Source organism: Bos taurus, chromosome 11, assembly GCF_002263795.3.
Source record: "Bos taurus isolate L1 Dominette 01449 registration number 42190680 breed Hereford chromosome 11, ARS-UCD2.0, whole genome shotgun sequence".
Lineage (NCBI taxonomy): Eukaryota > Metazoa > Chordata > Mammalia > Artiodactyla > Bovidae > Bos > Bos taurus.
Genome location: NC_037338.1, coordinates 66,538,464 through 66,602,020, shown reverse-complemented (window position 1 = coordinate 66,602,020; position 63,557 = coordinate 66,538,464). Strand labels below are relative to the sequence as shown.

The window sequence follows — 63,557 nt, the reverse complement described above, 5'->3', positions numbered from 1 at the left end:
GTTGAATGGGTACAGTGTTAGATGGGGAAGATAAGTGTTCTGGAAATGAAAGGTGGTTGATGGTTGGAGGAGAATGAACTTAAATGTCACAGAGCTGTACAAATGGTTAAATGGTGAATCATGTATAATTTACCATGGTTTAAAATTTAGGGTAGACAAGATGGTAGAAAAAGAATCTCGGTTTTTGTCCAGGACTTAGGAGGAAATGGTGTTCAAGCTCATCATATATGTCTTGAAACAATTCTTAGTCTTCAGAGATTGCCATATGCCCAAAAATCTCTCATTACATTAGCTCACATTTTAAGCTAAGGTCCATTGCCACTTCAACCTCTCACTAACCCTGTTGGTTTAGTCATTTAAGCTGTGTCCGAGTCTTGTGACCCCATGGACTGTTTCCCTTTCCATGGGATTTCCCAGGCAGAATACTAGAGTGGTTGCTATTTCCTTCTCCGGGGGATCTTCCTGACCCAGGGATCGAACCCACATCTGCATTGCAAGCAGATTATTTCCTGTTGAGCTACCAGGGAAGCCCTTGGGCATCATAAATCTGACAGCTAAGCGGATCAAAATAGTGAATCCTTGCTCTCCCAAACCTCCTCAAGATTATTGGTGTCCCTGAATAATAAGTTTCTTTCACCAAATTAAGTCACTGACATTTGTAGAATATAAGCATTTTACAAGTTATAGGATGGTTATGTTCATCATCACTGTATACTCAATATTACCTAACATTAAGCATGCTGTCCCATGGCTCTGTAATCAGGAGTTATGTCTCTTCCCCAGGGCTCAGTGAACATAGCTTTCTTATGTAAATAGGATGAGAACTGGAGTCCAAATCTTCTGGAACAATAGGAGGAAACACCAAGGTCTCTTCCCTTATCAGCCACTAAGAAAATACTCCTAGCCAGTGCAGCAGTAAATATGTTAATAAACTGTTACATGATGTTATCAGAAGTTGTACTACATACTGAGCATTGAAAGATCAGAGGCTTTAGGGTGGGAGGCAGACACTAATAGCAGGATAGCATGATAGATGCCATAGAAATATGGATCAGCATGGCTAAGGTTTTCAGTATTAGTTTCCAGGCCTTAGAGAATTTCAAGAAATCAACTACCAGATCAACTGCCACTGTCGTGTAGTCAAATTGATTACATTTCTTTACTGTTCCATTCTAAGAATGGGTAAGGTGGTGGTGGTGGTGCAGAGGTAAAAAATCCGCCTGCCAGTGCATGAGACGTGGATTGGGAAAAGGCCTTGGCAGAAAGTGAAGAACTAAAGAGCCTCTTGACAAAAGTGAAAGAGGAGAGTGAAAAAGTTGGCTTAAAGCTCAACATTCAGAAAACTAAGATCATGGCATCCGGTCCCATCACTTAATGGCAAATAGATGAAGAAATAGTGGGAACAGTGTCAGACTTTATTTTTCTGGGCTCCAAAATCACTGCAGATGGTGATTGCAGCCATGAAATTAAGACGCTTACTCCTTGGAAGGAAAGTTATGACCAACCTAGACAGCATATTAAAAAGCAGAGACATTACTTTGCCAACAAAGGTCCGCCTAGTCAAGGCTATGGTTTGTCCAGTGGTCATGTATGGATGTGAGAGTTGTACTATAAAGAAAGCTGAGTGCCGAAGAATCGATGCTTTTGAACTGTGGTGTTGGAGAAGACTCTTGGAAGTCCCTTGGACTGCAAGGAGATCCAACCAGTCCATCCTAAAGGAGATCAGTCCTCGGTGTTCATTGCAAGGACTGATGTTGAAGCTGAAACTCCAACACTTTGGCCACCTGATGCGAAGAGCTGACTCATTTGGGAAGACCCTGAGGCTGCAAAAGATTAAGGGCAGGAGGAGAAGGGGACAACAGAGGATGAGATGGTTGGATGGCATCACTGACTCAATGGACATGGGTTTGGGTGGACTCTGGGAGTTGGTGATGGACAGGGAGGCCTGGCGTGCCTGTGGTTCATGGGGTCGCCAAGAGTTGGACACGACTGAGCGACTGAACTGAACTGAATTTGGAGTAGGAAATAGCAACCTGCACCAGCATTCTTGCCTGGAAAATTCCATGGACAGAGGAATCTGGTGGGCTATAGTCCACGGGGTCACAGAGTCCAACACAACTTTGAGCACACATGCCTGTAACATTTTGTTTCTCTTTAAAGTCCCAAGAAGTACAAATTCCCTATTGGGCGGGGATGCTTGATCAGGGAGAGGCTCAACAGTATCCCAGATTTTAGCAACTGCCAGAGAAATACATTGCTCTCTTACTGATAATTCTAACTATGTAAGAAACTTTCAAGAGGAAATACAAATAATACCAAAAGATAACTTCAGTTTAGCAGAGCACCTGTGTTTTCCCAGTCAAAAGTATGCTTTTTAAAAAAAATTAAACATAAAATGTTTATGGTTACCGAGCAATAGTTCATTTCAGTCCAAGCGCTCTGAAAACTGTGGACCCATACCTCAGAAAAGTACACCCTCAGTGGTCAGAGTTTTGTATCTGATTTCTTAGACAAGGCACAGGGAGTAGGCAAGTACCTGCTGAAGCCTGTGCAGACCAACAAAGTGCCAACAAATTCCAACTTTACGAAAAGATAGGAGTAAAACGGTATCATACACATACTCTCTCCATGCTGCTGTGCTGCCAAAGGATTAAAAAAAAATACTGCTGGGACATTTCCAGCCATTTCCCACTGGATTTCCACTGTAATACTAAGTATGTCTAATACCAATGCAGAGTACAGGCTAGTTCGGGACAGTGGCATATGTAACACATAGAACTCTTAATAGCAATACTTAATACTTGTTCTCGTTCTTACATGTACTTTCTAATTAAAGTTCAAAGTTTTGGTCAAGGGTTGTGGAGATAATATACAAAAGAATAGTATCATCACAGTCACAATTTAATGAAGTGAGTTCCTTTCATTAAAAAAATGCGTAATATGAATCAAAGAACATGTAGGCTTGTTAAAACAATCTATTACATTTGCAGAATATAATAGTTTTCTTAGGGGTAAAAATTCTTTTATTACATTTCACCTTACTACTTAGAAGAAATATACCCAATACTGGTAAGGTCTGTTTTTATTGAACACTTATTTTTAAAAACTGCAAAAATAGGTGCAAAGATTAGTCTTTCTTATTTCACAGAGTATATTCGAACTGCTGTTTATGACCTGGGTCTAAAATATTCACACACCACTCACTATTAAGGGTCATAATTCAGACAGATTTTCTGAGATAATTCTTTTAATTACAATTGACAGAGAAGAAATGTTTATAAATTTAGAAAACAAATTTATAAATAAAAAACTCAGAAAATAAAGAACTGTTGCTTAAAATAAGAGGTTCCCCCCCAAATAAGAGGATTTGAACTATGCAAACCTGCTACATGTGATTTAAAATGGAAACAATGATAAATTATACTTAATGTGCTAGTAATAATAAATGGTTCCCATGACTGAAAAGTTCTTCATACAGTGTCCGGTGACCACATGTAGAAGTAAAGTCTTTCTCTATAGAGGTCAAAGATTAAAAGTCCTTGATGTGAAATCAGAATCGGTCTGCTGCTCTGCTAGCCACAGCTCGAATATTGCCATAAACCTTTGATGGAGGATTTCCTGCAGGAGAAAATAAAAACACTTATCTTCACAAATATATGTATAGATGCTAGACAGACAATAGCCTGCAACACTGCCTAGGACTTTTTCCCACTGGATCCTCCTTAAATCAACAAAAGAGCCATAAAGAAAACCATATAAATACTCTCCCAATACTTTAAAATCCTAAGTGCCAAAGACACCAGGTTGTCAAAGTATTTCGAAAAGCAGCTGGTCCAGTCAGACCTGGGCATGCGTACTAAGTCACTTCAGTTGTATCTGCCTCTGTGACTCCATGGACTGTAGCCCACCAGGCTCCTCTGTCCATGAGATTCTCCAGGCCAGGATACTGGAGTGGGCTACCATGCCCTCCTCCAGAGGATCCTCCAAACACAGGGACTGAACCTGCATCTCTCATATCTCTTGCACTAGAAGGCGGGTTCTTTACCACTAGCTCCACTTGGGAAGCCCCAGCCTTGGACACCACAGCGGATTCCATGTTTTCCCAACAAGCGCTATAGCCTGCATCTCTGACCACAGGTGACAGTACTTTATGGTCTGAAGATGGGACCAAGTGGGTAATTAAAACGGCTGATGCTAATCAGCAGCTCCCTTTTGGCTGAACCTAAAACACTGCCCCCTGCCCCCCACTCTGGAAGGAGTCCCAGTGCGTCTCCTCAGGGGGACACAGCCATGATGTAAGCAACATGATCCAATAAGCCCTTTCTCTTGGGCTCACAGATGGAATCCAAGCGAAAATATTCCAGCTTCCTCTCTGGGCCAACACTTGCCAACCCCAAGAGTTTCTGCCTGCTACCTTTATCAACTGGGCCCTAAAGTGATATGCAATGTGATCTGAGTTCCTAAATTCTCTATTCCTTTAGAGAAAACAGCAGAGGAAGAGACTGCGGTTACCCAGAATGAGGTTGCAAATGGCGGTTCTTGCCATCTTGATATTTTGAAAAGAACCAAGGATGTGAACTTTCCTGCAAGAGATACAGTGAGACAAGTTAGCCACAAAAAGCATTTACTTAACTAAGTCCCATGATCCAGAAATTCTGGAAAGATGACAGACGGATTCCTACATAAAGGTGGTGGTGATGGCCCAACACTGTAAATATACTACCATCCACTCTGAAAGGAAGGATTTTATGGTAAGTGAATTAAAACCTAAGTTCTTCAAGATTCTTGGTGAATAATGGCTTCCCTCCATTCAGTACTCTGCATACGCTAGGGCTTTATATACATGTTCTTATCATTTAATCCTCACACAAGCTTTATTAGAAGTTATTCCCACATTACAGATGAGAAAGAAGTTTGGGAGAAATCAAAACACCGGGCCAAGATGACACACTGGCAGAACTGAGATTAGATGCAAATTAGATGCATTAACTATACTTAGTTAAAATAATTTGGATTTCAAATGCAAATATTTCTAAAAATGATCTAAATTTCTTCATCACTGAGGATTATCCAGACCCTTTTTAACGTGCATTCCTTGCTGAATGGCTCCAATTAGACTGATATTACAGCATTTTACTTTTTTGAGCTCACCTTCCAAAATATCAGTAAACTTAGGAAACCGAAGCCAAAATCTACAGGGGAAGAACCCTTTCCCAAAGCAGAACCCTCTTCACACCACAGGCTCAGACATTTCTGAAACAAGTAAAACTGAGGCTAAAAACAAGAGAATAAGTTAAAGTCAGTTCAAGATGATCCCCAGGTTTTCTTCCCCACTCTAGGCAACAGGCAACCATCCAACTACCCTTTCTTTTACTCCAGTAAAATTAAGGTGGTAAGCTGCTCACTGGAGAAGGTGAGAGACTTGGGGTCTCGACCAGGGGCACCAGGCACAGCACAAGTAGGAAGACCATGACCAGAACGGAGGCAATGTCATGTGAACGTCCGCACAGAGAAAGACAACTGGCTTCCAGACGTTTGTCAGCAGAAGGACTGGAGAATACGTCTAAGGGGAAGCTGGCCTCAATGGGAAAGACTAAAGATACTGACATCAGGGCTTCCCAAAGGAACAGCCTGGCAATCACCCAAGTGAAGCCCAACAGTCCACCAGTCTCCCCCACCCCCACCTGCAAGTGCCCCGAGCCCAGGGTTTCTAGTCTACTCTTTATGGTCCCACTTTTACACAGGACGCTCTCACTATAAGGAATCAGAACCCGAGGAAAGCATCTAATACAAAAGAGTAGGCGGCGTGACCAGCAGGCGAAGAAAGCGGTACAGAAATTTCTGCAGGGAGAAAAGCAAAACAAAACTAGTGAGATGAGAAAAGCAGTTTTCACTCACTCATGAATCAAGGACAGGGTATTAAGAAAACTGAAAAAAGATTAGAAGATGAAGTTACTAGAAGCAGCTCTGAATGAAAATCATTTACAAGAGTGGAAGACATCTTGAAAACCAGGTCTCACCAATGTCCTTCCTATGCTAAGCCAGCTCCAGGACCATCTGTGCCACCAAAACAAAGCGGGACAAAGAATCCAAGAACCGAGGGGCTCAAACACCGAAGGCCACAAAGGGCAATGGTGAAAAGCCAGGACGGCAGCTGGGGGCCAGGGAGAAGGGGACAGTGCTTTGGGAACAGAAACCTCCAGCAGAGACTTATAAAATGTCTCATATGTCTGAGCCCACCAAGAGGAGATACAGGTATAGCTTTCTAGTCACTGCAACACTGAGGAAGCAGAGAGACACATTCAGAATTATTTCTTCATGTGACAACAAAGGTGCAAAGGACAGATAAACACAGGATACTATCTGGTTCAGCTGTTAATACTCCAGCACCAATTTCACACTCAGACAATACTGAGCGTGAACTGAACAAAACCCACAGAGTACAGGGCATGAACTGAACAAAACCCACAGAGTACAGGGCAAGGCAAGCAAACTGGCCTGCTAAAAGGCTGGCAGGGTGGAGATGGAGGTGGGGATGAAAAAGCACAAGCCTTCCTCTTTCACAGGAGAAAATCAACAGTGAATCTGAGGGAAAAAAATGAAGCTGGTATATAGAGATATTTGGAAATAGAGATAAATAATGTTTAAAGTTTAGCTAGAAAATCTCAGTTTGAAGACTTGAAATTCCCTCCCTCAGAGGAGGTGGAAATGGAAGTAGACAGTGGCAGTTTAAGTATGTGTATATGTAACTTTGATAAAACTGTAAAAGTCAGGCACGAAAGATGAGGAAATAGAGAAGCAAAAGCACATACAGAGTGAGTAGTTTAGCTACTAAAACAACCAAAGCTTCAGGGCAGTAGTTGGAATGGGATGTATGTAGGTCTCCAGACATAGGCAGCATTCTTTCCCATTCGATATACTGAATGTATCTGGAACAAATGGATGTTAGTTTTATATTGTGTTCACATTCTACTCTGCCAGGTTTTCAGCAACTCATCAAAAAGAACATTTACGGGTGCATAGCAGTCCATCTTATGGCTATGTCATAATTAACATGAGTTGCTGCACACATGGATTTCCAACTAGCCTACCTACAGTAAAAAGTGCAGGACGGTGTATCTCTTTGCTGGTACTTGGCACTGGAAAAAACCTACTGCTAACCACCAACAAACTGGAGAAACTTGAAACCACATGCTATCTAAAAGAAGTCATGCACTCAAGACTACATACTGTGTATTTTTACCTATGTGAATTTTAAGAAAAGGCAAAACCCTAGTGACAGAAAGATGAGTGACTGCCTGGCAATCAGGAAGGGCCGCAAAGAAGCACAGGGAACTTTTGGGGTGACACAGCTGAGTGTGGAGGGGTCACAGGACTAGAGAGACTATTTGCCAGGATCTCACTGAATTACATGCCTAAAACAGGTGACTTTAACTGAATGAAAATCATACTGTAATACAGCTATTTAAAAAATGAATTTGACAAGGAGATTTTAACCCAAGCCTTAGAAAATAATACTTGGTGGTGGTTTAGTCTCTAAGTTGTGTCTTACTCTTGCGACCCCATGGACTAGCCTGCCAGGCTCCTGTCCATGGGATACTCCGGGCAAGAATACTGGAGTGGGTTGCCATTTCCTTTTCCAGGGCATCTTCCCGGCCCAGGAAGCAAACCCAGGTCTCCTGCATTGCAGGCAAATTCTTTACCATCTAAGTTACAAGGGCAGCTTTTATAAATTATAAACTTAATATAATGTCCTAACAATAATTAGAATTACAGCAAATCAGTTACATTTTAAAACTTCTAAATTAAAAAACTATTAGGACTGTATATGATATTTCAAAGTATGGGAAATTTCTAGTTCAAGAGAGCTTTTCCCATGACTCTGGAGCCCCATCTCCAGGCTCAAGTCATGAAAGGTCAATGCTGTAACACACTTACCTTTAGGTAAACAGGGCCACCAATGCAGCGTTAACAGTTTTCCACTTAAGCATAAAAAACAGTCTAAAATTTAGATTTGAAAATAATAGCCCCTCAGCTCAGAGCAAAGATGAGATGACTTAAAATAAAATTATTTCTGGATTTAGTAGCAGGCAGATCCCTCCTCCTCAGTCAACTGCTTCGTTTCCCAACTTCTCGGCACTGTATAATCTCTGCGCCATCTGCCAGTAACCCCAAGCTGGTAACGGAGCGGCTTCACCCGCAGGCAGAGAAGGGTAATCCTAGCTTGACTTCCTGCACCCTTATTTTAAGCCCATATCATCTTATTGATGTTCATATATAACTGCTCTGTAGTTTTCCCAACAACGTGCAACACTCATCTTCCCTTTATGAAAGGCCTTTATATGTTCGTGCATGCACATGTGTATATATACGTTTGTTTTTATTTTTTTATTGAAGGATAATTGCTTTACAGAATTTTGTTGTTTTCTGTCAAACCTCAACATCAATCAGCCATAGGTATACATATATCCCCTCCTTTTTGAACCTCCCTCTCATCGCCCTCCCCATCCCACCCCTCTAGGTTGATACAGAGCCCCTGTTAGAGTGTCCTGAGCCATACAGCAAATTGGCTATCTATTTTACATATGGTAATGTAAGTTTCCATGTTACTCTTTCCATACATCTCACCTTGTCCTCCCCTCTCCCATGTCCATAAGACTATTCTCTTTTTGAAGCAAAGACTCATGATGGCATTGAACACGTGTACTTCTTGCTCTCCTCTACGGATTTAATACGCTCCCGTGATACTATTTAAATATTCCCCTGTCATGTAATTTAACAGTGATTCTCAACATTTCCTTCATTGCAAATTGAGAAAAAAGCTATAACATCTAAAGATTTTTCTCAACTAAATCTGCTCTCAGAGTAGGTAACTGTTCAGCCAAAAGCATATCCTCACAAGGATTTAGGGGTTAACGTCATGCATAAATACAATCTTAATCACTTCTTGAAACTAGCAAAAGACCATATGTAAATTATGACAATAGTTTTCTCAAGATCACATACTTACACGTCAGCTAAAACTATCCGCGTCCGGGTCACGTTCTCAATGGTGAATTTGGTTTTTCCTCCTTTGCCAGCAATTCTGCCTATTGCCCTGGACAGGTGGTCTCCCTTTAAAGGTTTAACTAAATGAGAAAAGCAAGACCTCAGGAAGGAAGCCATTGCAGCATTACCCACTTCCACAGATGTTTAATCATTAGCCAAATTTCCCTCCTAAAAGACCCAAAACATGCATTTTTTAAAAAGCTGCTAAGAATACAGCTCAACTGATGCTACCGGAAAGCTGAGAGTCATGCAGAATACAAAGTCAGCAGTACAAAAGTACCATCCAGGAGTTCATACAAAAAGACCACCATACACTCACCATCTGTAATTTCAAAAGACTCTAGAAAGAGGTCATCCAGTCTAATAAGGGCAAGTGCGTCCTACAATACAGAAATACACACTATGAGGTGCTTCCATTCAAGTACCTGTGTGAGTGCGTGAGTGTTACGCTAACTCATAAATTGTAAAACTAGAACACTCAAAAAACAAAAAAATGCCCAAATCTATCAAAACATTCATGTGGAGTGTTTTCTGAGCCCCCATTTCAGCTATCATGAAATCACTCACCTCCACCTGAAACCCAAGAATGAAGGCTTTCACAAAATCAGCTGCTTTTGTCAGGGCGCTAACATCTTTAGTTTCTTTACAAGTCTGTTTAAAAAAAAAAAAAGGTGGGGTAAGAGGCACAAATTATAGCTGGAAATGAAAACGGCAACATTCTAGCAAACTACTAGGACTGACCTTACCCATTATTGCAATTTCCTTCACCATCACCCTTCCCAATATATTCTCTGTGACCCAGTTTTTGGTGACCTAAGTACTGTGTTTAGTTTTCAAAACAAAACTTGGCTAGCTCCAGGGCTGGGCAGTTCCCCCCAAACACTGTCAAAAGACCGACTGCACTCCATGGCTGATCTGACTCTGGAGCTACTGGCGAGATCCCTCCACTCACTCCCACTCTGAAGGACCTCCGTCCTCAGTTCATTCCCATCCAAGCTGGTCCTCTTCAGTGCCATCTCCCTGGGAGTCCAGGTCTCACTTCAACCACCATTCCTGTGCTGATGTTTCTTTCCCAAAGCAACAACTCTAGTACTAACTACCAAGAACGGCTTAAGCAATGATCCTGCCCTCAAAGATTTTATTTGATAATCACAGAAATAGGCGCTCTTCATGAAATGCCAACCCCTGTAAATGACATGACACTGCAAAGGTGCTTGACACAGTATAGCTCTGATCTTCATGTCAACCTAAATTTAAGCAAGATAAGTACTTTTACATTAGAGGAAACTCAAGTACCAAAATGAAAACGTAAAATCTGAACACGGATCTGATTCCAAAACCATGAGTTCTGCTCTCCCACACAGACTCACAGTTGAGTTGAGGAGACTGTGTGCGTATTTGACAACTTTGAAACCTTGCAGGGTTGTGTAAAAGCACATTTAAAACTATAGATTCCAGGCCCAATTCCATATGTGACCTCAGGCAAGTCTCATGAATGCTCTAAGCCTTAAGTTTTCTTATCTGTAAAATAAATTGGAACAGAAGAGCCTGAGAGGTCCCTACTAGCACTGATGACTTTGCCCAAGATACTCCTTGGCCAGTTTCCTCACATCTATTAGATAGGGTATGTTATCTGCCTCACAGGGCTGTTCTCAAGACCAAAATGATGTAATGCCTGCCAAAGCACCACTATGTGGCACACACTGGCACAGAGCAGTATCAACAAATGTCAGAGGAGTCCAAACTGATGGTGCTGTAATACATAATCAAGAGATTCTGACAACTTCTTTATTAAGCCTTTTATCAATCAGCAAAACGTAAGTTTAAGCCCTGAAGACTAGACTGAAAAAATGGACTGACAGTAAAGGAGAAAGAACTTGAGCTAGACTCTAAAAGATGATGAAACTGAAGTAGGAAGGAAAAGGAAGTAGGGAGAAGGCCTTCACAGAGCAAATCCATCCATTAAGGAGGGACAAGGAAAATGTTCAAAGCAATGGTAAGAGGACTTGAGAATGAGACTCCTAATTCAAAGGCAAATTCAAATACTTTTATCTTTCAGAGATACTGAAGATATCAATAAAAGCAGTGTGGTCTGGGAAAATTAATCTGGCTCTGGCAAAAAGGATGGAGAAGCGAAATGAGATTTAAAGAGAATAAAAAAAGCAAACTTATAAGCAGACAAGAAGTTCTGGCAGAAAACCAAAAAAACCTAAATTAAACTGAGAACAAAGAGAAATTCTGTCAAGTTCTGTATTTTAAACTCTGCCAACTATTTAAAACAGTGCCCCTCTGCTTTGCTCCATTATTCTAATCCCTCAACAGAAATAAGTCTTATAACAGCCCTGATAATGATAATTAATTTTGGTCACTGATTCTGATGCAAAATTGGAACCCACAGGAAAAAACCCCAAAGTCTATTAATTTTAATTGTCCACTTGCTAGACTGACATCATGCAATGAATAAACAAATATTTTTACATAATTTACACTTACTCTCAAAACTTGTTTTTTCCTAAAAAGTAACACTAAAATATAGTACCTGTACTGCAGCAAGTACTTCGGCTGCTCATTTACATACATCTGTTTACGATAACCTCTTTATTAACCCTTTAATCAATCAACACAGAACACTATTAAAAATGTGCTGAGACGCAGCTGGTATTTTAGTATAATTTCAGGTCAAACTGGAAGAAACTCATTCAACAAGGTAAGTCCCACTAAGAATTCCTAGAAAGTCTATTCTTTCTTCCTAGGACAGAAAAACCCCAGCATATTTTAAAGTGGTTAATAGTCTCCTTACTCTGATTTCAACATTTCTCGATTTCAAGTTAAAGCGTATCTGAAGTCCCAAATGCTCCACAATAGGAGTAAATATCTTCAGCCAGTTCTCTTTTAGTGGCGTGTATCTGTTAGCTGGGACTGGAATTTTCCTGGTTTCTTCTTTCCCACTCTATGACAAAAGAAAACACAACTCAGCAGTTGTCTAAAGGAATGAGGATGAAGTTGTAAAACAACTGATCCTCAAAAAGCGTCCTTTAATTGGACAGATTAAACACCAGGAGAGTCGCCGCTCTGAGCTTCACTCCAGAAAAAGCGTCAACATCACCCAGAGGCCACCGGCCCGACCCGTCTCTGGCCCCAGCCCCGTTCCTGTTCCTCGGTCCCAGCCAGTACCAGGAACCCGTCCCCGGAGAGGGGCGGGAAGACGGGCCTCTTAGCGGGTCGGGCTTCCTCGGTGTCCATGCAGGTCGCGTCGCCTCCCTCCTCCTGCGTGGACGGCTGCTCGGCCTGCCGTTTCTTCGCCCGCCGGCCACCTTTGCGGGTGACCTGACTGAAGCCGTCCTCGGCCAACGGGCTCTGTGCCTCCATCACGCTTTCCATTCTCCAGAACCTCCAGCCCAACCTCAACTTCCAGCTCCAACACGTGCGAGGCTATACCACGCAGGCGCGCCTCGCAGGCCCCAACCTCCGCCAACCAGCCCCAGGGCTCCGCCCTCTTTCCTAAGACATCCCCAGCAGGGGACCTAAAGCGGGAGTTTGTGCGTGTTTGTTGTGAGGGGGAAGGGCTGTCCTAAAATATGCCTGATTCTTAGGTTCGCCTTCTGCCCCCACCTCTCGCAGTCAGCACGCTTTATAACACATAATCTGTATCTGTACGAAAGGCAATAGGTAAATCCATAAAGAAGTTTGTGTTGTTGGGGAAGGAAACTCTTGTATGCCTGCACTAGAGCATCCGGCATTATCTGAGAAACCTAAAACTACTTGTTAGGGTTCTAGGGGCGCCTACGGCAAGCGGGAGGGACAAACTAGCCATAACGTTTGGACTCTGGTTTCCAGGTTAGTTTTGTCAGGGTTAGTCGGCTGTGTCCCGTTTGGCGGAGGCGAAATCTCTCGGCTGGACCATGTCGGCCTTCGAGAAGCCTCAGATCATCTCCCATATCCAGAAGAGCCTCAGTTATACGGTGTTTGACTGTAAGTGGATGCCCTGCAGCGCCAAATTTGTGACCATGGGCAACTTCGCACGGGGCACCGGCGTCATTCAGCTGTACGAGATCCAGCAAGGGGACCTAAAGCTGCTGCGGGAGGTGGGTGCCGGCTCGAGACCTCCCAGTTCCAAGATCTGGGACTGCTGCTGGAGGGGAGTGCGGATCTTTGGGGCGGGAGTTGTGCGTTCCTTTTTGCCAGAGCCTTTGTCCAGCGTCCCCTCAAAGCGCTGCTGAAGCTGCGCGGGAATAGCGAAATTGACCGCAGATTGAGGAATAATTCGGACGTAAAACGCTTTGGTTCGAGACCTGAATTCTCATCGGGTCCCTTCCTCCAGCCATCTCCACCCCTCTCCCAGTCCAGTGCGAGGTCCCTGGAGGTGACGTTATGACTTCACATTTCAATTCGAGGCGTTTCTGTGCAGTGCGCGTGTGTTTGTGGAGAGTCTTTTATTTTTTTATTTTTGAATTTTATTTTTAATATAAATGTATTTATTTTAATTGGAGGCTAATTACTTTACAGTATTGTATTGGTTTTGCCATACATCAACATGAATCCGCCACGGATGTATACGTGTTCCCCATCCTGAACCCCTCTCGCACCTCCCTCCCCGTACCATCCCTCTGGTCATCCCAGTGCACCAGCCCCAGCATCCTGTATCATGCATCGAACCTGGACTGGTGATTCGTTTCATATCTGATATTATACATGTTTCAGTGCCATTCTCCCAAATCATCCCACCCTCTCCCTCTCCCACAGAGTCCAAAAGACTGTTCTATACGTCTGTGTCTGTTTTACTGTCTTGCATACAGGGTTATCGTTACCATCTTTCTAAATTCCATATATATGCGTTAGTATACTGTATTGGTGTTTTTCTTTCTGGCTTACTTCACTCTGTATATAGGCTCCAGTTTCATCCACCTCATCAGAACTGATTCAAATGTATTATTTTTAATGGCTGAGTAATACTCCATTGTGTATATGTACCACAGCTTTCTTATCCATTCGTCTGCTGGTGGACATCTAGGTTACTTCCATGTCCTGTCTATTATAAACAGTGCTGCCATGAAGATTGGGGTACACGTGTCTCTTTCAATTCTGGTTTTCCTTGGTGCATATGCCCAGCAGTGGGATTGCTGGGTCACTTTGACTTTTCACTTTCATGCATTGGAGAAGGAAATGGCAACCCACTCCAGTGTTCTTGCCTGGAGAATCTCAGGGACAGAGGAGCCTGGTGGGCTGCCGTCTATGGGGTTGCACAGAGTCGGACATGACTGAAGCAACTTAGCAGCAGCAGCAAGGCAGTTCTATTTCCAGTTTTTTAAGGAATCTCCACACTGTTCTCCATAGTGGCTGTACTAGTTCGCATTCCCACCAACAGTGTAAGAGGGTTCCCTTTTCTCCACACCCTCTCCAGCATTTATTGCTGGTAGACTTTTGGATCGCAGCCATTCTGACTGGCATGAAATGGTACCTCATTGTGGTTTTGATTTGCATTTCTCTGATACTGAGTGATGCTGAGCATTTTTTCATGTGTTTGTTAGCCATCTGTATGTCTTCTTTGGAGAAATGTCTGTTGAGTTCTTTGGCCCATTTTTTGATTGGGTCGTTTATTTTTCTGGAATTGAGCTGCAAGAGTTGCTTGTATATTTTTGAGACTAGTTCTTTGTCTGTGGAGAGTCTTTTAATAGGTACAAGATAGTAAAGTACTTGGTCATACAAGCAGAGCCAAAGCAGGCACTAGGATGCCTGCTATGTAATTGGAGGAGACAATCCAAAACAATTACTCTTTCAACAAGTGTCAATTGATTGCCTGGTATTCTCCGGCTAGTAAATGACAGACAATGTCCCTGATTATTATGGAGTTTTTTTTCTAGTGGGAGAGAGAATCAATTAAATAATCAAACTAACAATACATAAAACACAAACTGAGATGAATTCTCTAATGTAAAGGCACATGGTTCTATGAGAGTAAAAACAAAACCAGAAAACCAGATTTGCATTGAGTAAAAGCTGCTGCTGCTGCTAAGTTGCTTCAGTCGTGTCCGACTCTGTGCTACCCCGTAGACAGCAGCCTATCAGGCTCCTCCAACCTTGGGATTCTCCAGGCAAGAATGCTGGAGTAGGTTGCCATTTCCTTCTCCAATTCGTGAAAGTGAAAAGTGAAAGTGAAGTCACTTAGTCGTGTCGGACTCTTAGCGACCCCATGTACTGCAGCCTACCAGGCTCCTCCGTCCATGGGAGTTTCCAGGCAAGAGTACTGGAGTGGGGTGCCATCGCCTTCTCCAGAGTAAAAGCTAACTAGGTCAAATTAGGAGTTGAGGTTTACAAGAGGAAACAGCTCAGCAATGAGGGAGAGAGATTATCTCCTTTTGGAACAAAACAGCAGAGAGGAGGCCTTGCAGATGCTGTAGATCATTTAAAAGATTTATGCCTGTTTTTGTAAGAAAAATGGGACATAAGTGAAGGGCTTTAAGCAGCTTGTGGCAAGGTTAGGTTTACAAGTGTTGTAAAGATTACACTAATGGAAGAATTGGAGAATAATGATATTAACATTTTTATATCTGTTTTCCAGTTTTTAAATGCCTTTATTTGGGTTGCCTAGAAAAAAAAATCAGTTATATTCAGATGTTAGCATTGTCATAGACTACAGGGAAGTTTGTAACTCCAGGGACCAAGAACTATGGAGAGAATCTGCTTGGAGGAGTTAGGGCCTCAACTGATAGGCAAAGGATGCATACACTTTCTCTAGAAAAGCTTAGATTAGAAAGTATGTAAGGCCTCATCCCGTTTTAAATTCTATGAATGCTACTTTTCTTGTTCAGATTGTCTTTGCTAGCCAGGCACTCTGCTCCTAAACACGGCATGTTCTTTCCTACCTTTCCTTACGTTTTTCATCACTTAGCCCCCAGTCACCTGTTGCTATTCTGAGATCCAGTTCAGATTATTTGACTGTTGACATCTCATTCCTGATCCCCACATAAAGTAACTTTTCTTTATTGCTTTCCTGTGGTACATAAGTACCATTATTATCTGTGCTAGAAATATATCCTTCTGTCCCATGTATCTCTAATTAGATTGTAAACTCCCAGAGAGTAAGGACAGTTCTTTCTTTAGTGTGGTATAAAAGGAGCAGCCACTCAATCAATGACTTGTTAAAAGAATGAGTGAATTTATGTCTGTAAAAGGATATAACTTGGAACATTTAAATATTGATTTATTAATCACTAATTGATTGAGGCCAGGAGTTTGAACACGTAGGAAACATTGAAACTGGAGAAAGAATATGGTGAACTATTGGGAATAAATACTAGTCAAAACTCAACCAGAGTTGAGTTTTGTGACATATTTTTAGTAGGGCTTTATGACTTGTGTACATTTCATGAATACACTTGTTCTATAAAGAGAAATCGTGTTCTTTGTCTCTTCTAGAGTTCTGGAAGATTCTAGCAGCATTTTTCTTGGAATAATTTTGCTTTTTAACTAAAGTAATGTATGTTCATGATAGAATATACCAAAAATATAGTTAGGGAAAAGAAGTAAATTGATGTCACCCACTTTTTATATTTTCACCTGTATCCTTTGAGTCTTCTCTTTTTCTACCATAAATTTTCCATTGAGAACCTGTCGTTTCAAGGTACTATGATAAAGAAGGACCAGAAATACTTGAAAGATGAGTCCTTCCTCCTAAACAGCCTACTGCCTAAAGTGAGGGTAAAACAAATGCACAGATTTGAGAGCTTACATTGTGTTTGGCTGTGATGATGCCGTGGAAAAGAATATAGGCTAAGAACAGTCCCAGTGATTCTCAGCTCTTACTGTGCACCAGGAGCATCTGAATGTGCATCGTTACTGTTGTGTTGTGTGTTCTTGGGTGTACGTGTTGTAAAATATTCATGCCTTGGTTCCACCCCTGGAAACTGATGCACTTGGACTCTTTCTTGCCTCTAGACTAGTTTGAGTCCCAGACATTAGTATTTTTTAAACTTCCAACAGATGATTCTAATGAGTAGTAGGGTTGACTGTCTTCATTGTTCAGTCACTAAGTTGTGTCTTATTCTTTTGCAAATCCATGAACTGCAGCCTGCCAGGCTCCTTCTGTCCATGGGGTTTCCCAGGCAAGAATACTGGAGTGGATTGCCATTTCCTCCTCCAGGGGGTCGTCCTCACCCAGGGATCAAACCCAAGCCTCCTGCATTGGCAGGCGGGTTCTTTACCATGGAGCCACATAGGTACCTTTGGAGCTTCCCAAATGCATTTTCCTTTCTTTTCCCTCTTTTTCCCTCTTCTAGAGCTAAGTTAGTTTCTAGCTATCATTGTGCTAGTTGAATTATTGGTTAAAAAATTAGGAAACATAAAATATTAGGAAACTTGATTTTATCCTTGTAGAACTACCTCAAGCCTTGTGCTCGAGTCCTTGGGTGCAGGATAAAAAGGAAGGAAGAAAATGGGTCTTTGTTGGTGCCTCCTTATCACTAATCAGATAGATAGGGAATGAAGGCAGGGTCTTCGTATACAATTGAGTAGTTTGTTAAACTGCACACAGGTATCTGGCCAAGGGTTCAAGTGAAGGCTGAAATCCATCTCTCTCCAGCTTTTCCCCTCCTGTGCGAAACTTCCATCAGCCTGTAGAGGGCGCCTTCCACAGTCCCACCCCCACACCACCCCCACACCCCCACCTCCCCACTCCCCCCACTGCCCCAACCACCACCACTTGGCCCAAAGGACTAGGGGTGGCCCTGAAAAGTGCCACATTTGGGGATGTTTACACTTTAAAAATTAGTAATAATCTAATAAAGTTCTGCTTTTTTAGCCCCTGTGCCACTGAATTTACTGCTTGTTAACATTTGGTTGACTAAACCTTTTAATGTTAATTAAGTAGTGCCAGGATGTGGAGGAGGAAATACTGACAAGCTGTACTAGACCCACCCACAGATAGAACAAAAATAGCTCTGCTGGAATTATCGATCATGGCTTCCTTAATCACCTTAACTTAGAGCAAAGAGAACCAACAACTGGGGGTCAAATATGTCTGTCATCCACAGTCATTTTCAGTATCATAGCAAAAGTTAATATATTCTAATTTACTTTGTGGAACACATTTTGCAAAATAGATCTCCATTTTTTTTTTAAACCAGTTTTCTAGCAGGAAAACTTAAGTGTCCTCTGAATTCTTTACATCTTTTCTTTTCCAAAGGTAAAACATTTAACAGGGACAAGGAGGGGTCCCTTTTATGAACTATTAAAAAGAAAAATTAACTTTACTCCAATGTCCTTTCTTAATTTAGCTAATGTTATCATTTCCATGAATGTCTAAGGAAAAAGCAAACACTTCTGCTTTTTTAAGTCCACTTGCCAACCTAGCTCAGCCTTTCTGAGCAAAGCGCAGCCCTCCCTGCTGTGCAGATAACAAGATGTTTACACATTTGAGTTTATTTTTCAATATGGTTCTGTATTTTGAGTTTAATTTGATTCTTTATCTTTAATTTGATTCTTTAAACATCATTTGCAACGGACCACTAGTTAAATCTTTTTGATAGAAGAATATATGGCTATCCTTTGATAAAAGGACACAAGAATAAAAAAATAACAGGAAGCATAAATATCATGTTTACATTTTATGAAGACACAAAATGAAGGTAAAAACCAAAGGACACAAATCTGAAAGTAGGTTTAAGTCAGGCCTTACTTACCTCACCAGTCTAGTTAAGGATTGGAGCATTTCTTTGGGACTTCTAAGGGCTCGGGTTTATAGAATGGGGGCTACATAGGAAATGTTTATTTAACTGATTTACATATAGTCCTGGAGACAGCCTAGTGTCGTAGAAAGAGCTTGGAATCTACCTGACTGTAGGATCCTTGGGCGAGTCTCCTCATCTTTTGAACCTGCTTGTCATCTGGAAAGGGGTGTCCCAAACACTTAATTTGCAGTGGCGTGTGTTAGAAAGAGAAGGGATGGACTAGCACAGAAGGACATCTAGAACAGTATCTGATACATTGGTGTTCCATATATGGATGCTGTTTTTATTATTGCATATAAAATGACACTGAAAACTATGGTCTGTCAGGTGAAAATAAGACAGGAGAAAACGGAACATGACCTCCAGCAGTGGTTTCCCTCTATCCAGCAGTGGGACTGAGAAGTTAATCCATGTTCATTTATACTTTCATTTAACAAATGTTGAGGAGAAGGCAGTGGCACCCCACTCCAGTACTCTTGCCTGGAAAATCCCATGAACGGAGGAGCCTGGAAGGCTGCAGTCCATGAGGTTGCTAAGAGTCGGGCAGGACAGAGCGACTTCACTTTCACTTTTCACTTTCATGCATTGGAGAAGGAAATGGCAACCCACTCCAGTGTTCATGCCTGGAGAATCCCAGGGACAGGGGAGCCTGGTGGGCTGCCGTCTTTAGGGTCGCACAGAGTCGGACGCGACTGAAGCGACTTAGCAGCAGCAGAGCACCAATTAGGTGTTGAACAAGTTGTTGAGGGCCCCATTCCTGTGGTATTCATTCTAGGAAGGGAGGAAATAGATAATTGAGTGAATAAAAGAGTTTTGTTGATAAGTGAAATAAGATTAAACAGGGCAAGTGATTGGGATTTGGGGGTTTCACTTAAGATTAGAGGGGTGGGGAGGCTCTCTTAGAGGCATTGACATTTAAGCTGAAATCTAAGCTGAAATTGTTGGTAGAAATCATGATGACAGGAGGGAAGACCAGTCCAGGCAGTGGGAACAGCAAATGCAAATACCCTGAGGCAGCGTGACTGGTGAACAAAAATGCAGCCGCGGGTGTGGCTGGAGTGTGAAAGGAGAGAAGCAGGAAATGAGGTCAGAGAGACCTGCAAGGTCAGCCTTTGAAGGGCTTTGTACATTTATATACCACAGGCCTTGGTGCTACTCCTGTGGGTCTGTGCCTCTAAATGTAGATACATTTTTATCTCATTCCATTCATTATTTGCAATAAACCCCTCTTTTAGAATTCATGTGATGATACACATTAAATTATCTAGTATAGGCCCCACCATGTACTATTATTAGAGTAGTTCTCAGGTTGTTTTCTCCTAAGGTAGGGATTCTCAGATGTGTTCAGGTGTCAGTACATCTGGCCATTGTGGTGTGGTTTTTAGAACAACATGAAATATTATAATAATCAGTTCCACCTCTGCACAAGGATACATATTCTCAGTAGAAAAAAATACATATACTCTGAGTGTATATATTATATATATTTTGATATTTGCATCACAAGAAGTAACCATACATAAAAATTTTAATCCTCATTTCCAGGTTTTCTTATTGGTGTTTATTAGCTGGTATTTCCTAACAGACAAACTAAAAAAATTATTGAAGAAAACTTAAACCTGAGAAAAAAATATCCATTAGCTCTGTGTGTGTGTGTGTATCTGTGTATCTGTGAATTTATGTTGGTACTGGAAGATCAGTGGTTGCAGTTTTCTGTCTTCTCTATTCCACAGGGTCTAAAGGCAAAAGTTAGGTAAAGCCATAACAGAGGAAAACTTTGGCTTCCCAATTTTTTATTAGTAGCGGTAAACACTTAGAACTGTGTGCTTCCTACAGGGACTGAAAAGTAGGGGTCAACTTTTTTCTCTTTCATGACCTAGGAGGAAGAGAGACTCCATCAGAGACTCCTGGGGAAAGCAGTAGAATTATGGGAAGCAGAATCTCTAGCTAGTGGAAGAGAAGGCAATGGGTGACCAGTCTTCCCAAGGCTATTTGGGGAAGAATTTTCCCAGAGAGTTATATCAATATACGGTGCAAGCCCTCCTCTAGTTCTTAATTCCCAAGTCCCTGGAAGCATATTCCTGTCCCTCAGGGCCCACCTGTTTCTTACCTGAGAGGCCTGTTCACATCCTCTGCCTTAGACTGAGGGAGTCATTAGCAGTGACCTGGAGCTGGGGGAGAGCCAGGCCCTGTGTGAGACAAGTGGGAGGAAGGAGAGGGGAGCTGTTTCTTCATTTGGTCCAAGTTGGAAGTCTGAATTAGTTTAGCTATAGAAATTGTGTTCTAATAGTGTGACTAGGTGATTAGCTACAATGATTAATTAGTTAATTGAGTGATTAGCTATATCAGTATTAACATATTGTTTCAGGTATTTTATTTGGGGGAAGGGAACGGTGGGGAAAGTTATGACCAACCTAGATAGCATATTCAAAAGCAGAGACATTACTTTGCCAACAACGGTCCGTCTATTCAAGGCTATGGTTTTTCCTGTGGTCATGTATGGATGTGAGGGTTGGACTGTGAAGAAAGCTGAGTGCCAAAGAATTGATGCTTTTGAACTGTAGTGTTGGAGAAGACTCTTGAGAGGTCCCTTGGACTGCAAGGAGATCCAACCAGTCCATTCTAAAGGAGATCAGTCCTGGGTGTTCTTCGGAAGGACTGATGGTAAAGCTGAAACTTCAGTACTTTGGCCACCTCATGCAAAAAGTTGACTCATTGGAAAAGACGCTGATGCTGCGAGGGATTGGGGGCAGGAGGAGAAGGGGATGACAGAGGATGAGATGATTGGATGGCATCACCGACCCGATGGACATGAGTTTGGGTGAACCCCGGGAGTTGGTGATGGACAGGGAGGCCTGGTGTGCTGCGATTCATGGGGTCGCAAAGAGTCAGACACGACTGAGCGACTGAACTGACTGACTGAACCTATGGTGGGGAGGATGTAAATGATTTGGAATTGGAAACTGCTTTATTAAATTGACGAAACTTTGATCCTCCATGGTGTCCCATTGTAAGATACGTTTTCCATAAAATTGGAAAAATAGCTGAAACAGATAAATATCAGTTTTCTGATGTCAAATGTAACTGATGCTATCTCAGATCACCAGTGTATTAAAAAGGAGAAAAAATTAACATTCTGTGTTCTATTCTCATCAATATAATCTTTTACCACCATGTTACTGTAGGTGTCTGATTAAACAAAATTTAATCAAAAGGTCCTGGACAGTTCCAAAGAGTCCCAGCTTTATTTTAGGCCAGGCTACCTAGTAACCGCTAGTTCATCCAGATCCCAAGCAGAAAGCTCAGCAGGCTGGGAGTTTCTAAAGCCCCGGAGCATGATGATTTCTTTTGAATCATGAAAGAGAAGTTCAGTTATAGTTTGTGTTAAGTGAATTTTTATTTTCTTCTTTGAAAATTGCTACATATATCCTATGTGGAAATACCCAACCAGACATTGAAAGTGGTAGGAAAATTGTTTTCACAAAATATATGAAACAGGCCAACCCTAGTGGTAGGGTTGAAGATTGGCCCAGCAACTCAAAGATTACAGGGAAAGTGCCCTAGAAACTGGGGAACTCTGTAGAGAGAAAAAAAAATTCATCCAGATATATCTCTAAGTGAAAAAAATCAAGTCAATGGATAATATATTGATATTATGATGCTCTCTGTATTAAACCAAATCTATATGTAGCAAAGGGTCTAAGAGAATGGGGATTACTTCTGGGGAGTGTCAAAGGGAAACTTACTTTTCACCCTTCAGGTCTTTGGTTTTGTTTGCATCTTTATAGGGAACATGTACTATTTTTGTTAAGAATAAAAGAAAAAAAAAGGGAACTTCCCTGGCAGTCCCATGGTTAAGACTCCACCTTCCAATGCAGCGGGTGTGTGTTTGATCCCTGGTCTGGGAACTGGGATGCCACATGCTGCAGGGAATGGCCAAAAATTAAAAATGAATAAGTAAACATAACATTGTAAATCAGCTGCAGTAAAAATTCAAAAAAGAAAAAAGTTAAAGATTGCAAGAGACTAAATAAGAGCAATAGTTTTGCCCTGTTGAGCTGACAGTAAATGGAAGGTGCTATTCTGCAGCTAGAGTGTGATGTGTGGATGTGTGTCTATATGTGAGTGTACTCACTCAGTGGTGTTCAACTGTTTGTGACTCCATAGAACCTCACTTCCATGTCCTCTAGAGTTTCCAGGGGCCAAGGCAGCTAGACATGTAGACTCCACGATGGACTTCAGTGACATGCACAGGTGGAGTTTGCATGTGGCTGTTTTACTGATGTAACTGCAATTGACCTTTGTATAGCATGGATTTGAACTGCATGGGTCACTTATACCCAGGTATTTTTCAAGAGTTAATAGTACATTACTACATGGGCCATGGTTGGTTGAATCCACGGATGCAGAGGAATCTTGGATATAGAGAGCTGACCATAAGTTACATGTGGGTTAACTCCTGTGCTGTTCAAGGATCAACTGTTATATATAGACTTAGAACAATAGTCTTTTATTTTTATTTACATTTATTTATTTGGCCAAGTGGCTGTGGAATTTTAGTTCCCTAAGCAGGGATTGAACCCAGGCTTTTGGCAGTGAAAGCTCAAGAGTCCTAATCACTGGACTTCCATGGAATTCCCAACAGTCTTTTAAATTAAAGAAATATCAAAACATGGGCTAATCCATGCTAACAGCTGTGCCTTTGGTGCACACAGGTATCCACATCTGTTTGCACTAAAACGGTCTCAGAGAGAATCAGACATAACCATTCTCAGTTTATAGGATTCTGCAGGGAAAACTATACAAGACACACAAGTTTTTTTTTTCTTCCTGTTGTCACCTGGAAGAGTAATATCTTCATTATATCCTTTTATTTGAGGCTCTTAAAGAAGAATACCACATTAAAAGCTGAAATCTCATATTTGCAAACCAGTGGAGATATTAGCGGTATCAGCATTTTAATGTCTTATTAGCGAGATGAGAAGAAAGGCAAAACTCATTCATTTGACATACAAGCATACCTCCTTTTATTGTGCTTCTCTGTATTGAATTCTCAGAGACTGAGTCTTTTACAAATTGAAGGATTTTGGTAACCCTGTGCTGACCAAGTCTATCAGCACTGTTTTTCCACCAGCACTTGCTCGCTTTGTGTCTCTGTATCATGTTTTGGTAATTCTTGTAATATGTTTGTTTTGGTGATTTCTGGTCAGTGACCTTTGATGATGATGTTGTAATTGTTTTGGGATGCCATCAACCACACCCTGACAAGACTGCAAACTTAATTGGTAAATGTTGTATGTGTTCTGACTGCTTCACTTGCTGACTTTTCTCCAGCCCTCTTCCTCTCCTCAGGGCTCCCTATTGAAATTAGCCCTACAGTGGCCTCTAAGGAAGAGTCACAAGTCTCTCACTTTAAATAAAAAAACCAAGAATGTTTACATTTAGTGAGGAAGGCATGTTGAAAGCCTAGATGGGCCAAAAGTTAGGCATCTTGCATCAAATAGTAGCCAAGGTGTGAATGTTCTAATCCAGAGCAAAGGCCCTAACTCTCTTCAGTTCTTTGAAGGCTGAGAGAGGCGAGGAAGCAGCAGAAGAAAAGTTGGAAACTAGCAGAAGTTGGTTGGTTCGTATGGTTTAAGGAAAGAAGCCGTCTCTTTAACATAAAACTAAAGAAGTAGCAGGTGCTGATAGAAGATGCTGTAGCAGGTGCTGCAGAAGCTGCAGCAAGTTATGCAGACCTACTAAGATAATTCAGGAAGGAGGCTACACTGCGCAACAGATTTTTGGTGTAGATGAAACAGCCTTCTATTGGAAGAAGATGCCATTTAGGACTTGCATAGCGAGAGAGGAGAAGCCAATGCCTCAAGTCAAAGGACAGGCTGACTTTCTTGTTAGGGGCTAATACAGCTGGTGACTTTAATTTTAAACCAGTGCTCATTGACCATTCTGAAAATCCTAGTTCCTTTAAGAGTTATTCTAAGTATTCTGGCTGTGTTCTATAAATGGGACAATAAAACTTTGATAACAGCACATCTGTTTTACAACAAACTGTTGAATATTTTAGGCCCACTGTTGAGAGCTACTACTCAGGAAAAAAAAGGCCTTTCAAAATATTGCTGCTCACTGACAATATACCTGCTCACCCAAGAGCTCTGATGAAGATATACCATAAGATTCACATTGATTTCATGCTTGCTAGCACAGCATCCATTCTGCAGCCCATGGATCAAGGAGTAATGTCAACTTTCAAGTCTTGTTATTTAAGAAATACATTTCTTAAGGCTACAGCTACCAAAGAAAGTGATTCCTCTGATGGATCTGGCCAAAGTAAATTGAAAACTTTTTGGAAAGGATTCACCATTCTAGATGCCATTAAAAATGTTGGTGATTCATGGAAGGAGATCAAAATATCAACACGAATAGGAGTTTGGAAGAAGTTGATCCAGACCTCATGGATGACCTGAGGGGTTCAGGACTTCAGTGGAGGAAGTAACTGAAGTTGTGGTGGACACAGCAAGAAAACTAGAATTAGAAGTTGAGCCTGAAGATGTGATTGAATTGCTGCAGTCTCATTAGAAAACAATAATGGATAAGGAGTTTCTTTTCATGGATGATCAAAGGAGTTAGCAATTTTTTGGCAATAATACATTTTTTAATTAAAGTGTGTACATTGTCTTTTAGACATAATGATTTGCATACGTAATAGGCTACAGGACAGTATAAACATAACTTTTACATTCATTGAGAAACAGAAATTCATCTGACTCAGTTTATTGCAAATATTTGCTTTATTTTGGTCGTCTAGAACCAAACTTCCAAAATCTCCCAAGACCTGCCTGTACTTTTCAGTTCAGTCCAGCTCTGTTACTCAGTCATGTGCGACTCTTTGCAACCCCATGGACTGCAGCTCACCAGGCTTCCCTGTCCATCAGCAACTTCAGGAGTTTGCTCAAACTCCTGTCCATCGAGTCAGTGATGCCATCCAACCATCTCATCCTCTGTTGTCTCCTTCTCCTCCTGACTTCAATCTTTCCCAGCATCAGGATCTTTTCCAGTGAGTCAGTTCTTCACATCAGGTAGCCAGAGTACTGGAGCTTCAGCTTCAGCATCAGTTCTTCCAATGAATATTCAAGACTAATTTCCTTTAGGATAGACTGGCTGGATCTCCTTGCAGTCCAAGGGACTCTCAAGAGTCTTCTCCAACACCACAGTTCAATTTGGCATTCAGCTTTCTTTATAGTCCAGTTCTCACATCCATACATGACTACTGGAAAAACAATATCTTTGACTAGATGGACCTTTGTTGGCAAAGTAAAGTCTCTGCTTTTTAATATGCTGTCTAGGTTGGTCATAGCTTTTCTTCCAAGGAGCAAGCGTCTTTTAATTTCATGGCTGCATTACAGGCGGATTCTTTATCAGCTAAGCCACCAGGGAAGCCCGCCTGTACTTTTAGACTATACAAAAATTACTGAAGGAAAAGCATGATAATTTTTTATCAGAAAACATTTTAATTGCTTCTTAAAATTGTGTGCCTTATTTAATTCCCATAATAGAGCCATAAATAGGTGCTTACCTAAATAACGTATCCTCTCTCCCTCCCTTCTATTAAGATTGAAAAGGCCAAACCCATTAAATGTGGAACATTTGGCGCAACATCTTTACAGCAGAGATATCTGGCCACTGGAGATTTTGCTGGAAACCTTCATATATGGTAAGATTATTTCATCAGTGTGAAGACAGAAGCAGTTTCTTTGATAGTTGTGTTACGCTTCCACTGAAAGAATTCTAAGATGTTTTTTGTTAAATTTTAACTATTTATAAGAATATTGCAATTACCTTTTAATATATACTTTTAGATTTCACATTTCAAATCTATTTCAAAATACTAACATTTTTCTTTAGCTTTTTCAAATAATATTAATATTTGTTTCCACACATGCTGTTTAGTGCTAGCATTTAACACCTATATTTGTAATAAAGGGCTATTCCCTCATATAATGAAGGATACATTATATAACAATGCTCATGTATAACACTGAAAAATCAGATGTTGTTTACATTTTAAGAAGATATTTGGCATTACACAATAATATATTTTTGTATGTTTTAATTTGTTTAACATAGAACTCCCAGTTCATTAAACTTTTTTCTTTTTATGCTTTAACTTACATCTGAGCACAACTTTTTAGGAACACATCTCTTGAGTAAATCAAGACAAACCTGTTTTGAATAAGCAAAATCTCAGTAGTACCAAATGCTTTTAATTTTCATGTTTTACCTAGAGTTATTTCCTCATATTTAGAATTGAATGAATCAAAATTCCTCTGTAAAAACTTTTTAAGACTATCTCTTAATCATGTAAAGTATACAATAATGTTCTAGAGGACCTGTCTTCCCTACCTTGTCATCTTTTTTGATTCTAATTTAGAATCTGCTATTTTGTAACTGAGTTACTTTGGCATATTTATTTGTCTTAGAATCATAATATAGTATAGAATGAAGCTATTTTAATTCCATTTGCTTTAATTTCTTAATAATTAGCAGGCTTCCCAGATGGAGCAGTGGTAAAGAATCTGCTTGCCAGTGCAGGAGATGCAAGAGATACAGGTTCAATCCCTGGGTCGAGAAGATCCCCTAGAGTAGGAAATGGCAACCCCCTCCAGTTTTCTTGCCTAGAAAATTCCACGGACAGAGGAGCCTGGCCGGCTACAGTCCACAGGGTTGCAAAGAGTCGAACACGACTGAGCGATTGAGCACACATGCAATTAAGTTGGTGTTTACTAGAATGCAGAATGCATTCATTTTTACCTGCTGTGTCATGTACTTACAAAGAACTTAGAGAGAGACCAGTGTGAGTGTTATTTTTTTAAATAGATACATTTCAGCACAAAAGTGTGCAACAAATATAACAGTTGACTATCTTCCTAACGGAGCTTCCTAGTATAGGTATTACTGCTTTATTTTCATTGGTAAGTCATAATTTCATGTTAAAAGCACTGATGTTTTAAAGTCTATGTAAAGAGTAAACCAGTTCTTTTAAACAGAAGCTCAGTCCTCTTTAGTCTCTTGACGCTTTCACAATTAACGCCACAGATAAACATCACCTCTGAACCAGGTGAATGTCTCAAATTTTATTTGCAAGATTTTACTGATAAATCTAGGCCTAGTAGTAAGTTGAGGTTACATGTCATGAAGAGCTAAGTTCATTAAAGAGAAAAAGTATAAGTGTTGTTGAAAACTGACTTGCTGAAAAGAAATGTGGGTAGAGGCTCCAATACAAAAGCAGAAGGAGGGGTGTGGAATGGAGAGAGACAAGAGAAAGGTGTATTAGCATAACCTATTTGAGCCACTCAGCAGCCATAGATTCAGACACATAAAAGTAGGTGCTTTCCAGTACTCCCTTCACTTAACTAACCTAGAATTAGAGACTTCAGCTAGTTTGCCTGTAATATTTATTGTGATCAGCATGACGACAAACTGAACAGTGTAACTAGATGAAAATCAGTGTGGAACTCAGAAAATAATATTAAGGAAGAAATGTATACAAAGCAAACGCTACTCATGTTTTATCTCTCAAAAGATCTCAAGATCAAACTACCAAGGCCCACTTTGGAAACATTCTAAATCACTTTGAATTTACTCTGTATTTAAAGCAGTATTATCAGCCTTGGTGTACTAGAGAGTCAACAGTTTTGGGGCCCCACCCCAGAGATACTTGTGCATTATGTCTGGGGAAGAGCCTGTGAATCTGTATTTTTTTAAGAAACATCCCTGGTGGATTCATGTGCACAGGTCCTGGATCAGTCGTCTTTGAGGATCATTGAGTAAAATGGGCTCAGGAGTTAGAATTCCAAGTTGAATGATGACAGCTCTCACAGAGGCCTTGAAAGAAGCTAAAGTGTGGAGGAAAATTTGGAAGTAAATGTATAAATTACCTTAATTGAAAAACCCTTATTTTTTAATCAAAAATCTCAATATGGCCTGCATTCTTAGATTTGAGTAGTGAACTAAACATTTGGGGTGTGTGTAAGTAAGAAGCTGTATTCTGTTCCAAATTCCAGGAATTTGGAAGCTCCAGAGGTCCCAGTGTATTCTGTAAAGGGCCATAAAGAAATTATAAATACTATAGATGGTGTTGGTGGACTTGGAATCGGGGAAGGGGCACCTGAAATTGTGACTGGTAGCCGAGATGGTAAGTCAGAATATTCTGTGTACATTATTATTATTATTTTTTTTTAGTTAAGTCTCTGTGCAACAATATATGTGGAAGTCTTCCTCAATCTTTGACCCCCTAAATCTATTTTTTTTGATGGGCAAGTTTGATTGTATATCCCTCAATTGTTTCAGGCTTTGGGGAGATTTTGAGATAGAGGCATAGCACTTACTATTTTAGTCTTGAGCTAGTTCAGCTATTAACAACCATAGTTTCCTCTGAACCTTGAGGATTTAAAAGTCTCTAGAAATTTTTGAGGTAGCTGACGATATACTGTGGGTGGCAGCTTTTCATTTTCTTTTTTTAAAAAGCAGAATTAGTACTTGTGAAAATTGTCATATTGACAGCTGGTTGAACATTGCAGTCTGTAGTCTTTCCGCTGAGCTTTGCAGGAAGCTTCCGGAGCTCCAACTCTGCTTTTCCCCCGCAGTGACAAACAAGCAACAGGCCTTTTGGGGTCCTGAGCTGTTGTGACTATAACAGAGTCAGAATTTTTGTTGCTGCAGAAGGGGGACCTAAGTGATTGGTATCTTTATTGGTTTGGCTAGGTTTTTTTAATGCTCAAGACCATGAAGAAATTGTTTTCACAGAAAAGTGGAATTTAATTTTCTAACAGTTTCTTAAGAGCAGCTGTGTTTTAGAAATCAAATATTTTTTCCAATCATAGAAGCAGTATGGAATATAGAAGGAAAAATTACAGTCTACCACACTAGCATAAATATCAGGTTGGTTTTCCTTTCCAGTCTAAGATACAATTTATTAATTAACACTGTTTTATCAGGGTTAATATGGTTTAGTTTTGTTCTTTCTTAGTCTGTTTGTTCTTTTGGCTTCACTAGGGCATGCGGACTAGAAATTGAACCTGTGCCTTTAGTAGTGGAAGTAAGGGAGTGCTAACCACTGGACCGCCAGGGAATTCCCAGTTTTCTCAATTTTGTATCTTAATCTTTTTATATTTAATGTTTTGTCATATGATATTGCTGTTTTGGTGTGGTCTTCATAAGTATCATTTTGATGCTTTATAATATTCCATCCTATGAATGTATCACAGTTCCTTAGCGATGCCCCTGTTAATGAGCATTCGATTTGCATTAAGGTTTTATTTGTTGTTTTGGGAGACTGACAATGAAATGAGTATCATCATGAATGTAACTCTTGGAATAATCATATTTTATCATTTAAGAAACTTGTCAAACTTCCCAAAGTACCTATTTACCATTATCAGCTATGGTAGATGAGGTAGATTGCCAGTCTCCCCACCAGCATTGATTCCTTTCTCCCCCTAATTTTAGAGATAAAAATGCTATCCTGTCCTGACTTGCATTAACGTCTCTCTGTATTTGTTTTTTTAGTTAATTTTGCTTTGCAGATTATCTGTTTATGTTCTTTGTTCATTTAACTATTACAAGCTTAATGTTACCAAATTTTATGAGTTCTGTCATGTATAACATGCATGCTCAGGCATGTCCAACTCTTTGTGACCCCCATGGATTGTGGCCCACCCAGACTCATCAGTCCATGAGATTTTTCAGGCAAGCATGCTGGAGTGGGTTACCATTTCCTATTCCAGGGGATCTTCCCAACCCAGGTGTCTCCTGCACTGGCAGGCAGATTCTTTACCACTGAGCCACCAGGGAAGTGCATAGAGAAATTACAATAACTTACACATTTATAGGAAATTTATTTTTCCTTGAAGTAACCTTTATAATGACCAACTTTATCCTTGGCCATAAATCTACTGAAATATCTCCCCTTTTCCTGCATTTATTATCCTTTTCAAGGATTTTTTTTAACCCTTTTTCTGTTCTCACTTGGGTACTTGCCTTTTAACCATTTTATTACATGTCTTTGTGTTTCTCAAAATCAGTGACACTAGTTAGTTTTCCCATAACTTGCATTAAAATGAGGGAGTTAAAATTAAATTGAGAAGAATTAATTGGTTACTTTTATTAACTTCTTCCTTCTTTACTGTCATGGGGAAATTAAACTGAATTGTATATGAAATGGTATTCTAAAGCTTCATATAAGAAATCATAGGTGTAAAAATTAGTTTATTTATATGTATAAGAAAAATGCCAATGATATATGGGTACTAAGGAGAAAACATTAAAATGACACTTGCTTTATTCTAAATAAATAGTACATTTGTTTTAGGCTTAAATCAAGAAAGTAAGGCATGGTTTAAATTACATAACATTGTGTTTACCTTATCAGTCATACCTTGTTGATGACTTAAGAACAGTTGTTAGCTTTGTTGTGTATCTACTAGTTGGAAATCAAGTCAGACGGTATAACATGTGGGTTATATCTCTTATATTAAGTACAACTTGCCCAATAACAAGTCAGAAAAACGTGACTATTCTTCAGATATTGTAACATCTATAATATCTCCATGTACATAGGAAGCCATGTGAAGAGAATGCAGAAAGAAATGCCATCATTCACTATTGAATTTTGCCAACTCCTTTTTTTTTTCTGTCAGGAACCGTAAAGGTGTGGGACCCAAGGCAGAAAGATGATCCTGTTGCTAATATGGAACCCGTGCAGGGGGAAAACAAGAGAGACTGTTGGACTGTGGCATTTGGTAAATTACCGAAGGACTCTTACACCTGAAATACCAGATTATAAAAAGTACAGTGCTTTAGGAAAGTCCTGATAGTCGGTTTAGAATCTCTTGTGTACATTATTCTGGCAGTTTATCGAGGCAAATAGACATGGTGATTGGGCCTGGGTTTGAATTCTCACTGTGCTACTTACTGGCTTTGTGACCTGGGGCAAGTTATCAGGCTTCTCTGATTTTCACTTGCTTCATTTATAAAAAGGAAGTCATAATAGAATTTACTTAATAGTATTGTTATGAGGATTCAGAGTTAATACAGGTAAAATGCTTAGAACTGTGCTTAGATATCAAGTGTTCAAAAATATGGACTATTATTATTTATTTCTGTTTAAGTTGGTAATATTGACCTAGTTGAGAGCCAAATGCCGTTAGTGAAATTAAGTAGAGCCTTAGATGGTAACCTAACCAATCTTACATTATGCTCTACACAGTGTGTTTATTTTCTAAAAATAGTTACACTGTTACAAAATTATATCTTACAAATTTTATAACCATGTTCCTCTATCAATATACTTTTAAAACTAAATTACCACTGAAATTGGGAGATTTCTATGTGTATATATTATAATTAGTATTTGTGTGTGTATAAGTAATGATATAAACCAAAAACATGCACACTTGGGAAGAAATTTCAGAATTAATGTTTAGAATCATCATGTAAAATTTATGTAATAATTAAAAAATAATTAACTTTGGGTCCATTAAAGGCTTTTTAATCATTGTTCTAAGGGATGTAAGTACAGTTTTAAATATAGGACATTAAATTTAAAGAAAGGACATTTATCCGAGCAGACTCTTATTTTAACTTAAAGAACCTGGTAACTTTAATAAAAAGTGCTACAAGTATGAAAAGTGATACATTAATTGTATCACTCATACAAGGTCAGAGGGATAAAAGGTCACAGAGGCATGGATCAATACAGAAGGAATCCCAAGGGAGGCAAAAGAACATATTGACCTCAGTCCAAGGACATGTAGGATTTGAAACACTGAAATTGGGAGATTTCAAGCACTGGAAGAAGAGTATGTAGAAGGAATGGAGGTAGGAATAGCCTTAAAGATGGCATGTGGCCACAGCCAGAGGTGTGTAGATGGTCTGGAGGTAGCGGTAAACCTTTGAAGGCTTCTGCAAGGATGAGATAGGATCAGAGCTTTAGCTTTACACTGTGGTCGTGTAGGCAGGAGGAGTGGCAGAGGAAATGTGAGTTCTGAAGCTCTTTGCAGTATTCCAGGAAATATGTAGGTTTAAGAAGCAGTGAGAATGGAACAGAGGAGTAAATTCAGAAATAATGTGGCAAAATAAATATAGTTTGGCAATTTTTTGGGAGATGAGGAACAAGGGAAAGGATTATGTCTAAAGTGACTGAATTTTGAGGTTGACTATGAAGTGAATGATGTATATTGAAGAAGTTCCACAGAGTATATGATAGTTTTTAAAGGAAGACGATGCCATCAGTTTTAGACATCAGGAGTTTCAGCTGCTGTCATGTCATCTCGGTGAACCCTCCAGTGGAAATGCAGGGCTAGAGTTCATAAAAAAAGGGAATAATCCAAAAATTCCTGGATCTGAGCAAGGTGAATTCAACTGCAGGTTGTAGATTGACTTCAACTGTGAGCATCTGATAACACCAGAACAACATTTTGCAAAATAAATAAGTTTAGTTTCCATTTGCATTCCAAGAAAGCATTGGAAGTATAACTGTATTTATTCTACCAAACTCTGCTATGCTTAAATCGTTAGTCTTTGCAAACAGAGTATAGAAAGAATATTTGTTTTCAATTTAAAATCCAGTAAACACTTTCATATATCTCTTGAGCACAGAATCTCAATAAAGAGCTTTTTTGGTAAACAATATCAGATACTAAATTAATAATCTTGGTGTCCTGTAGGATTAGTAAAATGAGATTCTATCCAGTGTGACTTCTTCACCTGATTTGGTACAAGTTACCTGTGTAGTTTTGTAAGATTATTGTTTTGTTTGTTTTTTATTGGAGTATAGTTGATTTACAATGTTATGTTAGTTTCAGATGTCCATAAGTTTTTTAAGCAGCCTTCAAATCAGCATTTAAAAAGATCTGAAATATCATGTCCTGATTTCCAGGCAATGCTTATAATCAAGAGGAACGTGTTGTGTGTGCTGGCTATGACAACGGAGACATCAAGCTGTTTGATCTCAGAAATATGTCCTTACGGTGGGAGACAAATATAAAAAATGGGGTAATGTGCATTTACATTCTTTGCAGTTTCTCTGAATATCTTTTCCAAGTACCTCTGAACTACAAAAGGAAAGCACCCCTAATAACTCGTCTCAGTAAAACCCCTTTATGGATGGATGGTTCTTAACCTCTAGTGTCTGTGAAGTCCTTTGAGGATCTGATTAAAAATCAGGTCCGCTGTCTTCAGAAGGAGAACACACACCCAGGTGTGGTGTGACAGTGCCTAGTGGGTCACCGCCCCTGTAGCCCATCTCTAGACGCCTGTGGGCTATGCAGTGTGATGTTAAAGTGAGCTGGTACCAGGCCCTTTTCTGGTAATATCAGGAAGCCCGAGACTGTAATTGACTCCCAGGTACTTGTAGGTTTTTGGTTCCCGGGTTGTACATCTTCAGTGAAGAATGTGGTTCCTTCCTGTTTCCTCTAGTCAGCCTTGACTTAACTTTATAAAATCATTATGTAATAATGGTAAAATGTTAAATTATGGCTTTCCAAATGTACCTCAGTGCCTTTGATGATTTTGGGACCTTACTAACCGAGAAGAAAATTTTCTAGTTACAAGTATTTGGTATACAGATTGAAAAGATAAAATGATTTTTTTTTTAAGTGCTTTCACATGAGCCAGTAATGTTAAAGTTGTTTTACTTGGTTTGAAAGAAACTCTTGGATATAATCATTGGAGCATCACTCATAAATATTCTCTATTTTCAGGTGTGTAGCTTGGAGTTTGACAGAAAAGACATAAGTATGAATAAGTTAGTAGCTACATCTCTGGAAGGAAAGTTTCATGTTTTTGACATGAGAACACAGCATCCAACCAAAGGTTTTGCTTCTGTTTCAGAAAAGGTAAAGATGAGGGAAATAAATACCTTTCTATGAAGAGGAGTGTTCGTATTAATAGCTTGCTTTAGACTAATAAATAGAATGAGTCACCAAGTTCCTTCCAGGTTTTTTGCATGAAGGGAGCTATTTTTAATATATTCTTGTAGGATCTTGATAAGTTATTCTGTGTAAAGAATACTTTCCTAAAGTTTGTCAGTTTCGTATTTCTTGATTATATTAATAATTAAGGCCTTTGTTGGTAATGACTCTTATTTTGTAGTTTAAGAGCAATCACAAGAAAACTAGCTGGTTTAAGAAATTAGTCAACAATAAATGGGAAGGAAATCCAAGAAAGAGAGTATGTATGTATATGTGTGGCTGATTCACTTTGTACAGCAGAAACTAACACAACATTGTAAAGCAACTATCAGATTTTTTTTTTTAATTAAGAAGAAAAAGAATTTGGTTAACAAAACATAGTCTTGTGTTTCCTAATAAATATACTTGTGTTAATACCCAATTATATATTTTTAGGTATATGCGAGTATCCCAACCCAGGGATCAAACCCAGTCTCTTGCATTGCAGACAGATTGTTTACCATCTGAGCCACCATGGAAGCCCTATATATACCTTAACATAATACTAATTATATACTTTTCAAAAATGTACCCATATATATGCATGTGTGCTCAGTCATGTCCAACTCTTTGCGACCCTACAGACTGTAGCCCACCAGGCTCCTCCAGGGGATCTTCCCAACCCAGAGGTCAAACCCGCGTCTCCTGCATTACGGGTGGATTCTTTACCGCTGAGCCACCAGAGAAGCCTCATATGTATACTTTGCCTTGTTCCAAATAGTATTTGAGGGAACTTAGAGGGAAACATTTGGTATTACAACATTAGAAAAATTGTTGAAGAAAGCAGCACAAGTGGAAAGCACTGGTTTAAAAAAATGAAATTGCCATCTGGAGTAAGGGGTTGGCATAAAGTTCCTGCTGAAACATCCTGTCATTTGCCAGAGATGAGTTGGAAATGTGACTCTGAGCTTCCTCGAGTATAAAAGAAAAGAAAAATCAGTCTCAGATTTGTAGTTTCCATAATATTAAATTATGTAAGTTGCTCAGGAAATAAAAATTCACTCCCTTTCTCCTTTTCCCTCTATCATGGAGTCAGTAGTACTTCTTAGACCTTCATATTTTGTTTTAATATTATTAAACTAATTATTATTGCATACAAATTACTGTTACTGCTCAATGAACTGTAATCTTAAGGTAACTAGCTAGCCACTGTAATTTTGTTTTGCCTTTGTCATTCCAGGATATATTAAGTATCTATTGCAACATAAGTGAAGTAAAAGTCACTCAGTCCTGTCCGACTCTTTGCGACCCTGTGGACTATACAGTCCATGGAATTCTCTAGGCCAGAATACTGGAGTGGTAGCCTTTCCCTTCTCCAGGGGATCTTCCCCACACAGGGATCGAACCCAGGTCTCCCTCATTGCAGGTGGTTTCTTTACCAGCTGAGCCACAAGGGAAGTCCATATGCAACATAAGGCACTTACTAAATTGTCCCCAGTACAGTCCTTAACACATTTCTCCTTAACTGGAAAGTACAATGTGTCTCCAAAAAAAATTTTTTTTGTTACATTTAGTTAATCCAGTAATTGCTAAATCTGTCAAATAAAAGACTGGTGTATTTTAGTCATTTCCCCTCTTACTTTTTGCTTTTTATCAGCTTCCAGGAGAAAAATAGAAGTTTAAGCTACAAAACAAATTAAGGTTTAACAGCTTGAACCTAGTCACTTGAGGACTCTCACATACTTAAAGTGTGTATTTTGAGATATGTGTTTTTCTCTGCTGATGGTAATTCTCTTAAAAGGCTATTAAAATCATATGTCAAGACTGATCAACTGAAATGCACATGTCTTATGTGTGGCTTAAATCAAGTTAGCTGGTCTCACTACTGCTATGAAGCACAAGTCTTTTCTCCCTCCCCCATCCTCCTGTCTCCCCCTCCACCCTCCCTCTCTGAAGTTCCCCACAGTGAATATAGCACCATAAGGATTGATTTACAAGCTGTTAACATTCATCCAGTTGCTATTTCTATCTTTAATATCAGTGATAAAGGACCGGGCTTGTTATAACCATAAACACCGTCTGTAAGTCCTCCTGACCCTTGTTTTGAAGACTAGACAAGTCCAGTGGTGTAAATTACAGATAAGACTTGGAGCTTTACATTAAACTCTTGGTACTTTCCACTCAGTTTTGTTGTGAACATAAAACTGCTCTAAAAAAGTAAAGTTGTTAAAAAGAAGTTCAGTCCATCCTTTTTTCCCCTTAGAAAATATTTTTCTTTTTTTGTATTTTGAGGTTTTTTCCTCCATAGAGTGAGCTAAAGATATTTAAATGTATAAGATCTATTTGCATAATTTATATGATACTGTGAAGCTAAATGTTAAGACTTTTAATCTGATATATATTTTTTTTAAGTCCAGTAGAACTTTGCTTTATAAAACAAGAAAAATGATTCTTTTCCTAATTTCTGATGGGTCCTTATAAATCTCTGTAGCCATTATAAAGAGAAGTGCCAGGGGACTTGGTACTTTCACTGCCCAGGGCCCAAGTTCAATCCCTGGTTGGGGAACTAAGATCCCACAAGCCATGTAGTATAGCCAAAAAACTTTTTTAATTTACAAATAAGAAAGTTTAAAAAGAGAGACATGCCAGAAAGTAATTACTTTTATAACAGTAATTGGAATGATCGAAGTTACTGAAATTGTCATTGATAGAGGTAAAAATTGTGTTTTTACAGGTTTCTCTTCTAGGACAGTCTTTTTTTCTAATTTATTTTATTGAAGTAGAGTTGACTTACAATGTTGCATAAACTTCTGCTCTACAGCACAGTGCCTCAGTTATATGCATATATCCATTCCTTTTCATGTTCTTTTCCAATATGGTTTGTCACAGGATATTGAATTTAGTTGCCTGTGCTAGAGTAGGACATACATTGTTGTTTATCCATTCTGTATATAAGAGTTTGCATCTGCTAATCCCAAACTACTAGTCCTTTCCACCCCCACCCCTCCTCTCCCTTGGCAACCGGAAGTCTGTTCTCTATGTAGGGTAGTCTTTCTTTATCCTAAAAACTTATACACCGCTTGTGTGCCTCTTGTTCTGTTCAGGCTCATAAATCTACTGTGTGGCAGGTCCGACACCTGCCACAGAACCGAGAGGTCTTCCTGACAGCGGGAGGCGCCGGCAGCCTGCACCTCTGGAAGTAGTAAGTCTCTCCCAGTGCATGGTGCTCCATTTTAGGTTACTTGTGGGCGTAAAGTAGGATTCGATTAAACTCTCTGTTTTTCCTCCTTTGACTTAGTTAATTTTGATATGATTTTAAATGTCATGGTATTACATAAGAACTAATTTCTAAGCATTTTTTTTACTAATATACTTATTTATATTTTATAAATATCAATATAAACCTTTTAACACAACAAATATTTTTTTAGTGGTATGTTCCATACATTAGAGTAGCCCATGAACACTTCATTTCATAAATTTGAAATCGTGGTTTTTGCTAGTTTGTTTGTTTTTTTTAGTAGGAAGACTTTGACGGAAGGTTTTTGTGAAATATTCTTCGGTCATCAGAACAGTACCTCTGGAAGAAAGGAAAGGGGCTGAAATTCTTAGTTTTAGAGCCTGATAATTGACTTGCCCAAGTTCAGGTGACGTCACTATGATAGGACAGAAACAGAGCTTGAAGACGCTGACCAACCTCCAGGAAGAACCTTGTCGTTGTGTTTGCACGTCTGCTCTTACTATATATTTGCCTTTCCAAGTGGGCTTTCCCCTTTCCTGTAGATTCTTCTTTTCCACGTGGAGAAAACCCTTTAACATTTCTTTTAGGGTAGGTTTAGTATTGTTGAGTTCTTTTAGTTTCTGCTTGTCTAAGAAGTTGTTTTATGTCTCCTATTCTAAATGATAATCTTTCCAGGCAAAACATCCTGGGTTGCAGATTTTCCCCTTCAGCACTCTGAGTGTATTGTGCTACTCCCTTCCGGCCTGCTAAGTTTCTGCAGAAAAATGAGCTGATAGCCTTCTTGAGATTCCTTTGTATGTGACTTTCTGTTTTTCTCATACTCCCTTTAAAATATTTGTATACTTAATGTCATCCCAGAGATCTCTTAAACTGTTTTCATTTTTTAAAATTTATTTTTCTTTTTGTTTCTCTGGTTGGGTGATTTTCATCATCCTGTTTTCCAGGTCATTTATATATTCTTCTGTATCACTGTCTGTTATTTGTTCCTTTTAGTATTTTTTTTTCACCTATTGAGTTCTTAATGGTCTTTATGTATTTTCTAGTTCTTTGTTAAAATTTTCACTGTGTACATCTGGATTTTCCCCTAATTCAGTTAACATTTTTCTTACCAGTGCTTTAAATTCTTTATCTGGTAAATTGTTTATTTCTGTTTCATTATTCTTTTTCAGAGATTTTCTCTGGCTCTTTCAATTGAGTGCAGTTCTGTTTTGCTGAACTTTCTCTGCCTCTGTACCTATGTAAGTCTTAAAGGGGGTTCTTAGGTGGGAGACTGCGTGTGCCCACTACCTTTGGTGAGAGAGCGGGATCTGATGTGGACACAAGTTGCATCTCTCCTCCGGGTAGCTGGCAGCCATCACTCTGGTAGGGGGTGTGGCTGGAGATGGAGGGGCTCGAGCTGGAGCCAGGGATGTGGTGGGACCTCCCCTCTGTTCAGTGGCCATTATTGCCCTATTAGGGTAGGGGTCTGATCCCAAGTTGCTGAACAGAAGCCAGGGAGGTGGGCCCAGGCTACAGCCTTCTTGTGAGTCCCAGTGGCCCTCCAAGCAGCCAAGGGGACTTGTCTCCCCAACATAGGACCTGGAGGCACCCACTCTAGCTCTCATCACCTACTTCCCAGGGTGGGAGTCTGCCTGTGTATCTTCCCTTTTCCTCTGAGTCCCTTCCCAGGGGCCCAGGTCCTGACCTGATCACTTTTCTTTTCTTCCCTTCCCAATTCCGTGTGTTTCTCCTCATAGCCGTGGTTGTACAGAAATCCTTGTGCCAGTTTCCAGTTAGTTTTCAGTGAGAATTTTCCTATTCTTGATGTGTTTGTGGGGAGAGGTGAGTTCTACATCCTATTCTCAGCCATCTTGATCAGTTTCCACTCTAAAACTTGAATAGGTGTTATGGGGGATTTAGGGGAAAAAAAAAGATCTTTATTATCTTTTAAATACTAAACAACTGCAGCCTTTGCCAAGAGACATGGAAAATGTTCTGTAATCTGTCTATTCATCTGAATGTTGTATTCTTTTTAAAAATCAAAAGGAGGTGTAGGGTCTGAGAGAAAGAAAGGATAGGCAGTTATCTGCTTATCATTTCTTTGTTTCTGTTCTGCTTCTGAGTTGCTTCTTTTGAAATAAAGGTAATCATAGTTGATACCTAACAGGCTTTAAAAGACCTTTGGAGGAATACCCCTGTGTTTCACTAGGAACACATCTCCATGGGGGACAGGTGTTTCACTTTTCACTTTCTCAAATCTAGACCAAATCGTATTTATGAGTGTTAACCTTCAGTTCATTTTATGTTATAATTTTATATTCTTAGCTGATAAAAGATCAAACATTCTAGAATTCACTGTTTCCTTTTTTGAGGCAAAGATGTCTAGGTCTAAAATCTCCTCCCAATAGTACTTTCCCTTAGAAATGGTACATATAAGGTCCTTCAGCTTTGAGGAGCTCTGGGCTTAGAAACCAGCATCAGTTTCCCTTTCTGGAAGTGTTAAGATGAGATTCTGCAAATGTTACTTGTAAGGCAAAGGTTACTTGTAGCATCTAACAATCCACATCTAGAGGAGAATTATAGTAAAAAATGATGAAGAGCACCAGGTCAATTTATTAAAGATGCTAGATCAATCTAGAACTTTCATAGTAAAATAAAAAATACTCATGCTGAACAGAAATGATGTTTCAACGTTTTTAGTAGAAATAATGGCTTTTTATGAGATTTGTGGGGTTTGAGCTTGAGGTTGAAATACTGTCTCCTTATTGCAATACAACTCAACGTTAGAAAGATGCCTTGTGTTAGTCAGACCATCGTGTCTGACTATTTGCAACCCCATGGACAATAGACCGCCAGGCTCCCCCTGTCCATGGAATTCTCCAGACAAGAATGTATTCACTTCCTTCTCCAAGAAAGATGCCTTAGTATTTATCAGTTCCAGTAGTCAAGTGAGAAATAAAAATAGCTGTTGGAGCACATGTGTAAGAATAAAATGACAAATACTAAGGTTTATCTCCTCTTACTTTTAGCGAATACCCGATTCAGCGATCAAAGAAAGATTCCGAGGGTGTAGAGATGGGAGTTGCGGGCTCCGTCAGCCTTCTGCAGAATGTTACGTTGTCTACTCAGCCCGTTTCAAGTTTGGACTGGAGTCCGGATAAGAGGGGTCTGTGCATCTGTAGTTCATTTGACCAGATGGTGAGAGTACTGATCGTTACGAAACTCCACAAAATTTGATCTTTGGACTTGAAACCCTCCAAAGCAAATACTCAGAGAATATAGAATACGTTCTGGGATCCTCTGACCCTCACTGAACAAAGTGCGATTTGACTGATGAGAAAAGGCCTCAGACGCAAACCTCTGGGCCAGCCTCTATCTGGCTATGAAAGGTCACACGGCCTGACCAGCGTCCTGACTGGGTGGTGGTTTGCTCTTGCACATGGGGCACCAAGGTCTCCAGAGCCAATCCTGTTCCTCTCCCTCCATTTCTAATAAAAGTTGAAACTTTTCTGTAATTAATTATTTTAAATTTGTTCTATGTCCTCAGAGTTTCATATTCTGTAATTACACTTGTATTGCATTTTAGCCTTTACAGGTTTGCAGTAGTGATTTAATTTGTTTTAAAATAGTTTACCTTGGTAAGACTATTGTGAATTAACCTTCATAAATAAATATACTTTGAGATATTTCAGTGTTAATAAATCTCCAAAAAGAACATTACTCTATAAAATACCAAAGTGACATGGTCATCAGTTTTCAGCGATTTAACTCAGAATGAAATGCTGTGATTGAGACTTTTGAAAAGACTTTTCTTTTTTTAAATTTTTTTAATCTTATAAAACAAGTTGAATACTGGAGACTTTTCAGCTGCTGACTGTGATGATGTTGAGATGTGTAAGACTGTGGGGCTTTTGTAGTCTTGTTTTTTGTCAAACTTTTTAATATATTTTGTGAATAAATTTTGTTTCTGAAGTCTGTAGAAGTTTTGATTCTTTTAACAGGAATAATAAAACCAACATCATCCTTTCTTTTGTTTTGTAAATGCTTATTAATAAGTATCTCTTAAGTCACTTTGTTTCTCCAATGCCCATGTCTGCAACTAAGCTCAGAGACATTAAATTCATCACCCTTTCAGTAACCACTCCCCCTCCTTCAAGAGACAGAACCACCTAAAACACTCATAAAATTCTTGTGATTTCAGGGGTTCTTAGAAAGTCACTTGTTTGAATAATATTAACTTCAGAAAATTAAACTTAAAAAAATTCCCTAAATGTTTATAGAACCAAGCTACGGACATAATTATTAAAGTAAAAATTAAATTGAACTTTAAAAAAGCCTATCTTTGATGTGTTTTGTTTTTGTTTTTAATTTTCAAAGAAAAATGAAAAATTTTGAAATTTCTTAGAACACTTATGTTTGGTGGTATAATTAGATTTAAGTTAAGAATGATAAAACATTTTTTAAAATGTTCTTTATTCACTTTTGACGATGCTGGGTCTTTATTGCTCACGGGCTTTTCTCTAGTGGCAAGCGAGGGCTACTCTGTAGTTGCAGTGTGCGGGCTTCTCATTGCGGTGGCTTCTCTTGTTGCAGAGTATGGGTCTAGGGCACGTGGGCTTCAGTAGTTCTGGTTCCTGGGCTCTAGAGCACAGGCTAAATAGTTGTGGCTCATGGGCTTGGTTGCTCCACGCCGTGTGGGATTTTCCTGGACCAGCGATCAAACCCATGTCTCTGCATTGGCAGATGGAGTCCTTACTACTGAGCCACCAAGGATGCCCTAAAATGTCCTTGATTGTAAGATTATCTTATACCACTGAGAAAGAAAAATGTTGCCAATGAAACTGATACAATGCATTCTTATCACTTAGCATTTCATATTCATTGAATGCTTTTTCAAACTTATTTAGATATAGTTTTTCTCATTATATGTCACTCTTGTATGTCCTTTAAAAGGAAAATATATTCAAAATAAATTTGGTGTGATATTCCTCAGATTTCTTCCTATTCAGAGTCTGATCCTTTGAGGCACTTTTTGCATTGAGTCACTACTATTCTTTTTCTCCTTACAATATTGTCCTTTGTAAGGATACCATCATGAACATCGATGATGATGCAACGTTTCTTTAAAACATGCTCCCTATTGTCTTCAAGGTTTTCCTTCAATTAACTGACACTTATCCTACAAGTTTTGGTGTACACGTGCAGGCCGTGACAACTGTACCATTGCTGTCTGGCTTACTGCTGTGTAACAAACTACTGCTAACCTTAGTATCTTAAACAGCAACATCATTTACTGTGTTTAAGGTCTGTTGTTTGGGCAGGGCTTAGCAGGGAGGTTCATCTGTGCTCCACACAGAGTCCGTCAGGCAGTCTTGCTCAAAGCTGGAGGACCTGCTTCCAAGGCAGCACTCAGATGGCTTGCAAGGTGGTGCTGCTGTCCCCTGGGACTTCAGCTAGGCCTGAGAACCAGGGGCCTCTCCCTATGGCATGGGCTTCTTCAGAACATGGTGGCTGGTTTCCAAGAATGAGCATCCCCAAAGAGAAGGCCAGGTAGAAGCATTAACATTTTTAATGGCCTACCTTCATAATTCACTCAGCATCACTTTTACCTCACTATTATATCAGCTATGGCAGTCATACCCACTCCCTCCAACCATCCCACCAATGCATGGGGAGGGGACATACTTTCCACTTTCTGATGGGAGCTTGGCTAGGTTCTGGAAGAACATGTGAGAGACTGAAATATCATGTTCATTTTTGGAAATACAATCTGGCACAGTGATTAAAAGAGGCATCCCAATTTCAAAGATGGAAGAATGGAAGGTGGGGATGATGTGCTTGTTAAAAGTGATGAAACACATTACTTGTTATGTGGGTGCCCCATCCCACTCATCTGTCTACACCCCTCCTTGCCCCTGATCTATCACAGACATTGCTAATCAATCATGGTACTTGTTTTCCCTTGAGCTTCATGAGCTTTATCACACTCTATTAGTAGCCATTCCCTACTGTTGGCAGGTGAGCCCAAACTTACTTACTATCCTGTGTCTAGAGAGTGTTGCCCCATGCAGCCAGCCAGCCTCCTGGACCAGGGTCATTACCTTAGTGTGGACCCCACCTTGATCCTCAGCTTTGTCAGTATCCCCATCTGAAATGATGCTCTCCTGCACTAGACAGGAGAAACTGACCATGCAGAAACCAGGATGGCACTTCCCTTAGGATACAGTGAGGGTTGAGTCTCAGGTACCACAATGCTTAAGATTGCCAATTGGTGCACCTTCCTCTTTTTGTGTCAACTTCTCTGAGGTGCTGTGTTGTTCTGGAGGCTTCCTGTGAGTGTGGAATTAGAGACAGACATTCTTGAAAGCATTTAGAAAGCTTTCATCCAGGCCTTGTTCAATCACTCAGTTGTGTCTGAATTTTTGTGACCCCCTGGATTGCAGCATACTAGGCTTCCCTGTCCACTATCTCCCGAAGTTAGCTCATTGAGTTGGTGATGCCATCCAACCATCTTGTCCTCTGTCATGCGCTTCTCCTCTTGCCTTCAGTCTTTCCCAATATCAGAGTCTTTTCCCAATGAATTGGCTCTTCACATCAGGCAGGTGGCCAAAGTATTGGAGCTTCAGCATCAATCCTTCGAAAGAATATTCAGAGTTGATTTCCTTTAGGATTGACTGATTTGACCTCCTTGCAGTCCAAGGGACTCTTGAGTCTTCTCCAGCACCACAGTTCAAAAGCATAAATTCTTGGCCTCAATGAAGCCTAAAATAATCAGAGCATCACAGAGCAGCGAGTCCCTTGAATACTGGGCACATTTTTACTGCCAGTTCCTCTCTGCTTTTGTGTTAACATATGGCTCTTTGCTAGGTGTGGTGGTAAATTGTGGACTGTTTTGATAAGGGATCCAGGAATAGTTCTCATCGTGGGGCCTAGGCCTTTCCAGCAAGGGCTGCTTCATAAAGATGTTTTCCTTTTGGTCACCAGATGGTCCCCTGAAGTAGGTGACGCCCGTAGGCTTTGCATTGTACAAAACTGGCTTGTGCAACTTGAGTAGAATATCACCATCTGCATCAGATGCTATGTCTAATTTGGAAAATAAATTGGCCATTGGCTTTTAGTTATGTTTCTAAAAAGGATCGGCTTTGCCCAGAAAGCCCCCGTCGCTGAAGGCCTTGCTACCGTCATCGTGTTGTGTAGCCACCCTCCTTACTCTGGATGAGATTAGGTTGCCAGGCTTCTCTTTCCACGGAACTCTTCCTTAGAGCTGGGCTCTACCCTGCAGGCCTTATAGGCTATATAATAAGTCCCTAGAAGGGCCTGATGCTGCTCCTGAGAGAACCTGGGGCATCGGGCACATGCTGCTCTCAGATCCGTTGGGACCTGCTGACAGCAGTCCTGTCCCTCATCCATCCAGGTGAGGACTCAGGGCTGCCAGAAAATGTCCCCTACCCCTCGGGCCCACACCCTGAATGCTGCCTGGAGTGTTGAGAAGTCCTTTGGCCTGTGGACTCCCCACTCTATCTTCCCTATGGGACTGGGCGGACAAGGGGTGGTGTGAAAACTCTTTTTTCTAGAATCTGTGACACTGTGTAGGGATCTAGAGAAGCCTGCCTCTGCTCAACCTTGAACCAGAAAAGTGGTGGGGTTTTTTTTTTCTGCACCACACAGGTTTCAGGATCTTCGTTCCCTGACCAGGGATTGAACCTGTGCAACGCCAGTGAAAGCGCCAAGTCCTAATCGCTGGACCACCTGGGAACTCCCACCAAAGAGTTGTTTATCAGAACAGCACAGAGGGAGCAGATGCAGGTTAGCCTCACAATCCCATGGCCATCAACACAGTGTCCACAGGTTTTGCATGTTTTGCATCAAACTTCAGGTTTGAAGGGAGGAATAGGATTTTGACTTTGTGTTCTTGCATCACAAAGGGAAATTCAAGATAAACATAACCTCTGCTCCCAGGAGGGAAAGCATACATGTCAGAAGCGGCTATGGCTCTGATCAAATACTGCTGCATTTATACAATAGTGCTGGAGCAATTTTCCTGAAGGATTTTTTTTAACAGTTGAACTTTGCTTATGGTGTCTTGATCCAACTCTATCCTTAAGGATAATACCAGATCACCCAGTGCTGTCCTTCATACAGCATTCAATTAAATGTTGATTGTTGATTAAAAAAAAAAATGAAACAATGACAAAATGAGTAAAAATTCCACCTTATTACTTCTCATCTGTTTTTTCAAGATACCTCTATTGATACACAGATTCAGCTGCAGGTAACTGAGAACACAAAATATTTGTATTTTTTTTTATAGCAATCCAGGGAGGTAATCCAGGCTGCTATGATGGCTCATAATAATGAGAGACCTGGCTCTTTCTCTTTTGTTTCTCCACCTTCCGCATGATCCATCTTTCTCCACAACACCCAATGTGGCTGCTCCAGCTCCAACCATCACATCCATATTTTAGCCATCAGGAAAGTAATGCCCTGCCACTTTATAAAGAACACCACTTTTGCTTTCATTCCACTGAAAGGGGATCTTTATAGGCCATAGTTTGGTCATAACTAAAAGTAAGTCTGAGCAACACAGACTTTATTCTGTGCAGTGATATACTCAGCTGACAGCTGGCAGCTTTGGTACAAAGGACGACAGGGAAATGAGTATCAGAAGACATACGTGGATCTGCCACATAGTCAAGCGTAAACTCCCCCTGGCTAAGTTTTCCCATGAGGTGAGAACTATGGAGTGATCAATTCATGTGCTGCTGTCGGCCAGATCTGGGACCTGGAACCAATAGGACCATTGATTTGTCCTTCAGCTGGTATAGACAAGACATAGTAGAATCACTTGGTTTCCTGGCATGTTTAATCACTTTTATAATATTTCAATACATTCAGTGGAAATCTAGTCCATTACAAAAATTTCAAAGGAAAATTTTCCCTAAAACAAAACAAAAACACCTCTAATTTTCTATCCTAAATTTCTTGGGAACTTATTTTTACTCAGTAATTGCAGGCAGATTCTTTACTGTCTGAGCCAGCAGGGAAGCCCTTACTCAATGATAATTTACTATAAATCCTAAGCACTATTTCCATCCAGAGCCAGTCCAGAGACATGATCAGTAGAACATGAATGAATTATTTAACTTCGTGCATTTCTAGGGTTTCCCTGCTGGCTCAGCGATAAAGAAACCACCTGCAATGCAGGAGACACATGTTCAATCCCTGGGTTGGGAAGATCCCCTTGAGGAGGAAATGGCACCCCACTCCAGTATTCTTGCCTGAAAAGTCCCCTGAACGGAAGAGCCTGGCGGGCTACAGTCCAAAGGGTCACAAAGAATCAGACACGACTGAGTGACAGCCTGAGTAAGAGAGAATGCACTTCTATAAGCTCGTGAAAGAAACTTGAAGGGAAAACAGTGTGTATTGGTACCTGCTTAAAATCACATTTGTTGATGATGTCGGTAGACAAATTTTGTATTTATATAGGAAACATTGTTTCTGTCAGTGTACACAAAATGATTTCAATCCTTTTTCTGCAGGAGAACAGCTAAGAGGTTTCTGGCAAACACTTAGGGCTTTCGGTTGTGCCAAGGCACCATCAGATCTGCCTCTTCACAACTGTAAATTAATTGTCCCCCCACCCTCACCCCCAGGCCCGGGAAGGAGGCAGTCTTGCCCAAAGCTGTGCATTCCCAATCGCGGGTTTTGCTGTTCACTACCCTGTGGTGCGCTGCCCCCTTGTGGTAAAATGTTAGTATTACAGACCTTTCATCACAGAAAATGGATTTCACCTTCAAAGGCAACTGACAAGCCTTCTCTACAATTCACATCTTACAGAATTTTTTTTTGACCTAACTTTATTTTCTTTTTAAAATTAATTTTTATTGGAGTATGATTGCTTTGTTGTTGTTGTTGTTTTTGTTTAGTTGCTAAGTCGTGTCCCACTCTTTGTGACCTCATGAACTGCAGCACGCTAGGCTTCCCTGTCTTTCACTATCTCCCAGAGTTTGCTCAAACTCATGTCCATTGAGTCATTAATGCCATCCAACCATCTCATCCTCTGTTACCCCTTCTCCTCCTGCTCTCAATCTTTCCCAGAATCAGGGTCTTTTCCAATGAGTCAGCTCTTTGCATCAGGTGGCCAAAGTATTGGAGCTTCAGCATCAGCATCAGTCCTTCCAGTGAATATTCAGACTTGGTTTCCTTTAGGACTGACTGGTTCATCTCTTTGCTGTCCAAGGGACTCTCAAGAGTCTTCTCCAGCACCACAATTCAAAAGCATCCATTCTTCGAAGCTCAGCCTTCTTTATGGTCCAGCTCTCACATCCGTACATGACTACTGGAAAAAAATAGCTTTGACTATACAGAACTTTGTCGGCAAATGTTAGTTTCTGCTGTATAACACTTAAGGAAATTTATCCCTAAAATGTGTGTTTATTAAAATACAAAACAAAACACTTTATCTATAACACTGCAGAGCACGGCTATGTTTATTATGCTTATTAAGCAGTAGATTTATTAGTCAAAAGTTGTCTAATTAGCTTTAGTACATGCGTCAACTTTACATTTAGCACACCATGAGTGCTGACTTCCGAGAAGAAATATATGACTTTTTATAAAGTGAGGGAATCATCTTGTAGAGTAAATAAATAATATGTGCTTCCCCTGCCCACCACTAGTTCATTCTGTAAGTGCTGATTGTAATGTGAAGCATTTCTTAAGTAAGGACTTCTTTATGTCATTACTTTACTTCCTGCAAATATTCTAGAATTTTCCCCCACCTTTCTTGCTCAGGATTTGCATGGGATAGTCATTGCTCTCACAGGCTATTTCTGCATGAACAAGCTGATGAGCATGAACAAGCCACTGTGGGCACCGTGGACCACACAGCCACACAAGCAACATCAAATCAGCAGTGCGGTCAAGAGAGACTCACGGTTCTCCTTCGCCAGAAGGCTGAAGACGTACTTCCTGCTCCTCATTTTAGATCTTCTTCAACTTCTCTGGTCGGTCTGTAGACTGAAAAAAAAAATACGCAGTTGAAATTATGTTTTATTTGGTGGATTGCTGTGGACTCTAGTCCCAGGGGGCAGCCTCTGAAATAGCTCTGAGGGACTGCTCTGAAGAAGTAGTAAGGGAGGAGCCAGGATAGGAATTTTGGAACAAAAACCAGGTTGTCGAACTTCCATGGTGATCCAGTGGTTAAGAATTCTCCTGCCAATGCATGGGATGTGGGTTCGATCCTTGGTCTGGGAAGATCCCACTTGCTGTGTAGCCACTAGGCTGGGGCACCACGGCTGCTGAGCCTTTGCTCTTGCGCCCTCCAGCTGCAACTACTGAAGCCCATGTGCTCTAGCGCCTGAGTGCTGCATTTGAGTCCACTCACCACAACTAGTGTGCCCGAGCGCTGCAACTGCTGAAGCGCGCGTGCCTAAAGCCTGTGCTCTGCAACAAGAGAGGCCACCGCAATGAGAAGCCTGCGCACAACCAGAGAGCAGTCCCTGCTTGCCACAACTAGAGAGTCTGTGGGCAACCAAGATCTCAGCCAAACATTAAAAAACAAACAAAAAAAAACCGGTTATTGGAGCATCAAAAGATTGCTGTTAATTAAAGAAAACCAGACATCTTAAATTAATGAATTTAGCACTTTTTTTTTTTTTTTTTTGTATGAGAGGATGCAGTAGTCACTAAAATCATCCCTTTGATATGCACCTTAACTATTGAGGGCCAGTATCCTGTTCTTCTCCACCCTGAATTCCCTCAGGGTGCACTCTAGGGGCAGCTGCAGTAGCTGATGGCCACAACACCTTGTGTTTCCTGATATGGCAGGCGACATTCTTCATCCACAGGCCCTAAGAATGCTCACTCAGGGGCCTTTCACAGCAAATCAGAATTGTCAGCTCTGGAAGAGGCGTCAGAAACGGCTGAGACCAATGCGTTCATTTGGAGACAGGCTGGGTTCTGCATCCCCTGACCCTGGCCCAGGGCTCTTTTCCGTGCACTGCCCAAGGAAGCGGCTCTACACTCCAGTCCCCTGGAACCAGGACACCTCTCGGGCCTCACGCCAGAAGCTGAGATCAGATGCGCAAACCACACCATGCTCAGAGGCGATAAGAGTGAGCAAAGTGACTGGAGGAAGAAAGGCAGAGGCTTGGTGCTTAGCACCTGCAGATAAGTGAGTGACCTGGGCTGAACACATTGCTTATCTGGTGAGAGATAACAGTCACACTCCTGTGCTGTGGTAAGAAGCTGGCCTGCTCCTCACGGCCACTGAACAGCTGGCTCTGAAGGATAGACAAGGGGAGACTGTTAGCACCCACCCAGGGGGGCCCTGAACTCCTGGGAGGGCTCAGGAGGGGAGTCCTGGCAGCTAGGCTCCTTACTCATTGTGAAGGGCCATCAGGCATGCACTGGACTTCCCAAATCTGCTCAGTAAAGCTTTTTAAGAGAAACGTCCTAAGCCTCATCCTATTTCTCACTGTTCAGGCTCCCAAAACTGAAGAAAGCTGTGAAGAATGAACCCAGAGGGAAAAAAAACATCATGAGTTTGTCTCTGGAGAGACTTGACCAAGGTAACATGAAAATAATCACATTGACAATAATCACAGCTAATATTTACTGCTTAGGAACTATGTGGCAGGCACTATACTGTCTCCCCTTCCGCAGTAACTTGTTCACTCTTCACCACAAAACTCTGAGGTCAGCACTATTGCTGTGGACACTTGCCATTGAACAACAGGCTTCAAGAGGTTAGGAGGTTTACCCAAAGCCCCGCGGCCAGGAAGCAGAAGATCCAGAAGTACAGAAATGTGGTTCGGGGTCAGGGTGGGATGAATTGGGAGACTGGGATCAACACATATACACTGTTGATTCTATGTATAAAATAGATAACTAATGAGAATATACTGGAACTCGACTCAATGGTCTGTGGTGACCTAAACGGGAAGGAAATCCAAAAAGAGGGGAATTATGTATATGTATAGCTGATTCCCTGGTGGCTCAGATGGCAAAGAATCTGCTGGCAATGTGGGATACCTGGGTTCGATTCCTGGGTTGGGAAGATCCCCTGGAGAAGGGAACAGCTACCCACTCCAGTATTCCTGCCTGGAGAATTCCATGGACAGAGGAGCCTGTCAGTCCCCAGTCCATGGGATCGCAAAGAGTCGGATACGACTGAACAACTTTCACTTTCACAGCTGATTCACTTTGCTATACAACAGAAAGTAACAGGACATTGTAAAGTAATTATACATCAATAAAAATTAATTTAACAAATTGTGATGTAATTTACCTACTTTTAAAGAGGTTCCCTCTACACTACAATGGAAATGAATCAGAAAAAAAAAAGAATACAGACATATACAAATATATAATTGAATCACTTTTCTGTACAGTTGTAACTAACACTATATTGTAAATCAACTATCCTTCAATCTTAAAAAATGATTTAAAAAAGAAATAAATGTAGCTTGTCCGTCTCTGGAACCTAGATTCTGAACTTCATTTTTTGATGTATCGGTGGAAGCTGCTGATGCATTTGGGAGGAGTTCGGTGGGGAGAGGAGCAGGCAAGGAGCACGGTAAAGGGAGGAGGGGAGAAGGAAAAGCACCACTCACAGGTGGGCTGGGCAGCACTTTCCACCACACATAACAGTCCATACCCAGGGTTACCTCCTTCATCAGTGACAGAAGCCCAGTCTTTATCACAGCCCATAATGAAGATTACATTTGCCGGCCTCCCCTTCAGGTAGGTGTGGCCACCATAGGGTAGGGGTGGGGGACCCTGAGGAAGAGGGTAGAGCCTAGAGGATGAGGAACCTGGGTCCTGATGACCTTAGAGCCGTGTTTCTTGTTTAAGCCAGTGACAGCTTGAGAGTCTCTTGTATGCATGGATACTAGTGCTAACTCCTAACTTTCACCCACTTTTTACAAAGGGGAACTCAGGCTCAGAATGAGTAAGTATCTTAATCCGAAGTGGTGAGTATTACCTGGCAGAGTTCAGATTTGCTTCTGTCCATCTGACCCTAGAGTTTCTGTCTTTCTAGCACAGTCTATACTAACAAAAAGAACAGTAACATGCATGTATTTAGTGCTTTATAATTTAAAAACATTTTTTTAAAAATATTTTGAAAACATTTAAAAAAACATTAGGCAATGTGTATGGTTTGGGATTTAGGATCTGCAAGCAACAGAAATAGATTCTCCATCAGGAGTCCCCAGCCTCTGGGGTCTGAGGTGCCTGGTGACCTGAGGTGGATCTGATGTAATAATAATAGAAATAAAGGGCACAATAAATGTATTGTGTTTGAATCACCCCAAAACCACCCACACCCACCCCCTGCCGTGCTGGCTGTGGTCTTCCATGAAACTGGTCCCTGGTGCCAAAACAGTTGGGGACTGCTGCTCTAGATAACTTATACTAAAGAGCACTCTATTGGGAGGGTTTGGGTGGGTATCTGTTAGTGTTCAACCAGAGAAGCAGAGTGACTGCGGGCTTATTACAGGGGTTTGACATGCAATTGTGGGAACTGGTTAAGCTGGTTAAGTAGAGTATGTAAGGCTGCTGTCCTCAGGTCTGATGCTGGAGCTTGGTGTCCACAGGGTAGACAGGGACCAAAAAACCTGTCTACATGCATCTGCAGTCTTGGTTGCCCAGCTGCTGCCCTGCTTCTCTGCCAACATAGCCTGACTTCAATGTGGGAACTACTGCAACCTTCATCTTGCTTGGATTTGTGGGCCCATGTTTGGGCCTTGTTGATGAAAATAATTAATAAATCAATAAATAAGAATTCTGTAATAGAAATGCGAGAGTTTTATTTGAGCTAACTGAGGACTATGTGCTTGCGCTCAGTCGTGTCCGACTCTTTGTGACCCTGTGGACTGTGGCTCACCAGGCTCCTCTGTCCATGGGACTTTTCAGGTAAGAATACTGCAGTGGGTTGCCGTTTCCTGCTCCAGAGGATCTTCCCAACCCAGGGATTGAACCTGCATCTCCCTTATCTCCTGGATTGCAGGCAGATTCTTTACCAGCTGAGCCATCAGGGAAGCCCAAGGATTATGGCCTGGAGACAGCTCTCAGGTGACTGAGGAACTCCTCCAGAGAAGCATGATTTCCAGCACAGTTCTATATCTTGTCTGAATGAAGAACATTAAATAAGTCAGGTACACATTCCATCAAGATGTCAAAAAAGCCAGAGCAGCACGTACACAGTGAGTCCCCACTATATTTTACACGGACATTCTTTACTTTGGGTCAGTGTGCCCTTTTCTCTAATAATTGAGGCAGATGTACAGTGCATGCTTCAGTTCAGTTCAGTCACTCAGTCGTGTCTGACTCTTGGCGACCCATGGACTGCAGCACACCAGGCTTCCCTCTTCATCACCAACTCCCAGAGCTTGCTCAAACTCATGTCCATTGCATCAGTGATGCCATCCCACCATCTCATTCTTTGTTGTCTCCTTCTCTTCCTGCCTTCAATCTTTCCCAGCATCATGGTCTTTTCCAATGAGTCAGTTCTTCGCATCAGGTGGCCAAAGTATTGGAGCTTCAGCTTCAACATCAGTCCTTCCAATGAATATTCAGGACTGATTTCCTTGAGGATTGGCTGGTTGGATCTCCTTGCAGTCCAAGGAACTCTCAAGAGTCTTCTCCAACACCACAATTCAAAAGCATCAATTCTTTGGCACTCAGCCTTCATCGTCCAACTCTCACATCCATACATGACTACTTGAAAAACCATAGCCTTGACTAGACAGACAGACCTTTGTTGGCAAAGAATGTCTCTGCTTTTTAATATGCTGTCTAGGTTTGTCATAGTTTTTCTTCCAAGGAGCAAGTGTCTTTTAATTTCATGGCTGCAATCAACATCTGCAGTGATTTTGGAGCTCCCCAAAAATAAAGTCTGTCACTGTTTCCACTGTTTCTCCGTCTATTTGCCATGAAGTGATGGGACCGAATGCCATGATCTTAGTTTTCTGAATGTTGAGTTTTAAGCCAGCTTTTTCACCCTCCTCTTTTGCTTTAATCAAGAGGCTCTTTAGTTCTTCTTTGCTTTCTGCCATAAGGGTGGTGTCATCTGCATATCTGAGGTTATTGATATTTCTCCTGGCAATCTTGATTCCAGCCCAGCATTTCGAATGATGTACTCTGCATATAAGTTAAATAAGCAGAGTGACAACATACAGCCTTGATGTACTCCTTTCCCTATTTGGAACTAGTCTGTTGTTCCATGTTCGATTCTAACTGTTGCTCCTTGACCTGCATACAGTTTTCTCAGGAAGCAGTTCAGGTGGTCTGGTATTCCCATCTCTTTAAGAATTTTCCACACTTTGTTGCTTGAAAGGCCACAAACAGGCTGTTTTAGTTGACATGAAATTCAAGTGAGCTCATCGATAAGCCAGAATAACTTTCTCAGGCCTCAGTATATGAGCTTTTCTTTTATCAGCCTGAGTCCTAAGATGGGAGCACTCCTGCTCCCTGATCATTCTCAGGTTAGCTCAGGAGGGGCTGGGCCCAGCCAGGCCAGTGAGCCTTGGTCCCCAGACATCTGGTTCCATATCCCATGTTTCTTCTCCTATAAGCAGGCTAAATGACTCAGGTGACAATGAATCATTACTTAGAGCAGAGAGATCCCCTGGGTTTAACTGAACTTTTGCCACACTTTATTCCCAATTGACAGGTTCTACAGGTCCCCATGAAGATTAAAAAGGAATTTTTTTTTGCTGTCTTCATTTACTAGGAAAAGTGGGATTTGGTTGGGGACTCAGCTTACTTGTCAGATGCTGTATGTAACATTTGTCACCAGAAAGGCTCAAGCCCCTGCCAAGATCCCTCCAGGAAATGTGAAGAGAGTCACTCCTAGTTTGATATTGAAACTCTAACTAAAAACCTTAATTTATCTACTTAGAAAATAATTGTAATATATAGTGGAACTATATGGAACCTTGTTCTGTATTTTCTGAGTCTCCTGTAAATGTGTTATCATATTTTCATAATTTAAAAAATTTTTAAAAAGGGAAAAAAAGAAAGTCACTCCTGCTTGATCCTCACCAGGGATGGGAGAGGCTCAGCTGCCGATAAAGGTCTATCAATCTTCAGAGGGTTACAGGCACCACATTTATTCAAGAGCAAATATGGATCGTTAGGCAAAGCTGACCATAAGTTAGAACAATAGTCTCTTAATTGTGCTATTGATATTCATCACTGTAATAAAATTGTCTAATTGAAAAAGTCCATATTGACAAACCAAAAAGAAGTGCATTGATTTAATAGTAGTTTTGAATTATTAACTCTACAAATTTTTATTCCATGGAGCTGTCACATTTTTTATCAGGCAGGTCATCTCTTAAAGGGGGCCAAAGGTTTATCCTGGAAAATTCCTGAGACTGGAAGATAAGGAAGTTTTGTGGATCCCAAGAAAAGCTGTTCTGTTTTTTGTATGCACTGGAGTGTGTGTGTGTGTGTGTGTGTGTGTGTGTGTCCACAGACTGATTTCCTTAGATGATCTGAGCCAAAGAGATGGGAATGTCAAGTTTGCTCGGTCAGTCCTGTGGACTGAGATCACTTATGGGCAAGAAAGGATGGGGAGTCAGTGTATTAATACAAGCTCACATACCTGGTGGCCCTGACCTCTGTAAGGACAGCCCAGTTTAGGGATGGGCAAGGGCATTGTGGTGATTATCCATAGCACTTGACTGGGCTCCTCATAGTAAGTACTCAGTAAAGACTGGCTTAATGGTTAAGTGTTTGGAAGCAATGGTATAACTTCGAGATTGCATTCAGTTGCACGTAACAAAGACCCAGACAGTCCTGGGTTTGTTCTCAACACAATAGCGGTCAAGATGAAGGCAGCCTAGGATTGCAGGGTGGAGCTCCGTGATGCTGCCTCCTCTCTTCTCCTCAGTGCCTGTACATGGCTTCTCTTCTAATCACTTCTTGGTCCAAGACGGCTACTGGGATGCTAGCATCTAACCACTATGCGGGTTGGAGGGAGAAATAAAGGCAGAAGAACCAAAAGACGACGAATTTCCAGGAAGCAGGATTTCAGAACGCTCCACACAACACTTGCATTCACAATTCTGTGGCCAGAAGGTAGCCCCGTGATCATATTTGACTGAAAGTGGGGCTGTGAAATGCAGGTTTTCGTTAGGTATACCACCACTCTGAAACTAAAAAGGAATCCCTTACTAAGGAATTAGAGGGAAATGTATATTGTGTTGGTGTTAGTATCAATAGTTTCTATCACAAGCACTGTTACATTAGCATGGTTTTGGAGAGAGATGAATTGGTGACATCCATTAAAATGTGAAATATTCATACTCTTTAAACCCCCAAATTTATTTTGTAAATCCTTTCTATAGGTTCCTCTCACACATGTACACACATATACACATGATTATTATATCACTGTACTATTTATATAAGCAAATTGTAAATAACCTAAATGTCCATTGACTACTAAATTGTTAAAAAACACTGCGATAATATTATTGAGTAGTATGCAGCTATGACGGAGAAGGCAATGGCACCCCACTCCAGTACTCTTGCCTGGAAAATCCCATGGATGGAGGAGCCTGGTGGGCTGCAGTCCATGGGGTCGCTATAAGTTGGACACGACTAAGTGACTTCACTTTCACTTTTCACTTTCATGCATTGGAGAAGGAAATGGCAACCCACTCCAGTGTTCTTGCCTGGAGAATCCCAGGGACGGGGAAGCCTGGTGGGCTGCCGTCTATGGGGTCGCACAGAGTCGGACACGACTGAAGCGACTTAGCAGCAGCAGCAGCATGCAGCTATGAAAAAAGAATGAGGCAACTGTAAGTATTGAGATGGATTATGTGCGTGCTAAGTTGCTTAGCATGCTCTGCACTACCTATGGGCCATAGCCCGCCAGGCTCCTCTGTCAATGGGATGCTCCAGGCAAGAATACTGGAGTGGGTGGTCATGCCCTCCTCCAGGGGATCTTCCAGACCCAGGGATTAAACCCACATCTCTCCTGTCTCCTGCATTGGCAGGTGAGTTCTTTACCTCTAGTGCCACCTGGGAGGCTCCCTGGGATGGACTACGATATGTTCTTAAACCAAAATGCAAGCTGCAGGATATTATACATCTTGTAATAAGTATAATATTATTCCATTAGTAACACCGTATTATATATGTTCCTGGAAATGTATCAGAGTCTTTGTAGACAGAGAAATGAGCCTGTGTAATTTGAAAGAGCTGCCAGAAATGCTAAAAATCAGTTAAAGACTGTGAGCTGAACTCCTGATAAAAATAAAAGAATCAAGTCTGTGGTCAGAGAAAGTGGAACCAATCTGGTTTACAGAAGAATTCTGCTGGGACCAAGTCTGCACCAAAATGTTGGATGGGCCAATCAGATATGAAGTCTTTGCAGCACATTTTAAGGGTGAAACTGGAATGCTGCTGGCAGAACGGTGAACAGATGCCCTGATGTGATATTCTGATGGCATTAGTGTGGGATAACAATAGGCTTGTGAATATACTGAACTCTCACAAGAAACAGAGGAAGGGAATTCCCTGGCAGTCCAGTGGTTAGGACACTGTATTTCTACTGTAGGGGACATGGGTTTGATCCCTAGTTGGGGAACTAAGATCTCTAATGCCTCGAGGCAAAGTCAAAAAAATATAGAAACAGAAGGAAATTTCCAGCAATAACAAAACAATAGGACATACAGATACATGCATAGTGAGCTAAAACTAGAATCAAGGGAGAAAAGCAAACTGCAAGGCTTGGAGGATCAATGTCAGTGTCAGCCTCAAATGCAGGGATTGGAAGCTAAGCCCTGAGCCTGCTGCCAGGGCCCATACTTCATTATGAAATTTAAAAGCATCCCCTGTTGGTAGGATACACGACTCCAGGAAAAAGTAAATGCAAATCTCCCTTTTGGAGGGGAGCTCACTCGTTCAGTTGTGTCTGACAATTTTCGACCCATGGACTCTAGCCCACAAGGCTTCTCTGTCCACGGGATTCTCCAGGCAAGAATACTGGCGTGAGTTGCCATTTCCTTCTTCAGGGGATCTTCCTGATCCAAAGATAGAACCTGTGTCTCTTGCATCTCCCACGTCTGCAGGAAGGTTCTTTACCACTGTGCCAGGAAGGTGTCAATAATTCAGGATTTCAAGATTCCCACAGATTAAAGACAACTAAATAAAAGATAAAAAAAATTACCAAACAGTTTCAGATATGCCGCTTCTACTTACTTGCTTGTATGACCTTGGGTAAATCACTTAGCCTCTTCAAGCCTCAGTATTCCCACCTTTCAAATAGGGGCAATAAATTCTTACCCCCTAGAGGTTTATAAAAGATATCAAACTTGTAGAGCACTTAGTAAATGCTCAGTAAATGCAAGAAGTAATTATTATTATTACTTTTATTCCTGGATATCCCTTCCTTCTGGTCACTGTGCAATCAAGTCCACTGATTAGCATGTGTCTGAGTATAATCCACTCACTTTCGTCTCTAGGTCCCCAGTGCATCTCAACTTTGATGCCAGCACCCCGACCCTCTCCCTTCCACGCCCCTCTCACAAATATAAGCATGAACCATATCCACATGTGGTGTGGTGTGACCAAATATTTTTTTAAAAATAAATAATAACACATATATGGAGGCTAAGAAGGGAATCCTAAATATAAAGGGCCAGAATCTTTGTGCTGGGGTCCAACAGATGTGGCTTATGCTTCAGAATGTTTTTGGATGGTTCTCTCTGACTTTTGGGGGCTTCCCAAGTGGCTCAGTGGTAAAGAATTCTCCTGCCAATACAGGAGATTTGGGTTCCATCACTGGGTCGGGAAGATCCTCTGGAGAAGCAAGTGGTAACCCACTGCAGTATTCTTGCCTGGGAAATCCCAAGGACAGAGGAGACTGGTGGGCTATAGTTCATGGGGTCACAAAGAGTCAGACACAACTTAGCAACACAACGACAAAGATGAAAAAGTGGACACTGAGAGTCTGGCTCGTCTTCAGCCATCAGTCAGGTATTTGCTTTCACATCCAGGGCACTTACTGTTCTGTGCCCCCAGCACTGTTCACCTAGGCAACCGACCCCCGGCCCCGCCGCCACACACATCTGGGCATCTCATGGCTCTTATAGAGGCTCACCCTCCTCAGTCACAATCTTGGGTGATTTAAAACTGCTTTACCATGGTCCCAGAACCCTTTTCATTTTATTAAAAACCTGGCCCATTGACCCTGTCTATGGGGCCTATGTTTGAGCCAGCAAGCATATATGAGTATCTTTCAGGGTAAGAACCTCTACGGCTTCCATATGTTAATGTTTAGTTGTTGGTTTACAATGAGTCTAGAGCTGAAAACAACATAGACGGTGTCTTGGGTAAAATTTCCTGGAAGCAGAGCTTGACACAGGGATCTGAGTGCGTATGAGTCACTAATGGAGTGCTCATCAGAAGATAAAAAAAAAAAAAAAAAGGAGACAAGAAAGTCAGATAGGGAAGCAAGACAGACCTTTGTGTGATCCCTAGGGGTAGACTCTGAAGCAGTGCTGTCCAGCAGGAGTTTTTGCAGAAGAGAATGTTCTATGTAACTGGCAAAATACAGCACAGTTACCACTATCTACCTAGGGCCATTGAGCATTTGAAATATGACTCGCGTAACTGGCATATAATTTTTAATTAAGTTACATGTGTACTTTAAATAAATAAATCATATAATTTTAAATAAATTACATAATTTAAAATAAATTATATAATTAAATGTGACTGATGGCTACTATCAGACAATTCAGTTCTGGGATATGAACCGCAAGTCAGAATTGAGAAGAGGGAGTGGTCTCATTGATGGCAGGCTGCCCTGGCTTTGGTGGGAGGGCAGGTGGGGCACGATTTTCCAGGCAAAACTGTTAGCAGTGCTTTTCTCTCTACCTTTCTCCTCTTAATCAACAGATGCTCTTCTGTGTCTGTGAATCTATTTATGTTTTTATAAATAAGTTACAGAAAACAAATTTATGACTACCAGGAGGGATATATTTGTAGTCTGGGATTAAAATATGCACATTACTGTATATAAAATAGGTAACTGACAAGGACCTACGGTATAGCATAGGGAACTATACTCAATATCATGTAATAATCTACAATGGAAGAGAATGTTAAAATATATATATATTTTAACATTCTCTTCCATTGTAGATAAGGTACATTGTAGCCAAATACTTTGGCTACATCAGGCTACATGCGTGTAAATACTTTGGCTACCTGATGTGAAGCGCCAACTCATTGAAAAAGACCCTGATGCTAGGAAAGATTGAGGGCGGGAGGAGAGGGTGAGAGAGAATGAGATGATTGGATTGCATCACTGAATCAATGTACACGAGTTTGAGCAAACTCCAGGAATCAGTGAAGGACAGGGAAGCCTGACGTGCAGTCCATGGGGTGGCAAAGAGTCGGACTTAGCAACTGAACAACAACACCAATAATGGAATCACTTTGCTGTACATGTGAAACTAATACAACATTGTGAATCAACTATATTTGTATAAAAATTAAAAAAAAAAAACTTTTAGCAGTGGACATTCAGACAGTTGGGGGCTTCCCTGGTGGCTCAGACGGTAAAGCTTCTGCCTGCAATGTGGGAGACCCAGGTTTGATCCCTGGGTAGGGAAGATCCCCTGGAGAAAGAAATGGCAACCCATTCCAGTATTCTTGTCTGGAAAATTCCATGGACAGAGAAGCCTGGTAGGCTACAGTCCATGGGGTTACAGACAGTCGGACATGACTGAGTGACTTCACTTTATTCAGACGGTTGAGAGGGTGTGTGAGTGTGCGTACTGGTCAAGTAGAGAGGATTAGACACTATCACGCCCCCTGCAGATCACAGAATGATCAGCTGGGTCACTGTGACACCCTATTTTCTTCCCATCTCACAGATTCTTTGATAACTGAATTATAGCCATAGAATAACCTGATGACAACACCTGGCCACTGGCTTCATGGAGCAGAACAAGTTTCCCGGTCCCCAAGCTGCTGGTTCCTCTCCCACCTCATTCTCAGATTGCCCCTGGCAATTCTACTGGTTTGCTGGTCCCGAGAGGAGCGTCATGATGTATTGCACAAGTACACAGAGGGAATTTTTCTGTGGGTTTCTGATTATTAGCTGTTTCAGCCATAGAGAGGAAATACATTTAATTTTACACTGTCTACTGCAACTTTGAGATGGCTAGCTCAACAGCTCTAAAAAAAGAAAAAAATAATAACTCTGCCCTTTCTACACTGAAGTATCATAGATATGAAGTTATAAATGAGGAAACCTAGGTTCATGTTTTATTTATAACTATTACCTTTGATTTATGGTGTTGAAAAACACATTCAACCTAATTTATGCAGGAATTAACTTTGGTAGAGATTAATTTTGGATCTATGGCCCCTTCCTAAAATATATCATCTCTATTCATAATCTTGGCTTGCAGACAGAGATGGGAGTGAGGAAAAGAAAAAAAAAAAAAAACCTTCCAGAAGGGAAATACTTTTAAGTCCTTAAATGAGGATAACAGAATGTTTTTAAAATTAAGATCCCTTGAAGTTCAGAGCCAGAATTTAGAATGAACTAAACGGTGTTTTCCACTGAGTTTGGACATTTGGTAGAGCATTTTATATGAAAATACATAAAATAGAAGAAAATAAAAAACAGGACCATGGTATACATTAATGCTTAATAATAAGTCAATAATAACTCTGAAATATTTAACCAGTATTACTCTTATGTTATCTGTGTCATATCTTATAGACTACTGAGCACATGTGTGTCTGAGTGTGTGTCTTGGAAGAGGAAAAGGATAGGAAGGAGAGGGGAAAAAAATCAAAGGGAAAAATTTTAAAAAAATCAAAGAGAAGTACAAAATATAGCTCTGAGCCTCAGGACAGTCGGGGGAAAAAGGCTATAATGAGTGTCACGCCTAATACAAGAAAGCATGTTAGTTTGCCAAGAGGGCTTAATTTTCAGAAAGTCGCCTTTGTTTTAAAAAACAAACAACATAGTAGGTAGTGTCTCTTTTGCTTTTCTTTTCTTAGACCCCAACTATCTTTGCCGTTTCACACCTCACTGGCTGAGATGAGTCACTCACTGACATTACCTGCCTGACCCCAGTCCGCACTTGTGCTTGTGACCCCTGGTCCTGAGGCTGCTGTTGAAAGCTCATCATGCCTCTTCCTGTGGAAGCCTCGGGCCAGTCAAAGAGCCACCAGGTGAGTAGAGGAGGAGACAGAGGGAGTCGTTCCTCACCCTTACCTGTGTCAGGTGACACCCTGTCTCCACAGCTGTTGGTGCTCCTCTCCTGAGTCCCCTGCGCTGTCGTCGTCCCCGCCTCCAGCCAGCACCCACATATCCAGGCCCTCGCTGGTCACGGGATGGTGTACCACAGGAGAGTGTCTGGGGAGAGGCCCCCAGAGAGCCTCCCTCGTCGGTGGGGTTGTGTCTATTAGTTTTCACTTGTATGGGAATGCAGGGGCATTCCCCTTGGCTATGTGTCTTATTGGACCCAAACAGAGAGTATATAATATTAAGTCACTGTCCTGGAGATTATCTGACCAAGGGAGTGATTCCGGTTGGCTTTAAGACTGTGTCCTTGGCAGTGGCATGCTTTAGTTCTGAAAGGGAAAACAAATCTCTCTCCTCTACCAGCCTGCCACAAAAAGCATTGTGCAAAGCTTAGTCAAGTGCGCAAATCTCTACTGTGAACTTTCCTGCCATATCTCGGGGAATTACCGGGCCTTGAAAGCTCCCACCAACAGATAAGGAGCAAGGTTATAACATGATTTGACACGCAGTTTTGAAGGCCCCACTCGGAAAAGTGGAGAGGGCGGCTTTCAAGGCACCATTTCAGGAGATTAAGATTCGAAATTGTGTTGCTTTATCTTACTGTTTTCTTTCACAGGCTTTTCCTTAGGTCTTGCTGGGGAGTCTTTTTTTTTTTTTTTCCTTAATTTTTTCTTTCCCTGGTGTACATATGAAGGTTTGTAACGCTTCATGCTTGAAGACTAAAGGAAAACTGAGTAAATTCGATATGACCGACTTCAGAGTCACTGGCTTCACATGCATTTACTTGCTGTGAAGAGAAAACCATGTGAGGAAAATATATTGCCACTGCAGGAATGGATCTGTCCCACGTGTAATAGCTCATTTTTATCCACCGCTCGTGTCTTACCAGAATAGATTACTAAAGAGGCTGGCCCTGCAGCACGGAGGCCTCTCAGCCTCAGTACTGTGGGATGGGCCTCATCCCCAGGCCTCCCTGCCTCCCCTGGGCAGACCCCACCTCCTTGACATTCTGGAGCTTCTTTCAGATCTATTTTTGTTTTTGGTTGTGCAGGGCCTTAGCTGCGGCACTCAGCATCTTTGTTGCGGTGCTCGTGATCTAGTTGTGACCAGGAATCCAATCCAGCCCCCCTGCATTGGGACTGCAGAGTCCTAGCCACTGGGGCATCAGGGAAGTCCCTTCTCACAGGTCTTGAGCCCCTGTGCTGTTGGCAGCTGAAACAAAAGCTGAAAGAAACCCACTCAGATCTGCCATCAGTGTACTGAAGCCCCATCCACAGCAAGGGGCCAAATCCTTCCATTTTTCATCCTGCAGAGGCTGGAGCTTC

At 41.0% G+C, this 63,557-nt stretch overlaps 2 protein-coding genes and 1 long non-coding RNA gene across 3 annotated transcripts; 1 reads left to right on the top strand and 2 right to left on the bottom strand.

Moving 5' to 3' along the window:
• Positions 1 to 3,182: 3,182 nt before the first annotated feature.
• PNO1 (partner of NOB1 homolog) lies at positions 3,183 to 12,468 on the bottom strand. The gene is given in 7 exon segments (NM_183085.1): positions 3,183 to 3,618; positions 4,513 to 4,583; positions 9,011 to 9,128; positions 9,368 to 9,428; positions 9,616 to 9,699; positions 11,849 to 11,998; positions 12,223 to 12,468. Coding segments are annotated over 7 exon segments (759 nt in total). The 5' UTR covers positions 12,430 to 12,468; the 3' UTR covers positions 3,183 to 3,550.
• A 438-nt stretch (positions 12,469 to 12,906) lies between these two features.
• Positions 12,907 to 41,912, top strand: DNAAF10 (dynein axonemal assembly factor 10). Its single transcript, NM_001046465.1, has 8 exons — positions 12,907 to 13,133; positions 26,384 to 26,484; positions 28,835 to 28,965; positions 31,469 to 31,570; positions 33,709 to 33,824; positions 34,532 to 34,666; positions 37,825 to 37,922; positions 40,970 to 41,912. Exons 1-8 carry the CDS (start codon positions 12,951 to 12,953, stop codon positions 41,175 to 41,177), a joined length of 1,074 nt encoding a protein of 357 aa, NP_001039930.1. The 5' UTR covers positions 12,907 to 12,950; the 3' UTR covers positions 41,178 to 41,912.
• A 4,873-nt stretch (positions 41,913 to 46,785) lies between these two features.
• Positions 46,786 to 62,883, bottom strand: LOC112448806 (uncharacterized). The gene is made up of 3 exons (XR_003037212.2): positions 62,203 to 62,883; positions 48,877 to 48,959; positions 46,786 to 48,279 (listed from the first exon to the last, which is right to left on the bottom strand). It is a non-coding gene; the product is annotated as an uncharacterized lncRNA (long non-coding RNA).
• Positions 62,884 to 63,557: the final 674 nt, after the last annotated feature.

Excerpts from the sequence above, each read along its gene's own strand:
- DNAAF10 (NM_001046465.1), top strand. The coding sequence starts at position 12,951 with ATGTCGGCCTTCGAGAAGCCTCAGATCATCTCCCATATCCAGAAGAGC. Across the intron at positions 33,825-34,531 it reads AGACAAATATAAAAAATGGG|GTGTGTAGCTTGGAGTTTGA; the intron begins GTAATGTGCATT and ends CTCTATTTTCAG. Across the intron at positions 34,667-37,824 it reads TTGCTTCTGTTTCAGAAAAG|GCTCATAAATCTACTGTGTG; the intron begins GTAAAGATGAGG and ends TGTTCTGTTCAG.